This window comes from Notolepis coatsorum (genome assembly GCF_963971535.1).
Source record: "Notolepis coatsorum genome assembly, chromosome: 10".
NCBI classification, from domain to species: domain Eukaryota; kingdom Metazoa; phylum Chordata; class Actinopteri; order Aulopiformes; family Paralepididae; genus Notolepis; species Notolepis coatsorum.
In genome coordinates this window covers 15067173-15138652 of record NC_140174.1, presented here as the reverse complement: position 1 = coordinate 15138652, position 71480 = coordinate 15067173, and the positions used below count along the sequence as shown (strand labels likewise).

Genomic DNA, 71480 nt, shown 5'->3' with positions numbered 1-71480 from the left:
TGTATGGATGACATTTTTTTATTTCTTTTTCACAAATTGAACGATAGATACTCGATGTCAAATGGGCAATAGTATTATATCCATAGCTATGATATATAATATAGTTTGAGCCCTGCAAACACCGCCATGTATCCCTATTCTTTAAAGCGGTGGCCTTCGTACCACACGGTACACAGCGACTTCTGGCGCTGATTGAGTTAATGATGTGCAAATTAAAGATGTAAGTGGTATTTTCTTTGTTAAAAGAAACCATTACACTAGTGAGGGTGAGACCATTACACTAGTGAGGGTGAGACCATTACACTAGTGAGGGTGAGACCATTACACTAGTGAGGGTGAGACCATCGTTCTTTCAGCCCCTGACACGCTTGCCATTCATTTTGACTGTCACCATTCTAATCTGGGACATCGTCATCCTCCATCTGACCCCGGAGGAAAAGATGTGCGCCCCCAGAAGAGGAGAGTGCATCAGGTCATGACTCATGACTGTCGTCTCCTCCCTGCCTGCTTTCTTTAAGGGTACTGTCGCCTGTTCTCTGCCTGCTTTCTTTAAGGGTACTGTCGTCTTTAATCCTGCTAGGCAATCTCAAGGTAGACATGAACAACAACCTAATTCTCAACCTAATTCTCAATCTGGAGAAAACAAAAGAGGTTGTTGTCGACTTCCGGAGAGCGCACACCCAGCACCCTCCACTGACCATCAACGGTGCAGTGGTGGAGAGAGTGAGCAGCACCAAATTCCTGGGTGTGCACATCACAGAGGACCTCTCCTGGAACACCAACACTGCATCATTGGCGAAGAAAGCTCAACAGCGCCTCTACTTCCTCCGCAAACTGAGAAGAGCTGGAGCCTCAGTGCCCATCCTGTGCTCCTACTACCGGGGCACCATCGAGAGCCTCCTGACCAGCTGCATAACCGCGTGGTACGGCGGCTGCACAGCATCCTGCCGCAAGACCCTGCAGCGCATGGTCAGAACAGCTGAGAGGATCGTTGGTGCCCCCCTCCCCTCCCTCCAGGACATCTACAATACACGCCTGGCCCGCAAAGCACTACGCATTGCGAGCGACATCACCCACCCCTCACAACGCTTTTTGAGGAGAATGAGGAGCCTCTGAGCCAGGACCAGCAGACTGAAAGACAGCTTCATACACCAGGCTGTCAGGAAGCTGATCTCTCTCCCAGCTCTCCCCCCTCTTACTCTGCCCCCCACAGAACCTGGACTAAGAACCCCCCCCCCTCACTGACACACACACAGCTCTCCCCCCTCTCTTACCTGCTCCCACATAATCTTGACTCCTCTCTTACTCTGCCCCCCCACAGACTCTGGACTAACCCCCCCCCCCCTGACACACACACACACACACACACACACACACACACACACACACACACACACACACACACACACACACACACACACACACACACACACACACACACACACACACACACACACACACACACACACACACACACACACACACACACACACACACACACACACACACACACACACACACACACACAGCCACTTTACTGCCATTATTTAGTTTTATTTATTTAGTTTACATCATATTAGTTTACTGCCATATCCATCATCTCACTGCCACTTTACTGCCATTATTGTATTTTACTGCCATTATTTATTATTCTTGCTTACTATGTACCACTGCTGCTAAAGGTTTTGCACTAAGTTCTCGTTTACCTCTATATTATTTACATTCACTCATACATTCACTTTTATTTAGCATACTGTCTACACATATATAGTCCTGTATACTGTCCATATGTTACTTTATGTTTATAGTGTACTTAATATGTTACTTTATGTTTATATTAGATCTTGTTTTTTATATACACTGTGGGAAGGGGGAAACGCAATTTCATTTCTCTGTATGTCATTTCTCTGAGGTGACAATAAAGCTGACTTTGACTTTGAATGACTTCAATCTTGTTTGGAAACCTCAAAGTAGGCATGAATTACTTTAATCGTGTTTGGAAAGCTTAAAGTAGGCATGAATGACTTTAATCTTGTTTGGAAATCTCAAGGTCAATCTCACGTCACTGACGCGCCGGCCGTCGTGGAGGGGGGGGGGGGGGGCATCTGCGCGGTGGGGGGGGGGGGGGGGGGGCACTCTCTCATTGACGGAACACAGTGTGAGCATTTATGAGGGTGAACACCAGAAAAGCAGCTGTCCCAGATGGGATAACACACAACACACATAGACTCAGTCGTAAAAAAGGCGAAGCAGCGCCTCTACCACCTGAGACAGTTAAGGAAGTTCAGAGTATCGGGAAAGATACTCCAGTCCTTCTACTCCGGAGCTGTAGAGAGCATCTTGACTGGAAACATCACTGCCTGGTATGGAAACAGCAACGCACAGGACAAGAAGGCCCTACAGAGAGTGGTGCACTCAGCTGAGCGTACTATGGGTATTGCACTACCACCCCTGCAGGACTTATATAACAAGAGGTGCAAATCCAGAGCCTGCAGAATAATGAAAGACCCTCACCACCCCAACAACAGCCTGTTCAAGCTGTTGCGGTCAGGCAAACGCCTGCGCACACCAGCAACCAGGACAGAGAGACTTCGGCTCAGCTTCTTCCCCCAGGCCATCAGAGTCTTGAACACTGAGCTCTCCACACACAAGCACATATGAGCAAATGGGGGACCTTGATGTAAACAAGACGAAAGTCTTTCTCTGGTCTGCATCCCCTTAACAATTGTGTGTATTGAGCTGTACTGTATTGTACCCATTCTGCAATCTGTTAATAAAGTTTTCAATCAATCAATCAATCAAGCACACACACAACACACATACTGTATACGCTCACACACTAACAGTCACTTTAGTACGAACACACACACACACACACACACACACACACACACACACACACACACACACACACACACACACACACACACACACACACACACACACACACACACACACACACACACACACACACACACACACACACACACACACACACAGACATGCTGCACACGCTCACACTAAACGGTCACTTTACACAATGAAAAGGTCACTAAAAAATAAATAAAAAAAGAACGGGAGTGGTTCTTGTATAGTAATAGATGGATATAGCAAGATAGCATAAGGATATATAGTATAACTATATTGTATAGTATAGTATTGTATAGTAGTGTACATAAGACCCAGTGCCTCATCCGTAGCTTAACACTGTATTGCACTATCGCAGGACCTTAGCATGTGACTCCTCGCCATTCCAGAATTTCCCCAAGGTGATAAATAAAGGAATATCTTATCTTATCATCTGTCTGGCCAGGGTTTGAAGTCTTCAGATTAACAAGCCTAAACAAGCTGTTCAGATTGATGTCACTTGCCATAAACTAGCTTTAATTAATCAATGATTTATTTTGGAGCCAGGAACACTGTCTATCTGATACACTGCCTATCTGATGCACTGCCTATCTAATGCACTGCCTATCTGATGCACTGTCTATCTAATGCACTGCCTATCTAATGCACTGCCTATCTGATGCACTGCCTATCTGATGCACTGTCTATCTAATGCACTGCCTATCTAATGCACTGCCTATCTGATGCACTGTCTATCTGATGTACTGCCTATCTGATGCACTGCCTATCCAATGCACTGCCTATCTAATGCACTGCCTATCTGATGCACTGCCTATATGATGTACTGCCTATCTAATGCACTGCCTATCTGATGCACTGTCTATCTGATGTACTGCCTATCTGATGCACTGCCTATCCAATGCACTGCCTATCTAATGCACTGCCTATCTGATGCACTGCCTATCTGATGCACTGCCTATCTGATGCACTGCCTATCTAATACACTGCCTATCTAATGCACTGCCTATCTGATGCACTGCCTATATGATGCACTGCCTATCTGATACACTGCCTATCTGATGCACTGCCTATCTAATGCACTGCCTAATAATGCACTGCCTATCTGATGCACTGCCTATCTAATGCACTGCCTATCTGATGCACTGCCTATCTGATGCACTAGACACGATTTAGATTTAGACTAGTTCGATTTAGATTATAGTTACATTTAGATTTTAGACCCTGGCAGCACATCACCCCCATCCTCATCCACCTCCACTGGCTCCCCATCAAATCCCGCATCACCTACAAAACCCTCCTGCTCACCTACAAATCCCTTCACGCCCTGGCACCTCAGTACCTCACTGACCTCCTCCACCCCTACACTCAGTCACGGTCCCTGCGATCCACGGACACTGGTCAGCTCTCCATCCCCCGAACCAGACTACGGACGTTCGGGGACAGAGCTTTCAGTGTGGCAGCTCCCACCCTCTGGAACTCCCTCCCCGCAGAACTCCGCACCGCCCCAACTCTGGACTCATTTAAAAAACTGCTCAAAACCCACCTCTTCAACCTGGCCTTCAACCACTAACTTTCTCACTTTATATGTATATGTATATGTTGTGTCTGTCCACTATGTTTGTTAATTTGTTACCTCCCCCCCCCCCCCCCCCCCCCCTTATGTAAAGCGACCTTGGGTCCTCTGAAAGGCGCTATATAAAACGAAGTATTATTATTATTATTATTATTATTAGATTTAGACTAGTTACATTTAGATTTTAGACTAGATTTAGACTAGTTACATTTAGACTAGTTTCTTTGCGGGAAGAAAGAGGTGCTGGGAAATAAATTATTACAATTCAATTTAGAGTAGATTGATTTAGATTAGATTTAGACTAGTTAGATTTAGACTACATTTAGACTAGTTCGATTTAGATGTATACTAGTTCAATTTAGACTACATTTAAACTAGGTTCTTTACAAAAACAAAACAAACATGTTCTACAGATTCAAGGTAGTTTCATTAATGTGAGGTTCGCCTGTTCCCTGGACCTTTAATTCCCTGTCTCCTCACCTCACCAGCCCCAACCCTCGCGTTGTTTACTCTCCTCTGCTCTTCAACAGCCCACACCCTTGGACTACCTTTCACAGCTGTGATAAGTTATGATTAGCGCCCCAGAGGGCTTTAAATACCTGGACTTCCCCTCCAGTCCTCGTCGGGTCGTTCTGTATCTGTATGCTACCATCTACCGCCGCGCTCCTGGTGAGACATCGTCATCGCTTCCTATCCTACGGGAGGATGCGTCTCTTCGAGCCGGCACGCTCTTCTAGCCGGCGCGCTCCTACTCCAGACGCGCTCCACTCCAGACCCCGAGCCGGCGCGCTCTTCTAGCCGGCGCGCTCCTACTCCAGACGCGCATCGCTTCCTAATCCTCTACGGGAGGATGCGTCTCTCCGAGCCGGCGCGCTCTTCTAGCCGGCGCGCTCCTACTCCAGACGCGCTCCACTCCAGACCCCGAGCCGGCGCGCTCTTCTAGCCGGCGCGCTCCTACTCCAGACGCGCTCCACTCCAGACCCCGAGCCGGCGCGCTCTTCTAGCCGGCGCGCTCCTACTCCAGACGCGCTCCACTCCAGACCCCGAGCCGGCGCGCTCTTCTAGCCGGCGCGCTCCTACTCCAGACGCGCATCGCTTCCTAATCCTCTACGGGAGGATGCGTCTCTTCACTTCCGAGGAGGATCTCCTTGCCAGGCCTCCGTCGTCTGAACCCTGCCTTCCCTGTAAGCAGCTCTGGCCCTCGCCCTGTCCAAGGCCTTAACCCTGTTTTCTCTGTCCCTGTCTCCAGCCCGCCTCCCCGGGCCTCTGTCCCTGTTCCCCTCTCCAGTGCCCCTGTTCCTGCCCTGTCCTTTTGCCCTGGCCCTGTCCCTTAGCCTTCCCCTTAGCCTGCTCGCCTCTTAAAGGCACAGTGCCACATTTTTCCCTATTTCTTTGGTCCAGTGTTTTTGTGTTCTCCCTTAAAGGGACAGTGCCGCTTTTTGTTTGTGTTGAATAAATGCCCTGTTTTGGCTTACTCTCAAGTTTCAAGTTTCAAGTTTTCTTTAATAGTTGTCATACAGAAGTACAGAATACTTTCATACAAAATGCTTCTTACTGTTACGCTCCAGAGACTGTGCTAGACAAGATAGTATCAAATAACATAGTATAGCATGTAATTTAGAAGAAGAAAATGAGGTCACAGTGTTCGGTATAGACATATGTACAATGTTCTGAGTTACCATATAATATACAATACTATGCAGTGTACTAATGTACAGTACTATCTAGTGCAAAGCAGAAATGGGATGAGGTACAATTTAGGTACAATTTACAGTAAGGTGTACGAGTTGTAGTGCAATCCTTCATCAATAAATATAAAGTGTGGGGAGTGGGTGCTACAGTGTGTTTGTTTAAAGTGGGTGTGTGCTATAAAGTGTGTGGAGTGGGTGCTACAGTGTGTTTGTTTAAAGTGAGTGTGTGCGTGTGGATGTGTGTGCTATGTGCGTTTGGTGGTTGTTGTTGTGTAGTGTTCATTCATTGTTCGTTTAGCAGCCTGATGGCCTGGGGATAGAAGCTTCTTCTGAGTCTTTCTGTGCTCGCCTTGAGACTCCGGTATCGCTCTCATACCTGTCTGTGAAGTGCTTTGAGAAGCTAGTAAAGGGCTACATCTGCTCCTCCCTCCCCATCAACATGGACCCCCTGCAATTTGCATACCGCCCCAACAGGTCCACGGAGGACGCCATATCCCATGTGCTGCACACAGCAGCATCACACCTGGACAAGAGGCAGGGGAACTATGTGAGAATGCTATTCATCGACTACAGCTCGGCATTCAATACCATAGTCCCCTCCATACTCATAGCCAAGCTCAGGGACCTGGGCTTGGGCTATGACCTCTGCCAGTGGGTCTTGGACTTCCTGACTGGCAGACCCCAGGTGGTGAGAGCAGGCAACTGCACCTCCTCATCCATCACCCTCAACATAGGGGCCCCCCAGGGCTGTGTTCTGAGTCCCCTCCTCTACTCCCTGTACACACACGACTGTGTGGCTCAGCGGAGTAGCAATACAATCATCAAATTTGCTGACGACACAGTGGTGGTGGGCCTGATCTCTGCCAACGACGAGAGGGCCTACCTGGAAGAGGTCAAGGTCCTGGCGGGATGGTGCCAGGAAAACAGCCTCTCCCTGAACGTCAGCAAAACAAAGGAGATGATTGTGGACTTCAGGAGGTCGGGGGTCAAGGACTACAGCCCCCTCAGCATCGACGGGGCACCGGTTGAGAGAGTCAACAGCTTTAAGTACCTCGGAGCCTACATATCCGAGGACTTGACATGGACCACACACATTGACAGTGTTGTGAAGAAGGCACGACAACGCCTCTACTTCCTCAGGCGCCTAAGGAAGTTCCAAGTCAGCCAGAAGATCCTTAAGAACTTCTACTCATGTACAATAGAGAGCATCTTGACCGGCAACATCACCTCCTGGTTTGGGAATAGCACTGCACAAGACCGAAGCAGACTACAAAGAGTGACACGTTCAGCCGAACGCACAATTGGAGGGGGGCTCCCCACCCTCCAGAACATTTACTACAAGCGTTGCAAGGGCAAGGCTAAGAGAATCATTAAAGACTCCAGTCACCCGAACAACTGCCTCTTTGAACTGCTGCGGTCAGGCAAGCGATACCGGAGTCTCAAGGCGAGCACAGAAAGACTCAGAAGAAGCTTCTATCCCCAGGCCATCAGGCTGCTAAACGAACAATGAATGAACACTACACAACAACAACCACCAAACGCACATAGCACACACATCCACACGCACACACTCACTTTAAACAAACACACTGTAGCACCCACTCCACACACTTTATAGCACACACCCACTTTAAACAAACACACTGTAGCACCCACTCCCCACACTTTATATTTATGGATGAAGGATTGCACTACAACTCGTACACCTTACTGTAAATTGTACCTAAAATTGTACCTCATCCCATTTCTGCTTTGCACTAGATAGTACTGTACATTAGTACACTGCATAGTATTGTGTATTGTATATTATATGGTAACTCAGAACATTGTACATATGTCTATACCGAACACTGTGACCTCATTTTTCTTCTTCTAAATTCATGCTATATTATGTTATTATGTTATTTGATATTATCTTGTCTAGCACAGTCTCTGGAGCGTAACAGTAAGAAGCATTTTGTATGAAAGTATTCTGTACTTCTGTATGACAACTATTAAAGAACTTGAACTTGAACTTGAACTTGAATTTGTCTTGTGTTGTGCGATTGGGGTCGGTTACAAACCATAACAGTACGACCCGACCCGTCGACGACCCCAGCCAGCACAGACAGTGTATGTTGATTTTGCCCTTTTTAGTTCCCTCTAACCCACTGTTAGTCTCCCCTGTTAGCTTCCCTGTTAGCTTCCCTGTTAGCCTCGTTAGCTCCCCTGCAGCTTGCCAGGCCTCTACTACCAGCATGGCCCCAGTCTGCTAGCTTAGTCCCGGCTTCTAGCACAGCCTCTATGTTAATGCAGCCCTTGCAGCTAGCATAGGCCCTGTAGCTAGCCATGCCCAGGCAGCTAACCCGGTCCCTCTGCATGGCCTCCACTTTTTGTGTAGCTTTCCCACTGCTAGGACTGCCCCTTCAGCTAGCAAGGTCAGTTTTCCCCACTGCTAGGACTGCCCCTTCAGCTAGCAAGGTCAGTTTCCCCACAGCTAGGACTGTCCTTCCAGCTAGCTTGTTCTCTCATGCTGGTCCAGCCCTGTCTGCTAGCCTAGCTCCGGCAGCTAGCGCAGCCTCTATGTTAATGTAGCAGTACAGCTAGCATAGGCCCTGTAGCTAGCAGTGCCCTGGCAGCTACCCTGTCCCTCTGCTGGCCCCACTTTTGGTGTAGCTTCCCCTGCTAGCATGGCCCAATTTTTTTGTTTGTTGCCTTGTCATGTCCCCTGCCCCCCCTCTGTCTGTATTTTTGGGTCGCCCGGTGGCTCCCGTGGAGGGGGGGGTACTGTGTGGTTCGCCTGTTCCCTGGACCTTTAATTCCCTGTCTCCTCACCTCACCAGCCCCCACCCTCGCGTTGTTTACTCTCCTCTGCTCTTCAACAGCCCACACCCTTGGACTACCTTTCACAGCTGTGATAAGTTATGATTAGCGCCCCAGAGGGCTTTAAATACCTGGACTTCCCCTCCAGTCCTCGTCGGGTCGTTCTGTATCTGTATGCTACCATCTACCGCCGCGCTCCTGGTGAGACATCGTCATCGCTTCCTATCCTACGGGAGGATGCGTCTCTTCGAGCCGGCGCGCTCTTGTAGCCGGCGCGCTCTTCTAGCCGGCGCGCTCCTACTCCAGACGCGCTCCACTCCAGACCCCGAGCCGGCGCGCTCTTCTAGCCGGCGCGCTCCTACTCCAGACGCGCATCGCTTCCTAATCCTCTACGGGAGGATGCGTCTCTCCGAGCCGGCGCGCTCTTCTAGCCGGCGCGCTCCTACTCCAGACGCGCTCCACTCCAGACCCCGAGCCGGCGCGCTCTTCTAGCCGGCGCGCTCCTACTCCAGACGCGCTCCACTCCAGACCCCGAGCCGGCGCGCTCTTCTAGCCGGCGCGCTCCTACTCCAGACGCGCTCCACTCCAGACCCCGAGCCGGCGCGCTCTTCTAGCCGGCGCGCTCCTACTCCAGACGCGCATCGCTTCCTAATCCTCTACGGGAGGATGCGTCTCTTCACTTCCGAGGAGGATCTCCTTGCCCTCGCCCTGTCCAAGGCCTTAACCCTGTTTTCTCTGTCCCTGTCTCCAGCCCGCCTCCCCGGGCCTCTGTCCCTGTTCCTCTCCAGTGCCCCTGTTCCTGCCCTGTCCTTTTGCCCTGGCCCTGTCCCTTAGCCTTCCCCTTAGCCTGCTCGCCTCTTAAAGGCACAGTGCCACATTTTCCCTATTTCTTTGTTCCAGTGTTTTTGTGTTCTCCCTTAAAGGGACAGTGCCGCTTTTTGTTTGTGTTGAATAAATGCCCTGTTTTGGCTTACTCTCATACCTGTCTTGTGTTGTGCGATTGGGGTCGGTTACAAACCATAACAATTAAACTGTTGACAAGCAATCCATATCATTCAGTACAAGCAAGACTGACAATATATTTCAAGTATGATATGACATTGATGTAATTATTGAATATTGTAGCATATTTTGTAATAAAGTGCTATTTAATTTTAGATACAATTTTATAATAATAGCCTCAAAACTCTCTCTCTACACGATTTATGGTTTATAGGTTATAATAGTCTACCCTATAACTCTGTATAATCTAAATCTAACTAGTCTAAATCTAATCTAAATAAATCGAGTCTAAATCTAATACAATTGTACATGCTATTATACAGAGTTATAGGGTAGACTATTATATGGGACGGGTGTATATGGAAACCTATAAACCATAATTCGATATATATTTTTTTATTTTTACCGTATATATCCACATCTGTCTGAATATACCTACATATAATCCTTTTTACATATCTGTATATATATCTGTACATATCCCTCACCTAACTCTTACTAGTTATGCTGCTGGCCAGTACAACTTACTACCATAGTCTTTATACCTGTATCACTGTACATATTAATACTACAACACTGTATATACATCTGATTAGAACTATTACTCAGTAGTACTCATTTATATATTTTATACCCAGTAATCAAGTTCAAGTTTCTTTATTAGTTGTCATACAGAAGTACAGAATACTTTTATACAAAATGCTTCTTTCCGTTACGCTCCAGAGACTGTGCTAGACAAAAATAGATAAGTATAAAATAAGTATAGCAAGTATAAAATAGAAGTCAAGTACGTAGACACAAGTTTTCAGTATGCACATATATACAATGTTCAATGCAGAGTAGAAGTAACTGAGTTACCATACAATATACTATACAATATAATAATATACAATATACTATACAGTGCAAAGCAGAAATGGGATGAGGTACAATTTAGGTACAATTTACAGTAAGGTGTAATGAGGTATGGGTTGTAGTGCAAATTCTTTACCAATAAATATAAAGTGTGTTTAGGTGTTCTAAAGTGAGTAAAGTGGGTGCTGCAGTGAGTTGTTTGTTTAAAGTGAGTGTGTGCGTGTGGATGTGTGTGCTGTGAGTGCATTTGATGGTTGTTACATAGTGTTATTGTTCGTTGAGCATCCTGATGGCCTGGGGATAGAAGTCTCTCTGTGCTTGCCATGAGACTCCGGTATCGCTTGCCTGACCACAGCAGTTCAAAGAGGCAGTTGTTTGGGTGGCTGGAGTCTTTGATAATTATCTTAGCCTTACCCATGCACCACTTGTTGTAAATGTCCTGGAGAGTGGGAAGCCCCCCTCCAATTGTGCGTTCGGCTGAACGGGCCACTCTCTGTAGTCTGCTACGGTCTTGTGCGGTGCTATTCCCAAACCAGGAGGTGATATTGCCAGTGAGGATGCTCTCTATTGTGCATGAGTAGAAGTTCTTAAGGATCTTCTGACTGACTTGGAACTTCCTTAGGCGCCTGAGGAAGTAGAGGCGTTGCCGTGCCTTCTTCACAACATTGTCAATGTGTGTGGTCCATGTCAAGTCCTCGGATATGTGGACTCCGAGATACTTAAAACTGTTCACTCTCTCAACCGGTGCCCCGTCGATGCTGAGGGGGCTGTAGTCCCTGACCCCCGACCTCCTAAAGTCCACAATCATCTCCTTTGTTTTGCTGACGTTCAGGGAGAGGCTGTTCTCTTGACACCATCCCGCTAGAACCTTGACCTCCTCCAGGTAGGCCCTCTCGTCGTTTGCAGAGATCAGGCCCACCACTACTGTGTCGTCAGCAAATTTGATGATTGTGTTGTTGTTCCGCTGTGCCACACAGTCATGTGTGTACAGGGAGTAGAGGAGGGGACTCAGAACACAGCCCTGGGGGGCCCCTATGTTGAGAGTGATGGATGAGGAGGTGCAGTTGCCTGCTCTCACCACCTGGGGTCTGCCCGTCAGGAAGTCCAAGACCCACTGGCAGAGGTCATAGTTCAAGCCCAGGTCCCTGAGCTTGGCTATGAGTTTGGAGGGGACTATGGTATTGAATGCTGAGCTGTAGTCGATGAACAGCATTCTCACATAGTTCCCCTGCCTCTTGTCCAGGTGTGATGCTGCTGTACATTGTATATTACTAGCACTTTACTGTTACATTTGCATCCAATATTTTTATCTATTTATTACCAAAAGATTTGTACTACATCTCTACCTAATTGTGTTTGCATTTTGTACTTTAGTTTTGTATATTTTGTATAGTGTTTGGTCTTTTTTTTTTTTTTTTTACTGTATAAAGCACAATCTCAGGAGGAGGCTCATATACAGAACCAAGCATTTCACTGTGTAATGTAACTTATATGTGACGACAAATAAAACAAAACTTGAACTTGAAACTTGCACTCTGGTTGGAAGAATGGATGCCAAGCTTATTTTCGTTGTACTGTACTTGTGCTGTATGATGACAATACATGTGAATCTAATCTAAAAAACACAATAAATAAATAAATATTTCGGTTAGGGTTAGGGGGGTCGAAAGTTGGCTACTGTACAGTTGCCTGGAACCTGGAACCATATAAAAGCAGGCATGCGCAGTTTGCCACAGCAGCAGCAGCAGCATCACACTTCCTGATCCAGAATTTGGAAAAGTCAGTGTCTCTCTGTAACGTCGCACGGTCACCGCGGGGCTCAGGAGCAAGCAGAGCGGGGGAATCAGACTCTCACTCTGGGACCACGGGAGGGAGAGAGGGAGAGTTCCCGGCCGCCTGTGCGTATGATGTGTGTGTGCCGTGCCGTCCTGCCTGGCTGCTGGGTGTCATCCATTCCGCTGTCGTCGCCGCGCCGCCGTGCCTTCTTCTGAGGTTGTGAGACATCCTCCTCCTACCACCATGGCCTCGTCGTTATTATTATTATCATCACCACCCCCGCTCCCGCTCCTGCTCCTCCCGCTCCTCCTGCTGCTGGCGGCCGCCCCGGTGGTGGTGGACTCCTCTCAGGGCGACAAGGAGCCCGTCTACCGGGACTGCGTGAAGCAGTGCGTGCGGGCCAACTGCACCGGAGCCCGGCTGCGAGGCTTCCAGTCCAGCCAGCCGCCGTACATGGCGCTGACAGGTGCACGTTTATTGTGTTGTTATGTTGTTGTTTTGACAGCGTTAGCGCACTGTAAACACTAGCTAGTGGGTTCCTTCTCCAACTGTACTAACAGTTGCGCGGCTATAGCTAAGCTACGGCCGGGGATGATGCTAGCAGAGTCATATATCAAAGATGGTTGATTAATAAGAAACTATAATTCAAAGCGGCGCCAGTGAGGTGGAAACGGAAGCGTTCCGCGCTAGTGTGTCTACTGTCCGTTCACGGTGAGACCGTCTCCTCCGCGGGGCACCGTGTAACAGCCAGCCAATGACGTGCCTTGTCTAGCAGCTCACGTGACGACTTCCATTGATTGATTATTACAGATTGCAGAATGGGTACAGTACAGTACAGCTCAATACATACAATTGTTAAGGGGATGCAGACCAGAGAAAGACTTTCGTCTTGTTTACATCAGGGTCCCCCATTTTCAATTCATCATAACATATGACATATACACGATATACAGATAGACAGTACTGCCACATCTATACATTTATGACATACCAGATTTGCAAATACAGTACTGTTTGTGATACAAAAAGAGTCTAGAAAATAGAGTATATACATTTGACGTAGAAACTGTACATTGGAGGAGGTTGGGTGGGTGGGGGGGGACTGTACATTGGAGGTGGGTGGGTGGGGTGGGGGGGTTGGGTAGGAGGGGTGGGTGGGGGACACTGTACAACTGTACAATCAAAACTGTACATTGGAATATTGACAACCATACTTGGTCATTTACTGTACATTGGAGGTGGTTGGGGGGGGGGGTTGGGTAGGTGGGGTGGGGGAAACTGTACAACTGTACAAGCAAAACTGTACATTGGGATATCGACAACCTTACTTTCTTTGTCCCAAGAAGAGGGTCTCGTGTATTATTGGGTTAGGACATTTACAGGGGCCAGTTTCGAATTGCAGTCTCCCGTAGGTGCTCCTTGAGAGTGGTTTTAAAAGTGGGTAGTGAATCACATTCCTTTACAGCTTTGGGTAGGGCATTCCACATTGATGTGGCATAATTGCAAAACGTGTTTAGTCCCTTGTTTGAGCCGAATCTGGGTTTAACATGATTTGTTGAGCTCCCTCTGGTGTTGTGGTCGTGGTATTCACTGACCTTTGGGAAGTATTTTGACATGTACATGGGTACCTTAGTCGTATAGTGTATCTTGTAGACCAGGCCCATTGCAAGTTGCTGTACTCGTCTACTCTAAGCCATCCTAGGTTGTCAAAGTGGGCAGGGGTGAGGTGGGTTCTAGGAGTAAGGTCAAGTAGTAGTCTGACCAGTTTGTTTTGTGATGTTTGTCATCTTTCTTTTAGCGCCTTTTGAGGTGCTTTGGTACCATGAGGTGCAAGCATAGTCGTAGTACCCTTGAATGAGTGTGCTCCTGCCAGAGTCTTCAGGGTATTCTTGTTTACCAGAGAGGAGATCCGGTACAGGAATCTAGTTTGTTGGTTGACTTTTTTTTATTACATTTATTACATGAAGTGGCTTGGAGTTGCGTCGTCTCTCTTTCCGAACAATCTCTGTTTATAATCAAATCAAATCAAATTTATTTATAAGGCCCGACAACACACGTTAATGTCCCCATGGGCCGTACAGGTCTTCTTTAAACAAGTCAAGAAGAAAACATAACAATAAGTCAAGAACAGAACAAGAACACCATAAGGTCCAAATAATTTAAGATAAATGCAAATAAATGAAAGAATAATACACTTTTAATGTGACGTTAACTTTGAACTACATGGCATTGTCCTGTATTGGTGTTTTTTGTTATCAAGAGTAATAACTCCTCTACACCCAAGCCAGTTTTTCTGGTGTACAACATTGAATAGTCCTATTGTAATTCCACTCCAGTGTCCATCACCATATGCACCATTGTTAAGAAGCCATTGTGCATGTGTATGTGTGTCAGTGCTATGTACTTTTTTAAATGCATTGTTGTGGGTCTAAGCTGTTCTCTTTATCTTGATATTATTCAGGGTGGACGTGTCGTGATGACTGTCGCTACCAGTGTATGTGGACCACTGTGGGCCTTTACCAGGCAGAGGGCTACAGCATCCCTCAGTTCCATGGCAAGGTCCGTGGCTCTCACTCGTGAAGTGGTCAGTCTTTCTGTGATGAGGCTGACCAGTCCAACTACCCCACCCAGTTTCAAATATTCATACTGACCAGTCCAACTACCCCACCCAGTTTCAGATATTCATACTGACCATCCAACTCAATAGCATAAATCTGCAGAGCCGCAAGCCCAACGTCTGGGCGGGGCTTCGGGGCTTGTACTCTGTGTGAGGCGGGGCTTCGGGGCTTGTACTCTGTGTGACTGTGTGTGGGCGGGGCGTCGGGCTTGTACTCTGTGTTGTTTCCTGTAAAACCCGGAAGTAGTCAGTTTGTGCTGTTTATTTTTACAAGCAGTGAGGACTCGACAGCATTTGCATTTCTGTGTTCCGTGTTGCGGTTTAGGGTTAAGGTTAGGGTTAGGGTTATGGTTAGGGTTAAAAATAAACGGCACAAACTGACTACTTCCGGGTTTTACAGGAAACAACAGAGTACAAGCCCCGAAGCCCCGCCTCACACAGTACAAGCCCTGAAGCCCCAACCCAGACGTTGGGCTTGCGGCTCTGCAGATATACCCTACTCACTCCAACTACCGCACCCAGTTTCAGATATTCATACTGACCAGTCCAACTACCACACCCAGTTTCAGATATTCATACTGACCAGTCCAACTACCACACCCAGTTTCAGATATTCACACTGACCAGTACAACTACCACACCCAGTTTCAGATATTCATACTAAAGATCATGTATCCATTTTGATAAAAACCTTCCATGATGTTTTTCATCAGTATCTCAAAATAAAGTCGATTCCATCCTGAGAAGTTAATTCTGTTGATAAAGGAACACACCGTCTTCTCCAGAGTTGGACAAGAAGATGGATACCAACCTCCTCTCTGTGCGTTCAGTGGAAAGCTATCTGGCTGCAAGCTAGCCTAGCTTAGCACAAATTAATGGAAGTGGATATGGACCTCTAGCCTAGCTGCGGGAGAGGTGTTTTTGGCTAACGGCTAGGCTAGAATGCACAGAGAGGAAATTGTTTTCTATCTTCTTGTGACTCTGGAGAGGACAGTAAGCACATTTCCCATAATGTTGACGTGTAAAGGATTAAGCCGATATCTGATTTCAAAACGGTAACGTTAACATATGGTTTAATATATAGTGTACTGTAGGGCTGGGCAATATGGCCAAAAATGATATCACGATAATGATATCGATAATAGTATTGTGCATAGCTCGGTTGGTCAATTTGGCTAACGTTAAGTAGCTTCACAATCGAGACATCCAATAATGTCTATTATAATATTACTAAGGCTGTCAATATATTAAATCTGATTAATCGCATGATTGTCCAGTTAATCGTGATTAATTGCAAATTAATCGCATATTTATTATCTATTCTAAATCTACCTTAACACATTGACGGCCACAGGTATTAGACGGCCCCACTCTATAAGGCCAGCATATCATAATAAAGTTTCATTGTGCGTGAGGCTGTTTGTAGAGCAAAATCTATACTTTATAGTATTGCTATCTGTCCATTCTCATTGTCAATTGATACTATAAACCGTCCCTTCAAAATGGCTTAAAGAAATAATTCTTTCATCAATACGTTCCCATTTTATAGCGTCTTGAATATAAGCGTTATATGGGATTGGTCTGGTATATTTCCTGGAAGGCGAGATACAGGGCGCTAAGCTAATAACGTTAAATCAAATGGCGTTTCGGCCCTACAGAAGCTAGAGCTAAAAATCTAAATGCATATGATCGATATAATGTTCCACCATGAATGCATGAAAGGGGGGGGCGGGGGACGTCGTTTCTGATTGATTACCAATAACGGTGTTAGCTTCAGTAGCCACATTCGCTGATCGCCTGGTTGGCTATGATAACGAGGCCTGATCAGCATGTAATTTACGTGAAAAAGATCTTACCTGTGGCCGGTTGGATCCCCAAAAGGATTTCCCAGTTATCGATCGCCATCTGGTAGATCCAAATGTCCATTGGCTGATGATATATTCCTTTACTGCATACTGAATTCCGCGTCCCAAAACGTATTCCATGCTATATGATACACGCATAGATACACCCTAACAGGAAAGTCCATTCGAGATAAAAAAAAATAAAACACCTTTCTGCCACAGGGAACACTGCATTATCGAGACAGCGCCCCTACGAGGATCTGGCTGGTAATGCACTTTTCCGAATTCCAAGAGTAGGGTAAATCTGCAGTGCCGCTCTGTGACATTGAGTAGGTTATTAAAATGGAATAAAAGCCAAAACAACCTTGCCACGGACATGTCCGTGGTTGGCCCTCTACCGTTGGATCCGAAACACGGACACGGTCCGTGGCAAGCTTGTTTTGGCTTTTATTCCATGCAGTCCGTGCTTGGCCCCGAATGTGTTAAACGCATCTTTTTCAAGTTCAACTTATCAACATGAGAGTAGACGCATGCTTGCTTTATGCAAAAAAAAGTATGTTTATTTATTGCCACAATGAGAAATACTGTCCAGAATCTTCAAGTAACTAAAATGTGCAAACTGCATTGTAAAACAAAATGCTGAAATCATGAAAAGCCCAACAAAAAAAGAACAGATGGGCATACCAATTTACGAACTAACATTACATACTAATTGTTGTGAAGGGCCAGATTAAAGCTGAGAATCTACATTTATTGTTTTATATACTTTGTATATTATTTATATATACACGGTATATCCCTTTAAGCCTGCGTTTGAATCATAGTAATATTCGCTTTCCCTATTGGACAAGGCTATCGGCGCCAGACCGCAAGCCCCCAATGTCAGGTTCAAAGGCGAATCCGGGCATGTTGATTCGAGACGAGAACTGAGGTTCGGCACTAGATAGCCACTTAAGTATATATACCGGCGCAGGTGCGAACAGTAGTTGTTCATCCCGTTCGTCTAAGTAGCTGGTTCATCCAGTTCGTTCATCCACTAATGAAGTGAGAAGCCATGCGTTTAACAGAGCGTTGAGAACCACGTGCGGAGTGAATAGTAAAAGTGTCAGATTTAATGCAGTAACGTCAAGTTCGACCTAGCTTAATGTGAAGTAAAGAGTCGTTAATTTATTGTGTATCGTGCCAAACACCAGTTTGTTCGTGTGTAGCATTACCCAACAGTTCGTCCGTTTTAGCTAGTGGACCTTAGCCAGTGTGCGTGGACTAAATACATTGGTACCAGCACACGAGGAGGCCTAGTCGGAGAACCTGCTGGACATGTGCACAGGAGAACCGACGGCGGCGATTGCAGAACCAGTATTGGTTGGATTATATTGATTGTGGAACGTACTACCTGGAGAAGAGCATCGTTTATTTCCATTGTCGTTTGGATTTAAACACCGTGAGGATCTACATTCGGGCTGGCCTCATGGACCGAGGCTAGCTGGCTATCATCGTTTGCTATCGAGCATTTGGATTACAGTTATTGCTTTTGTTGCTGAGCGTTGGATTACAAGGACTGGCTTCTGTACGTGAATCCCCTTCTTCTTCAATTGATCAGACTGAGTATCCGAACATTCCTCTCTCCTCCAGAACTTACAACTCTGGGAGGAACCCAGTGTCTCCAGCGGTACCAGCGTTGCCCTCTCTAATTGCCATTCCACGCCAGGCGGCGTTAGCCTAGTGCCCCATCGTAGGAACTATTCTATTCTCTTTGACTTATGCTACTGACTGACTTTATGCCTATTCTTCGCCATACAAGCGCGACCCTAATTCTCATATCTGTAACCATTAATGCATAATATTAAATACCCTCAAATGATATTTCTTTGTCAGTGCCGTGTTATTATGAGTGTCTGCCATATATTAGATGTACTGTCTGGCCAGTAATTAAAGTACATACATAGCAGTGGTTTAATCAATCACAATCTTTAATACAGTCAGGGTTTTGTAACCCCTCAGTTACAATTGGTCCTTCGAGCCGGAGGGTATCAGTAATCTTTAATATCATATTATATTGATATGGCCAGCGGCGGACACTCTCCAGACGGCTCTCCCAAAGTAGAGCGCTCTAGGCGCAAACGTCAGCCACCTCCATACCTGGAGGACTACGCTTTCATTTTACCTCCTAGCTTATCTAAAAAGACGTTAAGCACGGATAAAACTGATAGTTTAAGCATGCCCAATCCTATCGACTTGTCGGCCCCACCAGTAGAGACCCCAGTGGGTTCAAACGAAACTGACTTAGCTCACGGGGGGGAACAGGCGGGACATGACGTGACTATAGCCCAAGACAGCGCCACCGGGATAGACCCCGGAGCGCCCCAGGATAAAGAAAGCGCCCCCGGGATAGACCCCGGGACGCCAGAGACCCAAGAGCGCGCACCCGAGACAGACCTCTGCGCGCAACCAAGGGAAGAGCACCGCGCTCAAGAGATGGACCTCGGGGCGCGGGAGAAAGCAAGAAGCAGCGCTCAAGAGATGGACCTCGAAGCGCGCCAAGAGAACAGGTCTCCACCAAGCCCTGTCAGCGCCCGATCACCTCCATCAGCGTCATCCCCCAGCGAGGCTGAACAGAGACTAGCGCAAGCCTTAATCGCCATGCTGACAGCTTCAACCGAAAGAGACCGTATCCAGGGTGAGCGCGACCGTCTCCAAGCACAGACACTTAGTGAGCGCGAACACTCTGCAGCGGAACGAGAGCGCCTCCAAGCGCAACAACAGAGTGAGCACGAACGCATCAGACTGGAGGAAAGGCGCCTCCAGACTGAAGAGAACATTCAGCGAGAACACGCCAATGCACAGCGCGACGCCGCCAATGCACAGCGCGATGCACAGCGCGACGCCGCCAATGCACATCGCGAAGCGGAGCGCGACCGTCTGCAGGCGCAGATGATAGAACAATTGATCCAGAGGGCGACCCCCCCCTCCTCCACACGGAGCTCCCGGCGATCATCACGACACGGGTCTAGGGCACCTTCCCCTACCCGACAAATCTACACGGGACCCGGCCAACAGGAAGAACCTGCCTACGTTGCCGACCCCCCTCCCCGACCGGTCTATACGGGACCCAGCCAACGGGAAGAACCAGCCTACGTCGCCGAGAGACTAACTAGAAGGCTCCAAGACTTAGCGGAGGAAGAGGAGGGACATCAAGCCCACCAGCACGAACCTACTGTGGACCAGGAGGCCCAGTACAGCCCCGACCTCAGCCCCGAGTCACTGCGTTACAAACCCCCGACCCAACACATGGGTGAGTTTGATGCACAGTCAGCACCGAGGAGCAGCACCTGGGGGCCCGGCCTCTGGTACCCACCCAGCACTAACCCACGACCACCCGTACGGGGAGACTCGCCCAGGAGGCCTCTCCCCCTACGCTCATCGGTGTCCCAGCCATCCATGGCATCCTACCTTGGCACACCGACGTTCCCAGACTTTACGCGCAAGGACAGAGCACAGTACACAGAACTACGCATGTGTTTAGAGACTATAATGTCCGGTGTCCACGACGAGTCTTATAAATATGCCATCCTCCTCAAGCATCTCAAAGTGCCCAGAGCGCATAACATAGCGCTGGCATATTCAAACTCAAGAACCCCCTACTCAGATGCTCTGGTGGCCCTCGACGCGCGCTATGGATGGAGATATGAACTGTATGCAAATTCTAACGTGGAGCGGATACTGGAGAAGCTCCCTCCAGCCCGTCAAGAGCGTTTTCGGCGGCAGAAAGACCGCCGTGACCCCAACGGCCCAGAACCATCCCTCCTAGACCTAGCTGATTTCCTCGCCAGGGAGGTCAGCAGTCTACGACTGGACACATTCGTGTGGAGTGGCTCTAGCCCTAGAGATGGAACGCGGAGGTTCAATGATAACCGCCGGTCAGTGACAGTTATGCACCAGGCCGAGTCAGTGCCGCAGCACAAGAACCACAACACCCCCCACGCGAAGGGAAAGTGGAAGATTGCCTGCCAGTACTGCGAAAATGAACATTGGCTGTCTCAATGTGACACCTTCAAGAAGTTGACTGCTGACGAAGTGAGTCAGTGGATCAAAGCGAACCGCCGCTGCTTCCGCTGCGTGCGCAGCCATATGGCAGCTGAGTGCCGCCTGAAGAAAAGATGCAGCAAGTGAAACGGCGCCCACCTGGAGGTCCTGCACGACAGCAACAAGAGGAGACCCGTACCACAAAGCAGCTCGAAAGTAAATGTCATGTATATAGACCCTGCGAAGAGCGGGAGCTCCCGAGTGCTCTTGAAGGTGGTCCGAGTGCTCCTAAGCTACGAGGACAAGGTCCTGGACACTTACGCTGTCCTCGATGATGGGTCGGAAAAGACTCTCCTCCTCGCTTCCGCCGCAGCCCAGTTGGGCCTGCGGGGTACCGAAGAAACAATGACAATCCGTACTATTCGGCGAGACCTAAACACCATAAAGGGTGAAAACGTCTCATTCACAATAGCAGCGGTCGAGCAGCCCGAGAAGCGGTACAGCATCACTTAACGCCTTCACAAGCCATGACATAGGTCTGTCACGTTATACCTACCCCATCACACAGCTGACGGAGAAATACGTGCACCTATGTCAATTACCTATACCGCTCATCGACGGCGCCACCCCGACCCTGCTCATAGGATCCGACCATGCAAACCTCATCGTCCCAACGGACCAGGTCCACATCGGGCCCAGAGGCTGTCCAGCAGCGGTCAAGACCCGCCTGGGTTGGACACTACAAGGCCCCCTCTCCGGGTCTTCCAACCGACCGACAGCCACCCGCTGCCTCTACACGAGGATAAGCGAAGACGACACCACCCTCTTGCAGCACGTCGAGAGACTATGGACATTAGACTCTATGCCCTTTAAGAACGAAAAGAAACTAGTTCGTTCAAAGGAAGACACGTATGCCATAGCTCTCCTCGAGCAGAAGACAAAGAGGGTCGAGGTCGACGGAGTGATGAGATACGCAACTCCACTCTTGAGGCGAGAGGGGATGCCCACCCTCCACGCCTCAAAAGAAGCGACAGAACGCTATCTACTGAACACCGAGCGGCGTCTAGCGAAAGACCCCACTCAAGCCACTATATACCGCGCTGAGATCGACAAACTGATCACAGCGGGACATATCAAGAAAATTGACAATCAAGAGGCAGACCAGACGACTGAATCCTGGTACGTACCCCACCACAAGGTCCACCACAACGGCAAGAACCGCATTGTATTCAACTGCAGCTACCAGATCGGACTACAGAACCTGAATAAATTGCTCTTGCCCGGCCCGACACTCGGCCCCTCCCTCCTCGGCGTACTACTACGTTTCTACCAAGACAAGGTGGCCATCAGCGGCGACATCAAAGGGATGTTCCTGCAGGTGCGACTGATGGAGGAGGACAAGCCCCTGCTGCGGTTCCTATGGAGAGAGAGGATCAACGATGAGCAACCCTCCATCTATCAATGGGAGGTCCTCCCCTTCGGCACCACATGCAGCCCATGCTGTGCCACGTTCGCACTGCAAAAACACGTGAACGAAGACCCTGAAGCTGACGAGGAGGTCAGACAAAGCGTAGAGAGGAGTTTCTACGTGGACAACTGTCTACAAAGCGTCTCGACGCCAGAAGAAGCCGAAGCCATCCTACTTAAGCTCCGAGCCTCCCTGATCAAAGGCGGCTTCGACCTTAGGCAGTGGGCCAGCAGTGACCCTCAAGTATTTCGCAGCCTCTCCCCAGAGACAAAGGCAGCAAGCAGCGAGACCTGGATGGCGACCACCCCAGGTGAAGCACAGGAAATGACATTGGGCCTCGTCTGGCGCTTCAAAACAGACTCGCTCCATTATAAGCACACACCCCTGACCCAGGAGCAGGGAAGGTCGACCCCTCTACCGACCACTCGACGGAGCGTATACAGAACACTCGCAAGCCAATACGACCCGCTGGGGTGTATCCTACCTTACACCACTCGGGCGAAGATGCTCGTGCGAGAACTGTGGGACAAGGAACAGGGCTGGGACGACCCCATACCCGACCACCTAGCTTCCACCTGGAGAGAGTGGGAGAGAGAACTCGGCTCACTCCAAAATGTGAACATTCGCCGGAGCTACTTCCCACCCACAGTGCGGCTGGAGACGTGTCAGATGGACCTGCACGTCTTCAGTGACGCCTCGGAAGTAGCCTACGGTTCGGTGGCTTACTTGCGAGCCCGAGAGGAGGGAGGAGAAGTACACACAGCCTTCGTCCTGGCTCGCTCAAGAATAGCCCCCCGCAAGCAACAATCTATCCCGCGTCTAGAGCTCTGCGCAGCTCTGGTAGGCGCGCAACTTGCCACGCTGATACAACGTGAACTCACCATAACGGTGCAAAAGACAATCTTGTGGTCAGACTCCATGACTGTACTTGCATGGATCCAGTCCGATTCTTGTAGATACAAAGTCTTCGTGGGAGTCAGAGTCACCGAGATTCAAGACCTGGTAGGATCAGCGTGCTGGTGGTACGTTGACACCAAACAGAACCCAGCCGATGTCATCACACGGGGGATGTCTCTAGATGACCTCACACGTCTCAACATTTACAGTGACGGTCCTGAGTTCCTCAAGCTCCCGGAGGAGGAGTGGCCTACCCCCACACCACGGGAGGCTAGTCAAGAGGAGGCAGAGATCAAGAAATCTATGTTCTGTGGGCTGACGCACGTCCCAGCCCCCACGGACCCTAACATAGACGACTGCTTAACCTTTGAGAGTGCGCAGATAAAGACATTCTTGTGGCACCACCCTGAGGTTCCCCCCACTACAGACATTGACGCATCGAACTACGCAGAGGCAGAACTTCTGCTACAGCGAGCCCAACGAGACTCATTTCCAGATGAGCTAGACTGCCTGCAGGGAACAAAGCCAATCCCTTCAGACAGCCGACTGCTCGCCTTGGCCCCCGAGCTCGACACCCATGACCTCATCAGGGTGGGTGGTCGTCTGAGACGGGCCCCGGACCTAACGGATGACGTCAAGTATCCTATCGTCCTCAACAGTCGACACAAGGTCACCGAGCTTATCATAAAGAAGTACGACGAGGATGTGCACCACGCTGGGGCAGAGAGAATCTTCGCTGAGATCCGACGCCGTTACTGGATACTGCAAGGGAGAGAAGCAGTACGTCGCTTCCAACGGACTTGTCTAGACCGTCGCAAGTGGCGAGCACAGCCCAGTATACCTATGATGGCCGACCTGCCTCCCTGCCGCCTCCGACTCGGCGAGAAGGCCTTCCACTCCACAGGCGTGGACTGCTTCGGCCCGCTCTACGTCAAGAAAGGAAGAGGGACAGAGAAGAGGTGGGGCATTGTATACAAGTGCATGACCACCCGAGCAGTGCATATAGAACTCCTTCAGACCATGAGTACGGATTCATTCCTCATGTCCCTCCGGAGATTTATATCAAGAAAAGGGAAACCGTCTGCATTGTTGTCTGATCAAGGGACAAACTTCAAAGGCGGAGAAAGAGAACTGAGAGAGAGTTTCCAGGCTATGGGCCCAGAACTTAAGACCCGCCTCGCTCCCTCTCCGATCGAATTCCAGTTCAACCCCCCGAACGCCCCTCATTTCGGGGGAACCTGGGAAAGAGAAGTCCGTTCTATAAAGACAGCTCTGTACGCCGTGCTTGGGGCCCAGACCGTGGCGGAAGAAGTCCTCACGGAGATCGAGGGCGTATTGAACTCGAAGCCCCTCGGGTACGTCTCAAGTGATGTAGCCGACGTCGACCCAGTCACCCCAAACACTCTCTTGACGGGGCGGCTGGAGCCCTTCCACAGGCGGTGTACAGACCTGAAGAAGCGAACGGCCGAAGAATGTGGAGATACAGTCAAGTATTGGCTGACCAGTTTTGGAACAGTTTCCTCCTCCACTACCTACCGTCCCTCCAAGCCCGTCAGAAGTGGGTAAAGGACAGGGACAACTTAAAAGTGGACACAGTCGTTATGATCATAGACCAGTCACTACCCCGAGCTATGTGGCCGGCTGGCCGCGTAAGCAAAGTGATCACTGGTGCCGACGGGAAGGTCAGAGCGGCAGAAGTTATTGTCCAAGGGCGGACCTACACCCGACCCGTGGCGAGGCTGATAGAGTTGCCGGAGATCCCTGACTCCCCTGATGACGACCATGACCCACTGACTTTGTAGATTGCCCTACTCCTCACAACAGATATTGAGCAGTTGACTGGACTAATCTGTTTTCCTTAACTAATTAGGTGCGGACTAATTAGGAGGCGGCTGTTGTGAAGGGCCAGATTAAAGCTGAGAATCTACATTTATTGTTTTATATACTTTGTATATTATTTATATATACACGGTATATCCCTTTAAGCCTGCGTTTGAATCATAGTAATATTCGCTTTCCCTATTGGACAAGGCTATCGGCGCCAGACCGCAAGCCCCCAATGTCAGGTTCAAAGGCGAATCCGGGCATGTCACAACATGCCCGGAGACAGCGTATTGATTCGAGACGAGAACTGAGGTTCGGCACTAGATAGCCACTTAAGTATATATACCGGCGCAGGTGCGAACTGTAGTTGTTCGTCTAAGTAGCTGGTTCATCCAGTTCGTTCATCCACTAATGAAGTGAGAAGCCATGCATTTAACAGAGCGTTGAGAACCACGTGCGGAGTGAATAGTAAAAGTGTCAGATTTAATGCAGTAACGTCAAGTTCGACCTAGCTTAATGTGAAGTAAAGAGTCGTTAATTTATTGTGTATCGTGCCAAACACCAGTTCGTTCGTGTGTAGCATTACCCAACAGTTCGTCCGTTTTAGCTAGTGGACCTTAGCCAGTGTGCGTGGACTAAATACATTGGTACCAGCACACGAGGAGGCCTAGTCGGAGAACCTGCTGGACATGTGCACAGGAGAACCGACGGCGGCGATTGCAGAACCAGTATTGGTTGGATTATATTGATTGTGGAACGTAGGGCTGGGCGATATGACCAAAAACGTTATCGCGATAAAATTATAAAATTATTTTCATATAATTCGATATCGATAATTATCGTCGATATAATGTCCGTCAAGTTTAATTAACTTCTTATGCTGCTGCGAATGTCTCAAGTCGAGTTGATGTCGTCATCAGTCTGCGCACGTTAGCCGACAAGCGGAGTATCTCATGACAATAAATATGACACTAAAATACTCTCTTCCGCCACAATATATTGAAACGACGTCCACTGTATATCCCACACTACCATAAACGTGGCCTCAGAATTCAAAACACACACATACTCGGCACGTAAATATATAAAACAACGCTGTGCAAGCTAATTAGCCTAGCAAGCCTTGTTGTTGAGTGAGTCCTACCTCCTTCCGGGTCTCGGCCATCTCCTTCACTGATTGGTTGTTAGCTGTTGTGCGTAAGCACGTCATCACGTAACGCTGGTTGTTGTGAGTGAGTGTGCTGAGCCGAGGCTGAACGGAGCCAAGCTTGGAAAATCGATATATCGAAACTTTGCGACCACGTTTCATGTTTATTTCGAGGAAATAATTTATCGCGATAGTTATCGTTATCGTTTTATCGCCCAGCCCTAGTGGAACGTACTACCTGGAGAAGAGCATCGTTTATTTCCATTGTCGTTTGGATTTAAACACCGTGAGGATCTACATTCGGGCTGGCCTCATGGACCGAGGCTAGCTGGCTATCATCGTTTGCTATCGAGCATTTGGATTACAGTTATTGCTTTTGTTGCTGAGCGTTGGATTACAAGGACTGGCTTCTGTACGTGAATCCCCTTCTTCTTCAATTGATCAGACTGAGTATCCGAACATTCCTCTCTCCTCCAGAACTTACAACTCTGGGAGGAACCCAGTGTCTCCAGCGGTACCAGCGTTGCCTTCTCTAATTGCCATTCCACGCCAGGCGGCGTTAGCCTAGTGCCCCATCGTAGGAACTATTCTATTCCCTTTGACTTATGCTACTGACTGACTTTATGCCTATTCTTCGCCATACAAGCGCGACCCTAATTCTCATATCTGTAACCATTAATGCATAATAATAAATACCCTCAAATGATATTTCTTTGTCAGTGCCGTGTTATTATGAGTGTCTGCCATATATTAGATGTCTGGCCAGTAATTAAAGTACATACATAGCAGTGGTTTAATCTATCACAATCTTTAATACAGTCAGGGTTTTGTAACCCCTCAGTTACACTAATGATTACTAACACAGTAGTGTTTTGAACTTTACACTTGAACTATTCATCCCCATTTCTTTTGTTTAAGCAGCCATTTAACACAAAAGGATGACCTTCATGCATTGCAAATTTGCATAGAAATTGCGATAACTTTGACAGCCTTAATTATTATATGTTAAGTGGTACGTCTATTATATTATTATGTTGAGTGGTATGTCTCTATTATATTATTTCGGGGTGTAACGATGCATCGATCCTAATGTGACGATTCAACTGCATCGATAAAATATTTTAAAGGGGAACTATTTTACTATTTCTTTCACTATTTGGGCACTTTTACACAATTCCTGTGAGTCTATGGAACACCTCTGTAATATATATATATTTTTTTATTCATTGTTTTGTATTTCTAATCAAGTCCTCAAAAACAGCATTTTTCTACCTCAAGATCTCGAGCTGTTTTGAGCCTGGGCTCCTAAACCACTGCGCGTTCTGGTTCGCCTGAACATTAACATGCAGCGGTGTCTTTATGACATCACATATAGGGCACATTTTCAAATGACTCAGTTCAGTGAGGGTGAATATTGTGAGAGGAGAATTGGAAGAATGCGCCAATATGAGAATTTTGAGACATAGATCATATTAATATAAGTTCACATAGCTAGGAAACAATGCTAAACACTCAAAAAGGCCATTTATAAGATAGTTCCCCTTTAATGTTTTTATATTTTTTAGTTGTTGTTGTTTTTATTGACCTATAGTCCATTCATTCATGCTGAGTGAATCAGTTCCCCCAGCCACATTTGTGTATTCAAATTTTTTTGGGGAATTAACTGATAGAAAATGTATCGAATCGAATCGTGGTCAAATGAAGAGATTTCATGATGCGTTGAATCGTTCCCTGAAGAATCATAATAAAAATCTAATCGTTGTGAGGTCGAATCGTTACACCCCTAATATTATTACATGTTCAGTGGTACGTCTCTATTATATTATTACATGTTGAGTGGTATGTCTCTATTATATTATTACATGTTCAGTGGTGTCTATTATGTTATTACATGGTACGTCTCTTCTCTTCCCCCAGTGGCCGTTTGCGCGCTTCCTGTGTTTCGAGGAGCCCGCGGCGGCTCTGGCCTCCCTGCTGAATGGCCTGGCCTGCCTCCTGATGCTGCTGCGCTACCGGAGCGTCGTGCCGCGCCAGAGCCCCATGTACCAGACCACCACCGCCTTCTCTCTGGTGGGTAGCTCCTAAGGCTGTCCCCAAAGCCTGTTTTTGGGATTCGAACTTCGTCAGGGTTTTTCGAACGGACGTTCGAACCTTCGTTTTTAATAAAAAAAATATATATTCTAAATAAATTAAAAAAAAATTTATATCCTCAAACTAAATCCTTAATTTGAATAAAGTGATTAAATTAGTATTTTTTTTATTAAATCAACTTTCTTTAATGAATATAACTCATCAGTTTTTAATACTATAATATTAGTGTAGCCTAATCTTTATCTGCAACTGTGAAGAAAAAAACCCATTGGTTTAAACAGAATGAATAGACACATAATAAATAAAATAAAACTATTAATAAACTATAAAAAAAAAAAATTGGATGTTGATTTAAAATTCGAATGCTAACGTAACGAACGAAGGTTCGAATGTTTGGGCTTAGCCCTAGTAGCCCCATGTATCAGACCACCACCACCGCCTTCTCTCTGGTGGGTAGCCCCATGTATCAGACCACCACCACCGCCTTCTCTCTGGTGGGTAGCCCCATGTATCAGACCACCACCACCAATTCTTGCCTCCCCTGTCTTGAACGTTGCTCGCATATGCCCCCCACTGGCCGGTTGTAGGGAGGATAGAAGCCTTGCATCACGTGTCCCCTCCGGTACACGAGGAGGCAGCCTGTCGCATCTTTTCACCTGCCAGCGTGGACTCTCATTGGCGAGGTGTAACGTGTGGGAGGCTCACACTACCCCCGCTACTTCCTGTCTCTGCTGTGCAGGCGTCCCCAACCAACCTGTAGGAGTCGCTGTCCACAACGTCCAGATTACCACCCATCGACTTCCACCCGCTAATTCTGCCAATTGAATTAGTATGACGGCTGGCCCAAGCCGGAGGCAACGCCGATAGCCGGAGTCGAAACCCGGTGTCTCTTGCGTTGGTCCGCTGCGCCACCCAGCCGCACCCCCCCCCCCCCCATATTATTCTATAGTGTTTTCCAGACATTTTAAACAAACAAAACAACTCAAATAAATCTCAAGACATTGAACCGAAAAGAGGGAAACGTGATGTAGACTTACTTTTGAGGCATTTCTGTGTGGTGACGTCATGCTTAACACGGGCTGTGTGTGTGTGTGTGTGTTGTTCCACAGGTGTCTCTCAACGCCTGGTTCTGGTCCACAGTGTTCCACACCCGGGACACCGATCTCACAGAGGTACTGGTCCAATGCTGCGTGTCGGAGCCTGCCATGTTAACAGGGCGTCTTTTAGCCAAACCAGCGTTCTAATGTCATCATTACCGTCCAGCTGTGGTGTGTTGTCTCTGAATTACAACGGCTAGATTCTGATCCTCTTCCCAATTCACCTTTAGCTAAAAGCCCTTCCGTGGTGAACGCAGTGCCAATGCTAGCTTTACACTTGTGTCTCCAATTTCAGCCTTTAGTTTATCTACTTTTTTACTCTTTTAACCCTTTCACTGCCGCACCACCAAACGGTTAACCCTTTCACTGCGACAACACACAGGCGACCGTCGGTTGTGTGATAGTAAAGGGTTAACCTTCTGTCGTGTGGCAGTGAAAGGGTTAATATCACCGATGGAGCATACAAGTCAAGAGATTTATTTGTCACGGCATACAAGTATACAATGAAATGCGGGTGGTCTTGCCCGCAACAATGTGCAAATAACATATAATAGAATCAACAGTGTGCAATACAGACCCTGATATATACAGACCCTGATCTGCACCTTTTTGTTTATACTGTTTATTTTTCTCATTTTTATATTCGGATCAAATTTTATTGCCTATATTTATGTCTTTCTACTATTACCCTGCCCATACCTGTGTAACGGAGGTACCGCAGTCTATCCACAGTCACGAGGGACAGTAAGTGAAGTGGCTGTGGACGTTAAGCGGTACTGCAAGTAAACTCACTCCACAGAGGCATCCAGACCCAGTAGCAAGAAGTGAATTCACCTCTTGGTACAGTGGTCTGTGATGTCGCCCCCGGTGCGCAAGACCGGGGTTCAACTCCCACTCAGGGCAATCCCTTAACAGGGGTCGAATCGAAACAGACACAACGCAGTAAGATCACACCGGCTACACCTGTACCTCCCCTCCCCCCTCTTATATTATCTTACCTAACTTGTTGCACGAAGCCCTCCATGGCTTATTGAAGGCCTTTCTGACGGGTTATTGACAATAAGGTCTCTCTCTCCAAAAGTTGTCCAAAGCCTCTTTGTATATATATTATTGACCCTGTTGTTTTGGAAACCCACTAATCGGCTCTGATGGTTTGTCAGTAGCTATGGAGGGGCAGGACATAATGACATAGGGACATATTAGGGATGTTCGATATTGGCTTTTTTACCGATATCCGATATACCGATATTGTCCAACTCAAATTTCCAATACCGATATCAACCGATACCGATATATTAGTGCGGTTCCCCATCACCATAGCTTTCATTTTGGGGTAGGGGCCACATCATCATGATGGATTTCAAGATGGCTGCCATGTAAAATCAAGGTTCTGCCCATTAATAGATATCTTGGTCCATAGCACGCTCAATATTTGAGCGAACACAAAGGTATTGGTATCCCTGTAAACTAGAGAAGCTAAGCTTTCCATTGGTACCATTTTCATTAAGCCCAACTATTGGGAAGGGGGTTTTAATAGGCAATGATTCAAAATGATGTAACATTTTCGCCTAGAAAAAACTGCCATGCTCATCTTCCAAAAGGTCCCTTGGCTGTTCACATGAATATATCAGAGTGAACATTGGTTTTATAGGTACCCACAAGCCTCTTCTTTCCAGACATACCCACTTTGTCCAACTTGCATGCTATTTGGGGCAATAATCAAGCAGGTTTGTGCATGTGGTACAAATGTGTCGAACATTGGGTTAGGGTTTGTTGTTAGAATGTTGAACATAGAAGATCAATTTTGGTGTCAAACTAGGGCTGGACGGTATGGTCTAAAATTTATATCACGGTATAATTTGAAGCATAGATTAGACGGTAACGGTATATATCACGGTATATTAACTTATCTTAAAATGTCTATAAATGCTTCTGAAGGGGTAAAACACTGTTATTCTGTTACAGCTGCTGAGCTCTATATAATACTATAGCTAATGTCCATCAATATCTTCCTTTTTAATGAAATAGGTTCAAGAATCGAATCAGGATTGTTAGCAGAGAGAGAGCGAGGGAGGGAGGAGGCTGCTAGAGTGGAGCTAACGTTAGCTTGCTGAGGCTAGTACATCGACAGGCTGCTAGTGGAGCAAGCTAACGTTAGCTTGCTGAGGCTAGTACATCGACAGGCTGCTAGTGGAGCAAGCTAACGTTAGCTTGCTGAGGCTAGTACATCGACAGGCTGCTAGTGGAGCCAGCTAACGTTAGCTTGCTGAGGCTAGTACATCGACAGGCTGCTATAGTGGAGCCAGCTAACGTTAGCTTGCTGAGGCTAGTACATCGACAGTTAACATTACATAAGGTTTTAGCGCGACGTGGGCATTCCAGAATGGCGAGGATGCAAAGCATGTTAGACCATTGGACTCGTCGCAGAGTTTACATTACACATAGAAACTGCGCGACTTGCGAGAGAAGTTGTCACACAGCCTTCAAACGCAGGGTGGAAGAGCTAGTTTGCGTCTGTGTATTATGAAATGACAATTGCGCGTTGACACGCCCACTGCGTGAAGCCTCTGTGCTCCTAAATAACTTTTTCCAGTTCGCACATCTATTATGACTAATTCTATCTATTTTTAGGGGCAAATACGAGTGGCTGTGGTTACATGACGTGATTGCTATTTTAGAGCTGCTCTACCGGTTACAAGGTAGTCAAAATCCATACCATAGCGCAAATTCATACCGTTTATACCGTATACCGTTTATACCGTCCACCCCTATGTCAAACTACACAGCTATCACCCCCTTACATCCCCTCTCCCTCTTCTCCCCTACTCTCGCTACCTTACTTATACCCACCCCACCAATGCTCCTCATCTTCCTAGCCCTCTCCACCTGCTCCTCACTACCACACCCTACGGCCAGATTACCATCCCACAAAACTCTCGCGTACTTTACCTCACCTAATTGCTCGACAATGAGTTTGGGCAACTCGAGCCTACCTACTTTCCCCTCTCCCCCTCAAGCCTAACCACTATATGAATCACTTCTGCAACATCATTTCCTCCACCCTCGCCTTCTGGCCCACTTGAGCTATCGTCCCTCATTTTCTTCCTCTTGCTCTCCTTCCCCTCACTTACCTCCCTCTTCTCCTCCTTCTCCATATCGTCACCACCCGACCCCTTACCCTTGCCCTGGCTATTCTCGCCCCCATCGCTGTCGTTCCTCCCCTTTCCCTCACTTACCCTCCTCTTCTTCCCCACCCTTTCCCACCCTTCTTTCTCACTCTCCTCCCCACTATACTCCATTCTGTCACAACCCGACTCCTTCCCTTTGCCCTGAGAGACTTGTTGAATATATATAGATACACAAATGTTCTGTGACATCACGAATGCTCTAGAATGTTCCATTATGACAGCATACTGTGACATCACAAATGTTCTAGAATGGTTGACTATAACATCATAGTTCTAGAAGGTTCTATTATGACAAATAATACGGTTCAATGACTTTATCTAAGGCCCCGTTTAGACGGAAACGCTAGCAGGTGAATCCGCAAAAAAAAATTTTCGGATGTGCCTTTCGTTTATACGGAAACAGCGTTTTTACGGGGTGAAACCGCAAAAAAGTGAGACTACCTTCCAGGGTGGAATTCCTAGAAACGCAAAAGCTTTGCGCTCTCGTCTAAACTGTCAAACCGTATAAATCTGTTTAAAACGATGACGAAAGGGTTGTCACGGCTCTGGTCGCGCGTACTGCTTACGTCACAGGTAGCAGGTATGCGCCAGTAGCCGAGACGTAAACAAAGCAAGTATGTCTGACTATATCAACGGAGATCACCTGAAGGCTACATTGGCAGTACTTTTAACCCTTTCACTGCCACACGACAGAAGGTTAACCCTTTACTATCACACAACCGGCTGTCGTGTGGCAGTGAAAGGGTTAAATACACAAGAATCTGTCCCGCGGCGTGAGTGGACCCACTGTCTGTGAGTGACTCTGCTTTGGTCCAATCACATTCCCCATCCACAGTCTGCGAATCAGAGGCAGAGTAGGGCGGGTCTTCACAGCACGTCATGTGACATATGCGCCAATCGTGTGACAGCGGGGCTCCGTCGTTACAGCGTCGTCTGCACGGAGAATTCCACCCCAAAACGCTTGTCTAAACGTAAAATTTTAAGTGAAACCGCAAGACGACTTTTGCGGTTTCTGTTCACAAAACGCTTGTCTAAACGTAGCCTAAATCCAATCAATATTCCTAATGCCGTTTCAATGTAAGGTTATAAAAATAAACATATAAACATTCATATAATACAATAACCTAAATATATAGCTTTGGCTCCTCTACAATACACTTACCTAGGATTTGACTTGATTCAACAACAAAGCAGTCGGGGCAATTGCAAGCCGAAAACGGTTGAAAGTGTAGTTATTTGAAGTTTGGATTTTTTTTTTGGACTGAGGTGGGTACATTTTTAGAGAATAAAGTACAGAAAAAGGGTACCGTTGGGTACCGGTATCGATTCACAGGTACCGGTTCGAATGTGAACGATAAATAAAGATCAAATCAAATCTAACTGAAGAAGTTATCCCTCTTCTAACAAGAGAGAAAAACGTATAGTTTAGCTTTAAACTATAACGTCATTGCTTATTAGGGATGGGTACCGAATTCGGTACTTTTAAAGGTACTTACCGAAACACATCGGTACTACCGAGTATCGATTCATGTGAGATACCGTAAAAGAAAGAAAAATTATTCATTTTTTTTGCACTTTTTAAAAAAAATTTAACCTTTTTTCTTTTCATGTCAACGTTCACACGCACAATATACGTATCAGGGCCGACGTTCCACTCTATTGGTTAAAGTTGCTTACTCGTGAGTAGTACGTTCGTTGATAAAGAAAAATAAGGTCCACAGCCGCTCCAGTGTAAAACAAAGATATCAAAAAGGTTTATTTCTCTTCCACAGCGAAGTCTTTCTTTACAGAAGTGATCCTAAAGCTATTTTCCTAAATATTCACGTCACTACAAGGTAAGAAAACTGTATTTTCCCCGTCTCCAAAATCACCGCCGACTCGACACATGAAAATTCCTCCTCACCTGAAAGCCGTAAATCAACTTGCCAGCTCTTTCCACAGCAAAACGGTCGGCAAGGCACCTTGGTTGAGAGATGCAGGCTTCAATCTATGTTGTTTAGTCTATCTGTTCAGTACTGCTCAGCACTGTTTCAAGATGCACAATGACTCTTCTTCTTCTTCTTATTTGAATTTCCGGCAGAGTAGACGCATCGTGGCGTATTACTGCCCTCCGCAATTCTTTTTATGGGCTCTTCTTCTTCTCCTTCTTCTCCTTCTTCACCTTCTTTTTCTTCTTCTACTGGACCCCGTCACCAACTACATTGTCCATTGGAGTGCAGCTACTGCTGCTACTTCCTGCCTGAGCCCCCCTCCGCGGGACCCTCCTTGCCCCCTGCTATCTTATCCTGGGCTGCTTTGTCCCTCGCAGCCTTGTCCCTCGCAGCCCCCTCAGCCAATTCATTACACACCTCCTTCCAGTCCAGACCTTCCAATCCCAGATGTTGAACCGCTATCCTAACAATCATCTTCACCATCTCTGTTCTACCCTTAGCCTCTGCCATACCAGTAACTACCCCTGCCACGAAGGCCACAATACCTAATTTCTCCTCCCTTCCCCTCTCTCTTTCCACCTGCTCTACCCTCACTGCCAAATGCCCTCCTTCAACCCCCTGCACCCTTTCTTGGCTACCCTGTCCTGCCCTGCTAACCGCCCCAGCATACGTCAACTTACCCTCCCTTCTCTCTCTCCGATCCGCGACCTCCTTCATCATCACCTCGCACCCCCGAAACGCTACACTATGCTCCCCACCACAACTACAGCACTTCGGCTTCACTCCCTCTCCACACTTCCCATATTCATGTTCCCCGCCACACCTAGCGCACCTCATCCCCTTCCTACACGTAGTAGCTATATGGCCAAACCCCTGGCACCTATAGCACCTAAGAGGATTATGAACAAATTCCCTAACCCTATACATCCTACTCCCTACAAACACCTCCCTAGGAACAACCCCACCCTCAAACGTAATCACTACCGTCCCCGTCACTGCCCTCTCTGCTCCCCTCTTCATCCTTTCTGCACTCTTAACTATGCCATTACGCCCGTCCTCCATTAGCTCTTTCACCAGCTGCTCTACTGTAACCTCGACCGGTACCCCAGCTAAAACCCCCTTACATCCCCCCCCCCTCTTCTCCCCTACTCTCGCCACCTTACTTATACCCACCCCCCCAATGCCCCGCATCGTCCTAGCCACCTCCACCTGCCCCTCACTACCACACCCTACGGCCAGATTCCCATCCCACAAAACGTTCACGTACTTTACCTCTCCTAGTTGCGCGGCAATGAGTTTGGGCCACTCGAGCCTACCTACCTTCCCCTCACCCCTCTCCCTCTCAAGCCTGACCACTATATGGATCACTTCCTCTTTTGCCACATCTTTTCCAGCACCCTCGTCTCCCGGCCCACTTGAGCTATCGTCCCCCACTTTCTTCCTCTTCCCCCCTTCTCCCCCCCTCTCCTCCCCACTACTCTCACCCTTGCCCTGACTATCCCCATCGCTGTCGTTCCTCTCCGTCCGCTTCTTCCTCTTCTTCCTCACCGTTTTCCACCCCTCCTCCTCCCTCTCTTCTTTCTCACTCTCCTCCCCCCTGTACTCCGACCCCTCGCCCTTTGACTGATCGCGAATATCGGTCGTTCTGGGAATTCGTAGCTCCATTTGCCGTTCTTCCTCTTCCTTCTTCTTCTTCTTTACAGCTAGTTCTTCTCTCCTCTCATCCCCTTTGACACAGCAACACGGTGGGCAAGGCTCGTCCACCGTTCCACAGCAAACGTACTTTCCCCACCCCTCCTCCTCCCTCTCTTCTTTCTCACTCTCCTCCCCACTGTACTCCGACCCCTCGCCCTTCGACTGATCGCAAATATCGGTCGTTCTGGGAATTCGTAGCTCCATTTGCCGTTCTTCCTCTTAGAGAATTGTTCTTGTTGAATATATATAGATACACAAATGTACTACAATGTTTGATTATGACAGCATACTGTGACATCACGAATGCTCTAGAATGTTCCACTATGACAGCATACTGTGACATCACAAATGTTCTAGAATGGTTGACTATGACATCATACTGTGACATCACGAATGTTCTAGAAGGGTCTATTATGACAAATAATACGGTTCAATGACTATCTAAATCCAATCAATATTCCTAATGCCGTTTCAATGTAAGGTTATAAAAATAAACATATAAACATTCATATAATACAATAACCTAAATATATAGCTTTGGCTCCTCTACAATACACTTACCTAGGATTTGACTTGATTCAACAACAAAGCAGTCGGGGCAATGGCAAGCCGAAAACGGTCGAAAGTGTAGTTATTTGAAGTTTGGATATTTTTTTTCCGACTGAGGTAGGTAGATTACATTTTTAGAGACTAAAGTACAGAAAAAAGGTACCGTTGGGTACCGGTATCGATTCACAGGTACCGGTACCATGTCGGTTCAAATGTGAACGGTACCCATCCCTATTGCTTATGTCCAGAGATTCCAGCTTTGATAACTAAAGTAATGACACTTGACTTACCTGTTATATTATGTTTTGCCTTTTTAAACATGTCCCTTATCACGCTGTCCACGACAGCTGTCACGAGACGCGCACTGAGAGCTGGCCAGTATACCGCAGGACCTTTTATGAAACATTCTGATATTTTTCGTGGGCACGAGACCACTGCACAAGACCCGCGAAAATATCCCCATAACAGTTAAATACGCCTATACGGGCTAAAGAGTTATGATAATAATAATAAATGTAACGAGTGATCCTAATAAAATATCTATTTGATTCATGCATGTCTGACTGTTAAACAAGTAAAAAATTATGTAAATATGTTGTTAGAATGGTACAAATATTCATCTGGTGACATTCTTCATAGCATTAACACATTTATTGACCCAGAAAATGTATAGTTTGACACCAAAATTGATCTTCTATGTTCAACATTCTAACAACTAACCCTAACCCAACATTCACATTTTTGGCAGTTGTTAGAATGTTCGACACATTTGTACCACATGCACAAACCTGCTTGATTATTGCCCCAAATAGCATGCAAGTTGGACAAAGTGGGTATGTCTGGAAAGAAGAGGCTTGTGGGTACCTATAAAACCAATGTGCACTCTGATATATTCATGTGAATATCCAAGGGACCTATTGGAAGATGAGCATGGCAGTTTTTTCTAGGCGAAAATTTAACATAATTTTGAATCATTGCCTATTAAAACCCCCTTCCCAACAGTTTGGCTTAATGAAAATGATACTAATAGAAAGCTTAGCTTCTCTAGTTTACAGGGATACCAATACCTTTGTGTTCGCTCAAATATTGAGCCCGCTATGGACCAAGATATTTATTAATGGGCAGAACCTTGATTTTACATGGCGGCCATCTTGAAATCCATCATGATGACGTGGCCCCTACCCCAAAATGAAAGCTATGATGATGAGGAACATGTGGGGAAAATTTGGTGCTTTTGTCCGGCGTGTCCACATCCATCTCAAATCTGGTGCTAAGCCACCGCACTATATGCAGGGTTTCCCCCCCAAAAAAACGGAATAATTTCAGGTAATTAAGATTACATATCTCTTGTCGTGGAATTAACACAACATTATGCATACTTTTCACAATAAATAAAATAATAATTTGTTCTTACTTGCTTGCCTGGGTAAATAAAGGTTAAATAAATGTTACAAAAAAAAAAAGTCTTTTATTATAATATTTTTTTAACCCATACCGATAATTTTCGATATTATATTTGAATGCCAATATCGGCCGATAATATCAGACATCCCTAGTACATATGGACATAATGACATGGGGACATAATGACATAGGGACATAAAGAATGAAGCCAGTGTAACTTTATTATTTTCTCACTGTCAACATAGCAGTACAACATGTACAGTCAATGACTATCTAAATCCAATCAATATTCCCTTTTTTTTTTTATCCACTTTTTCTCCCATTTTCTATATTTTCTCCCATCCCAATTTCGTATCATCCAATTCAACCCTCCCCTGTCACGAACGCTGTTTCTTGCCTCCCACAAGCCGGCTGCAATGTGGACTAAGTCATACATAGCACAAGTCCCCTCCGGTACTTGAGGTAACAGCAGTCGCATCTTTTCACCTGCGCAGCTCGATCTCTCAGTGGCGAGGAGTAACGCGTGGGAGGCTCACGCTGCCCCCGACACTTCCTGATTCTACTGCGCAGGCGCACCAACCGACCTGTAGGAGTCGCTGTCCACAACGCCCGATCCCCACCCATCAGTTTCCCACCCCCTAATACGGCCAATGTGTATTAGTATGAACGACCAGCTAAACTGAAAGCAATGTGGAGTGCTGGGCTCTAACCGGCTCGAACAGGCGAGCCCAGCGTCTCCGCATTCGTGGCGAGTGCTTTGCCCACTACGCCACGTAGCCACCCCAATCCAATCAATATTCCTAATGCCGTTTCAATGTAAATAAACATATAAACATATAAACATTCATATAATACAATAACCTAAATATATAGCTTTGGCTCCTCTACAATACGCTTACCTAGGATTTGACTTGATTCAACAACAAAGCAGTCGGGGCACTGGCAAGCCGAAAACGGCTGAAAGTGAAGTTTTGATTTTTTTGTTCACGACTGAGGTAGGTAATTACATTTTTAGAGACTAAAGTACCGAAAAAGGGTAGCGGTATCGATTCACAGGTACCGTATCGGTTCAATTGTGAAAGGTACCCAATACCCATCCCTAATGACGATACATTTGAATCTTAATCTAAAAGGACGACCTGGTCGTTTAGTCTTATGTGTGTGCAGGTAGCGCCATGGGTCAGAGTGGTTTCATGTACAGTAGCACAGTGGGTCAGAGTGGTTTCATGTACAGTAGCACCGTGGGTCAGAGTGGTTTCATGTACAGTAGCACAGTGGGTCAGAGTGGTTTCATGTACAGTAGCACAGTGGGTCAGAGTGGTTTCATGTACAGTAGCACAGTGGGTCAGTGTGGTTTCATGTACAGTAGCACAGTGGGTCAGAGTGGTTTCATGTACAGTAGCACAGTGGGTCAGAGTGGTTTCATGTACAGTAGCACAGTGGGTCAGAGTGGTTTCATGTACAGTAGCACAGTGGGTCAGAGTGGTTTCATGTACAGTAGCACAGTGGGTCAGAGTGGTTTCATGTACAGTAGCACAGTGGGTCAGAGCGTTTCATGTACAGTAATACAGTGGGTCAGAGTGGTTTCATGCTTGTCTTGACAACAATGGTGTTCCATGACTTGTGGGTCATGAGATCTAGCCTGCTGTTGGCTGGTTGGACCAGACAGGAAATGTGTTGTAGGTTTTGGTATTTTTCGTAGCCATGTTGACAAGAAGGTTAGTTTAGGTTTACTTTATTTGTTCAAGGGGGACAGCGTACATTAATAAAACATTTTACACATGTAAATGCACCCAATTTTAACCAAAAGGCTAATTTCCATTGGCAGTCCCCCTGCCAGAAGGTACAGGCTAAAATCCTGTGTAAAAAAAAAAAGGGTTAGCAATACAAACAGAATAAAATCAAGATAAATAACATTAGAATAAAAACACAAACAAAAGCACAGAACATACGATAGGGATACAGGGCACAATACAGTCATGGACACAAGGACAGAGCACATCATGACATATTAGAAGACCCAGGCATAGACAAACGCACCATATCCATACACACACACACACATCAGTGTTGACAATGCTGGTTTTCAATGAGCCATTCCGAAGGAACAAATATAATCACACCGGCCTTGATCATTGTTGCTCATAACCTTGTAATATAATAATAATATCTCTGTGTTCCTTTCCTACAGAAAATGGATTATTTCTGTGCGTCAGCAGTCATCCTCTATTCAATCTACCTGTGCTGCGTGAGGTGAGCTTTAAAATCACTAATATGAAATTATGATTTTCAATTTAACGTACTTTGATGCCGTAATGGGTTGTGGTGAGTTATTATGGGTTGTGATGAATTCTGTCGGAAAAGAGTTGTTGAGTCAATAGTTGTATCTGTTCTTGATTATGGAGATGTCATTTATCGTCACGCTTCAGCTTCCACCCTGAAACCCTTGGACTCTGTGTACCACTCTGCACTTAGATTTATTACTGGAGATAGGTACTGTATGATACACACCATTGGATCCTTTACAACAGTAAGGTTGGTTGGCCATCCCTGGCAGCTTGGCGAGACTATCATTGGCTCTTGTACATTTTCAAGGCGTTGACCGGTAAACAGCCACCGTATATGCATTTACATTTACATTTAGTCATTTAGCTGACACTTTTATCCAAAGCGACTTAAGTATATAGCTGCCCTGTTGGACAGGAATGCTCCAGCCCATCAAACACGATCTAGTAACTGGATCACACTTAAAGTTCCACGGACTAGTACAGGACTCGGCAGGACAGCATTCTCTTATGCAGCCCCAAAAGTCCTGGGCCCTCATGCATCAACGTGTTCTACGCACAGATCTGTGCGTAACCCGTGCGTACGATCATTTCTAAGCAAAGAGTGGGATTCATCAATTTCGATTTGAACTTGACTTTGTGCGTACATCTACGAACATTTCAGACCTGGCGTACCTAGCTCCCAGTGGTAGAATATCGTTACTACGCATAAGCACTCCTCAGTCCTGCATTAGTTCCAAGGCGGAAATAAAGTCACTGGCGCGTGTTCTGTATGACCCCCGTGATTCATCATAGTTCATTGTGAAACAGCGATATTAGTGTAATTATGGTCAAAACCCTATAAATAGCATTTGGAATAATAGATCTTTCTCTCAGAATGCAGCATGTCATATATGTTACGATGAATTGAAAATGGGGGACCCTGATGTAAACAAGACGAAAGTCTTTCTCTGGTCTGCATCCCCTTAACAATTGTATGTATTGAGCTGTACTGTACTGTACCCATTCTGCAATCTGTTAATAAAGTTCTCATTCATTCATTCATTCATGGTTTATATAGCGTTATCGGAATATACGGGGTGTATGCTACTGACTGACTGCGCTCCGCGTAGCTTGATTGATTGATTGATTGAAAAGTTTATTAACAGATTGCAGAATGGGTACAGTACAGTACAGCTCAGTACATACAATTGTTAATTGGGGATGCAGACCAACTTTCGTCCTGTTTACATCAGGGTCCCCCATTTTCAATTCATCATAAATCATAAAGCTCAACTCGTTATTATTTTGCGCACAGACCGCCGAAACACGGGAACGTTTTGATTATATTTAAAAGGCTTTACGTTAAACGAAACAAGTGGAATTTCGAAGCTGTAAGCAGAATAAGTCATATGAATATAGTGTTCTTCCCCCTTTTTACTGTACAAGAAAGAATAGAAAACGCATTGCAATGACACCATGCAGATAGTGGACAGACTATATGATGGAATTCAAGTTCATGTATTGAAAGGCAGGATACATCATACATGCAGTGAGATTCATTGTTCTTGTATATGCTCTCGTATTATATTGTTTATATAGGCTACCCAATACTGACATCAAAATAGATTGTAGTAGTATGCCTCTAGAAATCATGCAGCAGGTAGAAAATTGACGGGAGATCCATCGCGATTTGGAATAGAATTGAGGAGAACTTTAATCCGTGGGTATTAATCAAACAACACGGGAAAAGGCAGTCATATTCCAGCGCGGTCTTTATTAGCCGACAACAAAATAGATGCCTCTAAAAATCATATAGCCAATCGAACACAACTAATAAAGGCATTCATATTGTACAGCACGGTTATAATGACACACAACACAACCAACGCCAAACAGTGGTCAACGAACGGTCTTTATTAGTATTTTGAGCTGTCCAGGCAGAATTGCAGCAATGGTCTTAGGGAGCCGTTGATATCTGACATCACCGTTTACAAATCCGCCTTTTATTTATCCACCTCCGTTACGAGGACCTCCACCTCGGTGTCTGTGTAGTTTCTCTTTTTCGTTCGCTTTGCCATCCTCCAACATTCCACGCACAGGGATTCCCTCATGGTATTTGAAGGGGAGGGCCTGACCATATTTGGTTGGTCGGGGCGGTTTTGGTATGCAAATACGTGAAAGCGTGCACGAGCTGCGGCGCAGGGCCAAGGTGGGATTCATCATGACAGGTGTGCGTAGAGCCTGCTTACGCACGTGTGATGAATGCCGACTTCCCTGTGCGTGCGCTAGTTCTAAATTCCGTGCTTACGTGTGGAAGTAGGTCAAGGTCAAAGTCCACGTTGATGAATGAGGGCCCAGTGGAATGACATTCAGTCAAAGTTAAAGTTGGAAGTTCTTCCTTCCCTTACGGAATTTAAATGTCTGATTTTCATTTCTCTATGATTCATGTTTTAACTGATTGCACTGCACATTGTTTTGTTGTCTTGTTGTGCACTCAGCAGTTCTGTAAATGAGGTGGCCTCACCTCAGAGCTCACCCGAGTATAAATAAAGGTTTCAATCAATCAAAGTTTGAATATGTCCCCCAGTGATGTCATCTGGGACATTGAATCCTTGTGTCCTGCTAATTGGGTATGAGGTATTGAGAGGTCTGTGTTCATTGAGCCAATCAACAATATCAACATTTTGTATTAATATCTTGATGTGAAGTAATGATGCTTGAATGGAGGAAACACTGACGGGACAACATCATCTCAGGTGGAACTTCATTGATGAGCAGGTGGTGGCCTCCACACTAAGCAGGTCTCTCTGGTCAGCAGGTCTCTGGTCAGCAGGTCTCTCTGGTCAGCAGGTCTCTCTGGTCAGCAGGTCTCTGGTCAGCAGGTCTCTCTGGTCAGCAGGTCTCTCTGGTCGTGGTATCTCCACACTAAGCAGGTCTCTCTGGTCGTGGTATCTTCACACTAAGCAGGTCTCTCTGGTCGTGGTATCTCCACACTAAGCAGGTCTCTCTGGTCGTGGTATCTCCACACTAAGCAGGTCTCTCTGGTCGTGGTATCTTCACACTAAGCAGGTCTCTCTGGTCGTGGTATCTCCACACTAAGCAGGTCTCTCTGGTCGTGGTATCTCCACACTAAGCAGGTCTCTGGTCGTGGTATCTCCACACTAAGCAGGTCTCTCTGGTCAGCAGGTCTCTCTGGTCGTGGTATCTCCACACTAAGCAGGTCTCTCTGGTCGTGGTATCTCCACACTAAGCAGGTCTCTCTGGTCGTGGTATCTCCACACTAAGCAGGTCTCTCTGGTCGTGGTATCTCTGTAGGTCTCTCTGGTATCTCTCCTCCACACTAAGCGCAGACCTATTTGTTTTCATAGTGAAACAACCTGTCCTGGTTCATTCTACTGCTGAGCTCTCAGTCATCACTGCTCTATTGACATGTAGATGAGGGCTACGTCACGACATGCAGCCTGAACAGAGCATTTCAGTGGATTTTTTTTTTTTTCTTTTTTTTTAAGGGGATAGTTCAGATTTTCTTGTATTTCCTGTTTACCAACGATGATGTTGTTCAGCAGGGTCCTTTCTCCCTTGTTTCACGTAGAGCTGAGCCATGTGGCCAAAATATCACAATATATTTTTATTTTAGTTTCTTTTTTTCTATCTACTTTTTCTCCCATTTTTTTCTATTTTTCTCCCATCCCAATTTCGTATTGTCCAATTCTACCCTCCCCTGTCTCGAACGCTGTTAGGCCATGCCTCCCACAAGCCGGCTGCAATGTGGACGAAGCCTTACATCACGTGTCCCCTCCGGTACTCGAGGAGGCAGCCGTCGCAGCTTTTCACCTGCACAGCGCGATCTCTCAGCGTCAGGGGTCTGCGGGGGAGGGACATGCCGCCCCCGCTGCTTCCTGATTCTACTGCGCAGGCGCGCCAACCGACCTGTAGGAGTCGCTGTCCACAACGTCCGATCCCCACCCACCAGCTTCCCACCCCTAACACTGCCAATTGCGTTAGTATGAACGACCAGCCAAGCTGGTAGCAATGCCGAGAGCTGGGCTCGAACCCAGCATCTCCTGCATTAGTGGCGAGCGCCTTGCCCACTGCGCCACTTAGCCATTTTAGTTTTGATGGTGTAACAGTATTTAGTTTTACACTATTTTTTTTTTTTTTTTTAATCTTTCTTCCCCTCCTTTTTCCCGATTTTTCTCCCATCCCACCCTTCCTGGTTGTTGCGTACTTTCCCCTACTGTTGGTCCGGGAGACCGGAGACTGTCGCATGCTTTCCTCCGACGCATGTGCAGCCTGGGGCAGGCCAACCTGGCCGCGCAGGTTCTCACCGGGGAGAGTGTAGCGTGTGGGAGGCCACACTATCTCTCCTCAGTTCCAACCCTTGCTGAGCAGGCGCCCCGACCGAACTGTAGGGGTCGCTGTCCACAACTCCCAGGACCCACCCTTCAGCTTTCCCACCCCCTGATACAGCCAATTGTATCAGTGTGAGAGGCCAGCCAAGCTGATAGCAACGCCGGGAGCTCTCTCCCGGTGTTGGTGACGAACGTAATCTCCGTGCGCCACCTGCCCCCCCCCCCCCCCGTTATTTCAATGTGATATGACGTCCTTTTTGATGTCTTTATTAGTAATTTAGCTGAACGCTTTTATCAAAAGCGACTTACAAGTTCTGTACGACAAGTCAGCAGGAAGGGTACAACTCTTTTAGCTGAGTAACAATGTTCATCAAACAGTGTTGAAACTTGAGTGCTGCAGTGTTGAGTGCATAGTAGTAGAGACATATTAGTATAGTACTGTAGGTAGTAAGATAGACTAGGAAGATTATTTACTGGCAAAGTGCATGATAGTAAAATGTTCATTTTTCGTTTTTTCCCCTTCATCTCAGATATTGGTTGAAGAAGTGTGTTTTTAGTCGACGGCAGAACATTTTATTCCAGCTCCTCCTGGCTGCGTGTCGAAGTATCTGACTTTCCTCCTCCTCTCCACTGACTCTCCTCTCCTCTCTCCTCCTCCTCTCCACTGACCCTCCTCTCCACTGACTCTCCTCTCCTCTCTCCTCCTCCTCTCCACTGACTCTCCTCTCCACTGACTCTCCTCCTCTCCACTGACTCACCTCCTCTCCACTGACTCTCCTCTCTCCACTGACTCTCCTCTCCACTGACTCACCTCCTCTCCACTGACTCTCCTCTCCACTGACTCTCCTCCTCTCCACTGACTCTCCTCCTCTCCACTGACTCACCTCCTCTCCACTGACTCTCCTCTCCACTGACTCTCCTCCTCTCCACTGACTCTCCTCCTCTCCACTGACTCTCCTCCTCTCCACTGACTCTCCTCTCCACTGACTCTCCTCCTCTCCACTGACTCTCCTCTCCACTGACTCTCCTCTCCACTGACTCTCCTCCTCTCCACTGACTCTCCTCCTCTCCACTGACTCTCCTCCTCTCCACTGACTCTCTTCCTCCTCCTCCTCTCCACTGACTCTCCTCCTCTCCACTGACTCCTCTCTCTTCCTCCTCTCCACTGACTCTCTTCCTCCTCCTCCTCCTCACTGACTCTCCTCTCTCTTCCTCTCCACTGACTCTCCTCCTCTCCACTGACTCTCCTCCTCTCCACTGACTCTCCTCCTCTCCACTGACTCTCCTCCTCCTCTCCACTGACTCTCCTCCTCCTCCTCTCCACTGACTCCTCTCTCCTCCTCTCCACTGACTCTCCTCCTCCTCCTCTCCACTGACTCTCCTCCTCCTCTCCACTGACTCTCCTCTCTCTCCTCCTCTCCACTGACTCTCCTCCTCCTCTCCACTGACTCTCCTCTCCCTCTCCTCCTCTCCTCCTCCCCACTGACTCCTCTCTCCACTGACTCTCCTCTCCCTCTCCTCCTCTCCTCCTCCCCACTGACTCCTCTCTCCACTGACTCTCCTCTCCCTCTCCTCCTCCCCACTGACTCCTCTCTCCACTGACTCTCCTCTCCCTCTCCTCCTCCCCACTGACTCCTCTCTCCACTGACTCTCCTCTCCCTCTCCTCCTCTCCTCCTCCCCACTGACTCTCCTCCTCCTCTCCACTGACTCTCCTCTCCACTGACTCTCCTCTCCCTCTCTCCCTCTCCTCCTCCCCACTGACTCCTCCTCTCCACTGACTCTCCTCTCCCTCTCTCCCTCTCCTCCTCCCCACTGACTCCTCTCTCCACTGACTCTCCTCTCCCTCTCTCCCTCTCCTCCTCCCCACTGACTCCTCTCTCCACTGACTCCCCTCTCCCTCTCCCTCTCCTCCTCCCCACTGACTCTCCTCTCCCTCTCCTCCTCTCCTCCTCCCCACTGACTCCTCCTCTCCACTGACTCTCCTCTCCCTCTCTCCCTCTCCTCCTCCCCACTGACTCCTCTCTCCACTGACTCCCCTCTCCCTCTCCTCCTCCTCCTCCACCCCTCCTCCAGGACGCTGGGCCTGCGTCGCCCTGTGGTGTCCAGCCTGATGGGGGCGCTGCTGATCCTGACCTTCACGGCCCACGTGTCCTACCTCACCTTCGTCAGCTTCGACTACGGCTACAACATGGCCGCCAACGTCACCATCGGTACGTCCAGCGCTTCTGGAGCCACCGCGTTAACCCTTTCACTGCCGCACTACCAAACGGTTAACCCTTTTACTGCGACCATACATAAGGTTAACCCTTTACTATCACACTACAGGTTAACCTTCTGTAGTGTGGTAGTGAAAGGGTTAACGACATGGCTTGTTTTCTGACTCTGTAGTGGTTTGATCTTTTTCTCTGTGTGTGTGTGTGTATATGTATGTATATACAATCAAAACTCTTCATACTTATGGCGGCTGGGTGGCGCAGCGGACATTGTGCTCGTCACCAATGCAAGAGACACCAGGTTCGAATCCGGCTTGGGCCGGCCGTCATACTGGCTCAATTGGCAGAATTAGCGGGTGGAAGTCGATGGGTGGTAATCTGGACGTTGTGGACAGCGACTCCTACAGGTCGGTTGGGGGACGCCTGCACAGCAGAGACAGGAAATGGCGGGGGTAGTGTGAGCCTCCCACACGTTACACCTCGCCAATGAGAGTCCGCACTGGCAGGTGAAAAGATGCGACAGGCTGCCTCCTTGTGTACCGGAGGGGACACGTGATGCAAGGCTTCTATCCTCCCTACAACCGACCAGCGGGGGGCATTTGCGAGCAACGTTCAAGACGGGGGAGGGGAGAATTGGAAACGGCGAAATTGGGATGGGGGAAAAATAGAAGAAAAAAAAAACTCATCTTTGCACATCACTGCTCAATAGCACAGCCCTGCTAAATATTCCATCCCACTGTATTGTTATTTTTATTCTAATTAGTGTATAGGCTATACTTGACCACATCGTGCACAATTGTACAGCCCTGACCTATTTTATTTTATAATTATATTCTATTGTGCTTCTATTTTCTATTTTAGTTTATATTTCATGTTATTTTATTCAACCTAATTGTCTGTCCGTTAACATAATCCCGCCCAAGCACGGAGATCTCCGTGTTTCGAGTCCATGCGTTGTGGACAGAGGCACGGATAAATCCGTGGGAAGTTGTTATTGCTTTTATTCCATTTTAATAACCTATTCAAGGTCGCCGAGCGGCACTGCAGATTTACCCTACTCTATGAATTCGACAAGGTGCAATACCGGCCAGATCCTCTTAGGGGCGCTATCGCGATAATGCAGTGTGCCCTGTGGCTGAACGGATCAGTCTTTTTTTTTTTTTTCAATGGAGATTTCAGCAGGATTCTAGATGTGCAGCATTTAGCTTGGATTACGTTTTGGATCGCAGATTTCACCATGCAATAAGGGGATTTATCATCAGCCAATGGACATATCGATCTACCAGATGGCGATCGATAACAGGGAAATGCTCGGGGACATCCCACCGGACCACGGTAGGATCTTTTTCACGTAAAGTGCATCCCGATCGGGCCTTGTTTTGATAGCCAACCAGGCGTTCGGCTATGAGGCTAATGAGGCTAACGCGGTTATTGGTAATTGTTGTGAAGGGCCAGATTAAACCGAATATATATATTTATTTATATATATATATTTAATTGTATTTGTATATTCTCTAATATTCCCTGATATCCCTTGTATATTCCTTGTACAATATGCATTGAATATCCATTCTAGCCTACTGAACATCCCATAATAGTCTCCATTCTACTATTGGTCGAGACCTTGGTGCCAGGCTGCCATACCCCTCAGACCCAGTTCAAACTTACCGCTCGACATGTACGAACAAGTCCTAGTTCCGCGTAGGAATTTGGCTACCGCACCACTAATGGGACTATTTGTTCATAGTGCGTATATATACTGCGCTACTAAAGTAGGACTTTCTTTTCAGTCCAGTTTCTTACCCTCCAATAGAGTCACAGACGTAAAGCCTCCCCGCGACGCCACGTGTGGGAGTAAGGCCAAGTTCGCCTACCATCGGTATTGAGACATCGTGTATATTAATATTTGAATAGTCATATTTGGCACTATATCGTCGAGTTGGACGTAGTCTATTAAGCTAATAATAGTCTGTTAATATATAGTGCTTCGTGCGGTGAGAATACTACCGTAGTCAGTACCCCATCGTTTCGGGCAGAGAACTGGCTGCTTACCCAGGGTGGTTGACCCTATGTGAAGCTGCACCCGAGGAGCCCCAGAGCCGACGAGCGAGTGGACCTGTATACCGGATTATTCTACCGACGACAGCCCGCCTTCCCAGGCACGGATTATGCTTTGGATACTTTGATTATTCCATGGATAAAGACCCCCGACACTGCCGTGTGTTGGAACCCCCCCCCCTGGAGAGGACGCAAGGTGAGGAGACTCTCTGCAAGACGAGGTCGCTTCACGTCTCTCCCCCGTGGACCGGAGAGAGCCGGCCCACAAAGAGTCCACCTGCTTTCATCTGTGGTCCAAGGATCGCCGGCGCATTGAACGGCACTACAGTGGGTTCACCTGGGATACCCTTGGCCGGACGAGGCAGCCGGATTCTACCCCCCCCCCCTCCTACTCCTGTCGGCTTACAAGCGACCGGATTAACCCCCTCTAGTGTATCTAGTATAATCATTAAAGTATCATTGCTGTTATTCCTTAACTATTCCAGGTCGTATATTTACCACCTGCGCCTTCAGAGATTGGACATTCTCTATTGATATACCGACGAATACTCCTTGCCATAAAAGTGCATACTATTTCAATTCATAAATGTAATTAAGTGATTAAGTGCTTATTCTACACACCATCGCTGTGTAGAAATAAAGACCTGTTTCTAATTCGTACATTTGTGTTGGATCCGTTTCATCTACGTGAGAGTGTTCATGATAATATATTTATGCCGTGTACTGGGTGGCCGAATATTAAGTACAAAGGTAGTGGTAGTAAGTATCATATCTAGTAATACAGTCAGGGAATTGTACCCCTCAGTTACAGTAATCGATAATCAGAAACGACGTCCCCCGCCCCCCCTTTCATGCATACATGCGTGAGGATCGTACCGATCATATGCAGTTTGAGTTTTAACTGGAGCGTATCTATAACCGAAATGTCATTGGATTTAACGTTATTAGCTATTAGCCCTGTATCTCGGCTTCCAGAAAATATACTAGACCAAATCCCCTATAACTCTTATATTCACAGCGCTATAAAATGAGAACCTATTGATGATTTTTTTTTCTTTAAGCCATTTTGAAGGGACGGTTTATGGACTCAATTGACAATGAGAATGGACAGATAGCAATACTATAAAGTATAGATTTAGCTGTACAAACAGCCCCACGTTTGTTTACCAGGCCCTCTTATGCCAGGCCCTCTTGACATTAATTAGACTCATCCCAATGGCCCCGAATGTGTTAATGTTGCACCAAAAGCGACCAAATGAAATTCCTTCTATTCCTCCTACCTTTCTGATTCTTTATGCTTCGACTTACTTGTATCAGAGCACTCTTGTACAGTGCTCTACAGTGCGAGCATTTCACTCGCATTTGCCCCTAAAAATAGATTTGTGCAAACCGGAAAAATCATTTAGGAGCACACAGTGTGCGAGAAAACTCTGCAAGCAACAGGTCCAATGGTCTAACATGCTTTGCATCCCTGCCATTCCTAAATACGCACGTCACGGTATGATTTTGGTGGTATGTGCTATTGCACAGATGTTTGTCCCTTAGTATGCACACGCACGCACGCACAGTATAATATGTATGTAATAAATAGTTTGTTAAAACTCTGTGTTACTTGAACATTTTTCACTGTGCTCCTAAATTTCTTTGTGTACTCCTACATTTTTTCATTTAGGAGCACATGTGCTCCTTGGGGAAAATGTTAGTGTAGAGCCCTTGTATCAGGGTGTGTCTGACTCTGCAGGACATATTGTAGGTATTTACATACTGACCTACATTTCTATCACTTTTATTGCCATGTAGTTATGCAACCATACAGTTTCACCTCAGGGGACAATAATCTGGTCTCGTACCCCCCCCCCCCCCCCCCCCCCTCTCAGGCCTGGTGAACCTGCTCTGGTGGCTGCAGAACAGTAACTCTCTGGTCTCTCTCCCCCAGGTCTGGTGAACCTGCTCTGGTGGCTGTGCTGGTGGCTGCAGGACAGTAACTCTCTGGTCTCTCTCCCCCAGGTCTGGTGAACCTGCTCTGGTGGCTGTGCTGGTGGCTGCAGGACAGTAACTCTCTGGTCTCTCTCCCCCAGGCTTGGTGAACCTGCTCTGGTGGCTGTGCTGGTGGCTGCAGGACAGTAACTCTCTGGTCTCTCTCCCCCAGGTCTGGTGAACCTGCTCTGGTGGCTGCAGAACAGTAACTCTCTGGTCTCTCTCCCCCAGGTCTGGTGAACCTGCTCTGGTGGCTGCAGAACAGTAACTCTCTGGTCTCTCTCCCCCAGGTCTGGTGAACCTGCTCTAGTGGCTGCAGGACAGTAACTCTCTGGTCTCTCTCCCCCAGGTCTGGTGAACCTGCTCTGGTGGCTGCAGGACAGTAACTCTCTGGTCTCTCTCCCCCAGGTCTGGTGAACCTGCTCTGGTGGCTGCAGAACAGTAACTCTCTGGTCTCTCTCCCCCAGGTCTGGTGAACCTGCTCTGGTGGCTGCAGGACAGTAACTCTCTGGTCTCTCTCTCCCCCAGGTCTGGTGAACCTGCTCTGGTGGCTGTGCTGGTGCTGGCAGAACCGCGGCACGCTGCCGTACTGGTGGAAGTGTGGCCTGGTGGTGGTGCTGCTGCACGGCCTGGCGCTGCTGGAGCTCCTGGACTTCCCCCCGCTGCTCTGGGTCCTGGACGCCCACGCCGTCTGGCACCTCAGCACCATCCCCGTGCACTTCCTGTTCTACAGGTCGGTACCCCCCCCCCCTCGTCCCTCTCTTCTGTTTTCTAGTCCCACTGCTGCGTTAAATGTGTCAGGGTTCACACAAGGTCCTTGAAGTGCTTAACACTTTGAGTGCCAGCAGGGGGCGCCAGAAATAGCGCTTGAGTGCCAGCGCTGTAGTCAATGGGAGGGCGAGCACATTTGCGAACGCATAAACTATATCTTAAATTATGCCTATGTGTCTAATACGCCCTGTCGCTTATCAATGACTTGTTTGCAGTCAACATTGTCGAAACGGATTGTTTTTTAATTGTTACATTTCCGTTTTATACCATGAAAAACTTTTTTGAAACGTCCAGAAAAAAAAAGTCTGCAGGAATCGCGCTTTACTGGAATACACAAAACACTGTAATTTTTCTGCCTATTTATGAATCGTTTTCAAAATAAACGCTAGATTATCGATAGTATATTTGTACTTATACACGCTAGAGAAGCGGGCTGAAAAATCGATTATCTTATTTCCTGATCAGCACAGCCACACACACACATATGGGACACGCTGAGATATAGGTGAAAAGAGCTCTGATTATCCCAAGACTGGTCAAATAGATTCCTTACCTCAAATCGGATGTTTTCCAAAAAGATTATTCCAAGTCCTGATCGCCATTCCAAATATCGATCGTGTTTATTGATCCAACGCTGGGTACTGGAAACATCAATTCCACGCTGTTCTGAGGGTCGGCGAAGACTGCAATCGGCTCTGATTACATGCCTGACAAGTAAAATGTGGATTCCGGACTTTCTTTTCCCCATGCGTTTTCATTCAATCCAATCCAAAGGGTGCATTACCATCCGGCAGACGATAGGGGGCGGTATTTTCCCTGTTCAAACTGTGTCCCAGTGGTAACGTGAGGCTAGATTGATGAAAAATGAATGGTAATAAATAATAATAATAAAAAGAGTCAAGTCAAGTCAAGAGTTTTATTTGTCACGGCATACAAGTATACAATGAAATGCGGGTGGTCTTGCCCGCAACGATGTGCAATACAGTAGTACAACATATAATAGAATCCAATAAACAACAGGACGGGAAGACTAGCGGCCATTCATTTGACAGCTAATGGGGATCCTAATAAAACAAAACAAACAAACATGTTAAAAATGTGCATTGTGCCTTTTCTGCAGTTCAGCTGATGACAAGAACCCTCCCATAATAACGATTAAATAACGAGATTTCTCGTTCCTGGCACTCAACGCATGGCATGAATTAACGAGATTTCTCGTGGCTGGCACTCAAAGTGTTAAAGTGCTTGATTCTTTTACAAAAAAAGTCAAGGCCTGGAATTCCTTGAAAACAACATTTTTTAACAAGGTGCTTAAATAGTCCTTGAAATTCAAATCAACCATTCGCATTGAAAGTTTTGTTCATCCATGATGAATCAAGAATCTTTTTAATTTTTATTTAAAGTGTAACTAATTCTCGGAAATTGGTTTTAAGTCATAAATATTGGATTTTTCCTATAAAAAGAAAACGGCATTTAAAAGTGAATTGTATCCTTTTAAATGCCCTTTTAAAATGAAAAAATAGTGCTTGGAAAAGTACTTAAAAGTCCTTGAATAAAATTTTGCAATGTCTGTGGGAACCCTGATGTGTGAAAGTCCCCCGTCTGTAAACAAGCAGGCGTTTTCCTGGGTTGTCCTTGACCTCCGACCTGAGACCGTCTGGACCGCAGCGTCGTGTTGTGTTTGTAGTCGGGGAAACGGGAAAGTCAGGAAACTCTCCTTTACATCTGGGTGTTTAAAAAAAGACCTTTTCCTGCATTGTTTCTACAGAACGAGGGGTTGTCTCAACACTGAGGACGGGAAGACTAGCGGCCATTCATTTGACAGCTAATGGGGATCCTAATAAAACAAAACAAACAAACATGTTAAAAATGTGCATTGTGCCTTTTCTGCAGTTCAGCTGATGACAAGAACCCTCCCATAATTGCAGCCACAATCACCGTAGTTTCTAATGTGCATCATCTCGATAAAATGTTTGTGTACAAAAGATGACTGCTCGTTCGTAAAACTTCTCTTTTCTACCTAAAGTTGAACCTAAAATATGATTCTGATGACACTTTTTTTTTAACGGTTACGCTTAATAATAATAATAATGGATTGGATTTATATAGCGCTCTTCATGACACCCCAGTGACCCCAGAGCGCTTACAGAGTCCATTATTCGTTCATACACAGTCATACCGGTGGTGGTAAGCTACAATTGCAGCCAGAGCTGCCCTGAGGCCGACTCACGGAAGCGTGGCGAATAATCATCGCCTACGGCCCCTCCGACCACCACCAACATTCATTCACATGCATACACATTCATACGAGGCAAGTAGGTTAAGTGTCTTGCCCAAGGACACAACGGCAGTGGGATGGACATGGGCTTGAGCGGGATTCGAACCACCAACCCTTCGATCATTGGACGACCCGCTCTACCCCTGAGCCACGCCGCCCCACACGCTATCGCTAGATCTTATTTGATCTGCAACATCTAGTTTGACAGCTCCTGAACCACTGTCTAACCCTAACCTTCTGATTACCAGACGACCGCTCTACCTCCCGAGACACTGTCTAACCCTAACCTTCTGATTACCAGACGACCGCTCTACCTCCCGAGCCACTGTCTAAACCCAACCTTCTGATTACCAGACGACCGCTCTACCTCCCGAGCCACTGTCTAACCCTAACCTTCTGATTACCAGACGACCTGCTCTACCTCCTGAGACACTGTCTAACCCCAACCTTCTGATTACCAGACGACCACTCTACCTCCTGAGACACTGTCTAACCCCAACCTTCTGATTACCAGACGACCGCTCTACCTCCCGAGCCACTGTCTAACCCTAACCTTCTGATTACCAGACGACCGCTCTACCTCCCGAGCCACTGTCGCCCAGATAAATTTGCGATTAGTCAAAAAGAAACTGATAATGTTAAGCATCTGGGACGATAATTGATAATTTCCCATCTGGCAACACTGGTGCACAGAGTAGAAGGTCAGTTTGGACCCACAGCTAGTGTGAGGAACATCATCGTTGGCAAGTAGAAAATACGGCTAGACTTCCAAAAATCACAACTATCCCTTTAAGACGTCTTCTCTTTCTTTTTGGGGGTAATTGGAAATTACTTCATATTCACATATCATGAATCACAAAAGCTAAAGCTGAAAGGATACTGTGGGTTCGTGTCCCTGTGATCATAAATCGCTAAAGTTAAAAGGATTTGTATCGGGGATCAAACCGTAAACAAAGAGGCCTATTAAGATCTGAATATGAAAAACTATGTGATTTAATTCTGTCTTACCTTGACTGTCTATTTCGCTGCTGTCTATTTTATACTTATTTTACGTCTTTTTTTGTGTGTACATTTTGTTCTAATTTTGTGCCAATTTTGTGCTCATTTTATGCCTTGTCTTTTTATTGCTGTGAAGCACTTTGAGCTGCAATTCTTTCATGGAAGGTGCTATACAAATAAAGTGTATTACTTTTTAAGACTATTCAATCTTATTGAGCCATGTTTTTATTATTATGAAGTGATTGCAGCAACCGTCTGATCCTCCTTTCCTCCTCTCCTCCCCCCTCAGCTTCTTGATAGACGACAGTCTCCACCTCCTCACCACGGAGAAGCAAGTAGGAGTCAAACTGGAGTAGGAGGAGCTTATCGCCTCATCGTCACGCCTCCCCCCCGCACGCCTCTCCAATCAGGGCGGCCGGACATCATGACTGAGGGGGGGGCTCGGTCTCCTCGGCGACCAGCGCGACACATGTACAACTATGAATTCCATCGAAGTAGACATTGTTTACATTTTCTTTTCTCCCCATGTTTTTTTTTGTTTGTAAATTTTTCAACAGATTATAATTTTTTGGAGTTGGTTGGGGGGCATTATCTCTATGGTTTATTTTTTCCTTTTTCAAATGAGGTTTATGGTGGTTTATGATTGAGTTTGCATTCACTGAACTTTGCCTTGTATTGACTTCGTTTCCATTCGTCGAGCTATCCATCCTTTTTGCCATTTGTCGCCGTGGAAACGCCGGACAAAAGGACGTGGAGCGCCGTACAGAACCGCAGCAGAACTGCAGCAGAACTGCAGCAGAACCCGCGCCGTTTGCACAAACTCTCTCCCGACCGCGTCCACGAGCACACGTCCTCTAGAACTCTCTGATGCTGCTTTTGAAATGGCTCTCGGTTTCCTCTTGAGCCTCCAGGTCTCTCCACTCACCGGCCTGGTGCACCTGGTGGAAGGTCTCTCCACTCTGCCTGGTGCACCTGGTGGAAGGTCTCTCCACTCTGCCTGGTGCACCTGGTGGAAGGTCTCTCCACTCTGCCTGGTGCACCTGGTGGAAGGTCTCTCCACTCTGCCTGGTGCACCTGGTGGAAGGTCTCTCCACTCTGCCTGGTGCACCTGGTGGAAGGTCTCTCCACTCTGCCTGGTGCACCTGGTGGAAGGTCTCTCCATTCTGCCTGGTGCACCTGGTGGAAGGTCTCTCCACTCGGCCTGGTGCACCTGGTGGAAGGTCTCTCCAGTCGGCCTGGTGCACCTGGTGGAAGGTCTCTCCACTCAGCCTGGTGCACCTGGTGGAAGGTCTCTCCATTAACCAGCCTGGTGCACCTGGTGGAAGGTCTCTCACCAGCTTGGTACACCTGGTGGAAGGTCCTCAACTCACCAGCCTGGTACACCTGGTGGAAGGTCTCAGGGGGGGCGGTGCTAAGTCACAAGACACAGACTTTTACACCAAACCCCATGCAGTACACAGTGGCAGCTGGTAGAGGGAGCCACAGGCCATTCTCCTTGCCACGGGAATCCTCTCTCTCTCTCTCTCTCTCTGGCTTGTGCTCCAGCATGTGTCAGAGGTTCGTGGTGCAGACCTGGCAGATCGAGAGCTCCCCTGTGTGGGGTGGGGGGGTGTTGCCAGCAGACTGTTCCAGAGAGCGGGGGAAGGCGCTTGTGTTCGGAGGCCGTTCTCGCTGACTGTGGTTCCTTTTTGTTGTCTCACATTCTCACCTTTTTATAATTTTTTTTTGCATCTTTTGCTATTTCCATTGCCGCCTTTTTTGTTATTATTTCTTTTCTCTTCTTTTTTGTACTCTACTTGCTGTCACATCAGATTTATATTTTCATCGTTTTATCAGTTGCCTTGTTTTGTTTTCTTCACCCCGTTGCCTTCCATCTTGTTGCCGTTGATCACTGTGTGCTTTTTGTGGTTATTTAATTTAATTTTGACGTCCGACCAGGTTTGGGACCACCTGTCTGTATAATGGAAGCCGTGTTCTCATTCACCCAGATTGCCTTTTTGATTGTAAGGGGAATGGGAGATGCGATATTAAAGGTATTAAAGTGTAAGCTAGGAGGGGTAGGAGATATAAACCAGGTATGCCAGGGTTCAGTGTGAATGAATGGCTGAGATGCTGTGTGTGTGTGTGTGATTGTGACTGTATCCACTCAACCATGAAGTCACTATGCAGATCCACAAACTGTACATGACCACCTGCCCATCACGAGAACGTCCCATCTCTCCCTCCTGCCTTACATAATGACCGGCCTTGTCCACTTTTCCTTTTGTTTACACGGATCATTTTATTAGTTTCTTACTCGTCCAAATGTCAGATTTGCTTCCCTGATCGACCCCAGAGTCGGCCAAAAATGAAACGCTAAAAGCTTGACCTCATAATACCGCGTGATAATGTCTTCAAACACGCCGTTCCTTTCCGGTGAGTCGCCACATTTGCGCACTTTACGGGCATGCGTGTCTGTGTGTGTGTGTGTGTGTGCGCGCACGCGTGTCCATTCGAAGCGCTGTCCATGCCTTTGTTGTCCCGTGTGAGAATGTGAGCAATGGCGAGTATGTGTGTGTGTGATGCCTCAACTCAAGGTTGTGTTGTTTTTGCGATGACCATCCATCCCCAACTGACTGGACTTGTATGAGTGTGTGAGGGAGAGAGAGAGAGAGAGAGAGAGAGTTTGTACTCTATCCCATTGCGGGTCTCCTGCTGTGTCAGAGCCGTGTGTGTGTGTGTGTGTGTGGGGGGGAGGGGGGAAGTTGCTGTGTTAAAATCTGGTCGACCGCGGGTAAATTTAGCTTTTTGCTGAGAGCCTGAGGGGGTAGGGATGGTCATGATGAGCAAAGACAGCTATAGAGAGGTAGTGATATGTCTGGGGGGGGGGGGGTAAAGGATTTAAAAAATGGTGGCTTGTCATACTACAAAACAATGGACACGGCTCTGAAATATTAGGTCTTGGCTGAGGTTTTATTTTCAAGATTAGTTATTTTATTATGTATTAATACTGTTAATAATTAATAGGCATATATCTCTGGCATTACAATAATACTCATGTGTGTTTTCTTTTGTTTATATAAGCACTGGAGGTTCTGCATGACTGCAGAAGGACAACAATGTGGGAAGCAAAGTTTTGACAGATGTATTGATTAACTAAGACTTGATTAATCCACAGATTCCCTATGGCTATTAGTTTACTATATGAATTTCTTCTTCAGTCGAGGACAATCTCTTGGTTTGCCTTCTTTCCTGCATGCGTTAATGTTTACAGCCTGTTGACATTCATGTTGGGTTCTGTCTTAAACCTCAGACATTCATGTTGGGTTCTGTCATATTAAACCTCACTGAGACATTCATGTTGGGTTCTGTCGTATTAAACCTCACTGAGACATTCATGTTCGGTTCTGTCGTATTAAACCTCACTGAGACATTCATGTTGGGTTCTGTCATTAAACCTCACTGAGACATTCATGTTGGGTTCTGTCGTATTAAACCTCACTGAGACATTCATGTTCGGTTCTGTCGTATTAAACCTCACTGAGACATTCATGTTGGGTTCTGTCGTATTAAACCTCACTGAGACATTCATGTTGGGTTCTGTCGTCTTAAACCTGAAATGTGTCCAGCAGGTTATATTTCTGCCTAGTGACAAAATCTCACTTCATTCCGATCCCCAGAATTTCTGCTGTGCAAAAAAGGGAAATAATGAATTCATCCAATGACTTGAAGTCCCTCCCAATGTTGTATCTGAGTGAAATATAACGAGTGTATATGATTTTCTTAAGTAATTGACAATAATCCCCTTTTTTGTTTGGACAAAAGACAAAACTCTGATACTGTAAAATAATATATATATATATGAAATGTTCCGTTCTGACATCTTGGCCTACTCTCTACCACCCCCTGTCTGCTGCTCTGAGCACCTCTCTCTACCGCCCCCTGTCAGCTACTCTGAGCACATCACCTCTCTACCGCCCCCTGTCTTCATCACCTCTCTACCGCCCCCTGTCTGCTACTCTGAGCACATCACCTCTCTCTACTGCCCCCTGTCTGCTACTCTGAGCACATCACCTCTCTACCACCCCCTGTCTGCTGCTCTGAGCACCTCTCTCTACCGCCCCCTGTCTGCTGCTCTGAGCACCTCACCTCCCTACTGCCCCCTGTCTGCTGCTCTGAGCACCTCACCTCTACCGCCCCCTGTCTGCTGCTCTGAGCAGCATCATAGAGTTGTATTTGACAAAGCTTTAAAGGATAACTCCACTATTTTGGGAAATTAGCTTATTTAACATCTTCCCTGGAGTTAGACAAGAAGATGCATACCTTTTTTGTCTCTGTGCGTGCATTTTAGCTTTGGGAATAGATGCTCCGTTAGCATAGCTTAGCTTCATCACTGGAAGTGAGGCAGGACAGTAGCCTTACAGTGCCTTACAGTGTATTGCAAGGTCTGACATTGACCAAACTTGATATGCATGACCTTGGTGGGCTCTAGGTCAACTCCTGAAAAGGGGGTCAATGTCAGACTTTGCAATCAAAAGTTAGGGGGCTAATAACCCTTGCCATAATTTCAGTGCGCCCCTAACTTTTGATTGCAAGGTCTGACATTGACCCCCTTTTCAGGAGTTGACCTAGAGCCCACCAAGGTCATGCATATCAAGTTTGGTCAATCGGATCGATGCGATGTAATAAGATCGATTCATATCGATACTCTTATTTTGAAAATCCTGTGGCGAGTCTCATATCCGCCCAAGAACAACAGCAGTAGCTCCGTGTGTGTAGATGTTACAGCATAGCATTCTCCCTTTCTGTGTGTGTGCGCGCGTCTTTGGAAAGACCAGATGAGGTCAGAGGAGTTTGATGTTTAAATGTTATTTAAACATAAACAATATAATACATAATAAATTTAGGCCTATACATGATCATGCAACATCAACAAATTGTTGTAGGAACGGTTTGGGAGAGGGAGGTTGTGAGTTTTGAGTTCCAAAAAATGTAGCTTAAAGTTTAAAGCTCAATATATAAAAACGTGGCACTTTACAGTGAACAGGAGGTCTATTTGTATTAAAAACAATAGATTGATTTTCCTTTAAATGTCTGGAAGAGCTCAAAAATACAAATGTCAAATAATATTTTCATTACCTTTTTTTTGTTGATCTAAATGTTACTGATCGTGTTAAATGGGCATATGATATCATCTCATATCGATCGCAGGCACCTGAATCTAATCGTATCGTATTGTATCGTGAGAGACTTTGTGATATCGGCAAATATCGTATCGTTGTCCAAAGAATCTATATCGTATCGTATCATGATGAAACTGGTGATTCCCACCCCTAGTGTTCACACAAGGAAAGGAAGTCTTTCAGCTACCAGGTCATATCAAACTCTGCCAGATTAGATTAGAATTACAAATGTATTGTCATCATACAGCACAAGTACAGTACAACCAAGAGTGCAGATGTAACCGTAAAGTGCAACAACAATGTACAGGTGATTAAACTGGATATAGAATATATATAAATGAGTACTACTGAGTAATAGTGCTAATCAGATGTATGTACAGAGTTGTATTAATATGTACGTATTACTTTATGGATTAAGCACCAAATGGCTGTAGTTAAAATATAGTGCATCATAAACCAGGGCCCCAGGCTTGTCCCTACAGTAGGCCTGTCTGCTTGTCTGTAGAGCCGCAGCCTGGCATACCGTGCAGCAAAGGGAACCGCTCCCGCCTACCTCCGGTCAATGGTCTCTTAACTACACACCCTCAAGACCCCTACGCTCTGCATCTTCTAACTACACACCCTCAAGACCCCTACGCTCTGCATCTTCTAACTACACACCCTCAAGACCCCTACGCTCTGCATCTTCTAACTACACACCCTCAAGACCCCTACACTCTGCATCTTCTAACTACACACCCTCAAGACCCCTACACTCTGCATCTTCTAACTACACACCCTCAAGACCCCTACGCTCTGCATCTTCTCGCCGCCTCAGACCCACTCCTATCCAAGCTCCGGGAGGATCATCAAGCCAGGAGAAGTCGCCTATTCTCGGTCCTTGCCCCACAATGGTGGAACGAAAGTGCCCACCCCAGTTAGGACAGCCGAAACCCGTCCAATCTTTCGCCATCGACTAAAGACGCACTTCTTCAACCATTATCTGAAATGAAAAAGAAAAGAAATTCTAACCTTACTGTCATGCACTTGTCCTAATATACTAACCTACACTGTAGCACTCAACACTTTGATGAACATTGTTACTCAGCTGATAGAGTTGTGCCCTTCCTGATGACTCGTACAGAACTTGTAAGTCGCTTTGGATAGAAGCGCCGTCAGCTAAATTACTAAATAAATGTAGCCTCTCAGGCCATTATCATAACTCAACACCTCTGTGTTCCACACCAAGACCCTGTGTTCCACACGATTTCCTGCAAGACAAAACCTAACCATGGCATTTTTTCACCTTTTTGTTTCCAACAGGGATGATCTGTCAAATAAATACATGATGTTTTCAAAGGCAGGGTAATAGTAGAAAGACATCATAGGCAATACAATTTAGATCTGAATATAAAAATATGAGAAAAATAAACGGTGTAAACAAAGGTGCAGATGAGGGTCTGTATGCTCTTATCGGTTGTATTATACGTTACAATAAATATAGGCAATAAGAGAAATGTGAATCTGAATCTGAACGTTTATTAAGTTGAACCGAGAACTAAGACGTCTTAGTGGGACCATGCTTAGTGGTCCATGGCTGTCTTAGTGGGACCATGTGCCCCTGGCTAGGGATGTCCCGATCCAATCACGTGATCGGAGATCGGGGCCGATCACGTGATTTTCAGGAGATTGATTTTTTCTTTTAATGTATCTACTTTTTTTTCTTCCTTTTTCTGTGATTTTTCTCCCCATCCCAATTTACCTCTCGTGCCAATTCTCCCTCCCCTGTCCTGATCGTTGCTTGCATATGCCCCCCACTGGCCGGTTGTAGGGAGGATAGAAGCCTTGCATCACATGTCCCCTCCGATACATGTGGAGGCAGCCTGTCACATCTTTTCACCTGCCAGCGCGGACATTTGGCGAGGAGTAACGTGTAGGAGGCTCACACTGCCCCCGCCATTTTCCTGACTTTGCTGTGCAGGCGCCCCAACCGACCTGTAGGAGTCGCTGTTCACAACGACCAGACTACCAATTGCCAATTGAGTTAGTATGACGGCCGGCCCAAGCCGGAGGCAACGCCGACAGCCGGATTTAAACCCGGTCTCTCTTGCGTTGGTGACGAGTGCAATGTCCGCTGCGCCACCCAGCCGCCTATTAATATATATATTTTTTTTTAACTAGACTAGTTCATAGCCAATTTTATATTTTATTTTATTATTTATGACTGAATGTAACTGAACTTGTGAAGCTAGTCAAGCTATACCTCTGTAACTGTTACTGCACTACCTTTGTTATTGAACTATTCTGTACATCATTTGTTTTAGTTTACATGGTTATTTTGTGGTGCACCACTGATGAGCTTTATTTTTATTTTGAATTTTGATCCAATGCTGCAATAAGTGAAAAGAATAAGCTATATTATATCCATGTTGGATATAATGGATATACTGTTAAAAAAGCCATATCCATGTTATAATGGATAGTTGGATACTGTTAAATAAAAAAACAACCTTAACTCATTGGACGCCGACAATGATTATATACGTGTTTGTTCGACAACCGTTGAACGCCAACCACGTATATATACGTTATTTGATTGTCGGGCAAGACGAACGGTTCTGCCGGTTACATTGAAGCGCGTCAAATATCTCTGATCCATATGTTGTGGTGAACTATGCCGTCGAGCAAATGGACATTGGATATACCAGATGGCGATCAAACAATTGGAATATTCTTTTTGGATTACTCCCGGCCACAGGTAAGGGTGATTTAACATACATTTTAGCTTGATCCTGCAATGCTTTCATAGCGATCGGGCTGATAACCGTTTTCAGTGTTCAATGCGAATGCCGTTACTGACAATCAAATAATCAGAAACGACCCCCCCCCCCCCCCTTTCATGCGTTCATGATGGAACATAATAGCTATGATCTAGACTTGATTTCGGGATAATAGCGCATACAGGCAAGACATGGCAACGTGTACAATGGAATCGACGTATACTGCCATAACTAAGCATTTCATGAATTACCCTAGACCGCTCTAAAACCATACTTATATTCACCACGGTATACCACGGGAACGTATGGATAGAAAAATTATCTCTTTTTTGCATCTTGACCGGAAGAAACTCTAAACTGTCTACATCAGAGGAACGGCCCATGTTGAGCAGTTCGGGCAGAAAGTGAGAGAAGCAAGACTGAGATGGTTTGGACATGTGCGGATGAGGGAGGTGGGGTACATCGGGAGGAGGATGCTGGAGATGGAGCTGCCAGGAAAGAGGAGGAGGGGAAGGCCCAAGAGGAGGTTTATGGACACAGTGAAGGAGGACATGCAGGCAGCGGGAGTGATGGAGGACGACGCAGATGACAGAAACAGATGGAAACGGATGATCCGCTGTGGCGACCCCTGACGGGAAAAGCCGAAAGAAAAAGAAGAAGAAGACCGGAAGAAACTCAATGTCAAATGACTATAGTATTGTATCCATGGCTATAATATAGAATATAGATTAATTTAGCTCTACAAACAAGGTGACTAACTCCCATTGTTTACAGCGTGGCAGTAGCTACCACAGGATAAGGCTAATAGCTGGCAGCCAATGAGTTAACACATTGGCCGCCATGCATTGTACCCATCATTGGGCCCAGTCTGCCACCGCTGTAAGCCTATGGAGATGTTTACCTTCTTTGCAGGGCTATAACTTTTTAAATATTATAGCTATATCGACATTACTATGGCCCATTCAACATCGGGTATCTATCGTTCCGAATGTGGGAATGTTATATTTTTTCATTCATACATTGTTGTGTTAATACCGTCGTGAATATAAGTATGTTTTTAAGGTTTTCTGCAGTAATTCCTAAAACGCGAGTTATAGGCCCCGACGCATCGGATTATCGATTGGCGTTTCTTTCCTATACACGCTATATTAAAAAAATCAAATGTATATGATCGGTATACATTATGCTTCATCATGCGTGAAGGAAAGGGGGGGGGGTCGTTTATAATTCCTTGATCGTCAGTAACGGCTTTATTTAGTATGGGTTGATACCAGCGTTTCCGTTAGCCGGTAATTACCGGTATTTGGCCGGCAAAATCTGTTGAAGTCCGACATATTTAATCTCTCCGGTCATAGTGTCCGGTGAAAATAGTTCCCTCTGGGCACAGTTTGATTATTTGAATTGTATTTGGATGGGCTGGAGTTGGGTGGCCTATGCGATGAATGAAACAATCATTGCGTTTGTTGTCGTTGCTTCGCTCAGCGAGAGCTTGCTGCTGGATTTGCGGAAGGCATGCAGCTGCAGACCCACAGAACCCACCAGCTTTGCTGGCACAGTGCGGTCCCCAGACCTGGAAAGCTGCTCTGCGGGTCTGCAGCTGGATGCTTCTTGCAAACTAACTGCTGCCGGCTCGCGCTGATAACAGCTTTCATTGTTGGACCGGCTGCTTGGTGGAGCAACGATGAAACGAATGTAATGAATCGTTCGTCGCATGGGCTATTTAATTTTGGCCTGTTTTGGTACGGTTCGGGTGATCAAGTTGTGCTTGGAGGGAGTTGTTTTCACCGGACATTATGACCAGCACCAAGTCGTTGGGAGGTGGAGAAATACATCACGCAAACCCGGCCACGATAACGTTGCCGTCTCTCTCTGCAAAATTTCTCAGTTCTTCGCTTGATATAATTAATACAAATGTCCAATATAACGGAATTCGTTAGCTCATAAAAATGTGATTATAACAGACTGCTGTTTAGTGTCGGACCGACTGCCCACATACGCGGTCTATTTTATTTCAAGTCAGCAGCAGCACGGAGTATCGAGGGACTTATTTTATTTGGAATATATTAATGACTGTATACGCAAAAGTAGCCTAGTTTTAAATAATAATATTATAAATCTACATGCCTTGAGGATGACATTCTTTATATAGTCTGCCTATAAATTGTTTTAAAGCTCAATAAACTATGACCGGAATTAATCTCATTTGTCCGGTAGATTGAAATCTTGCAGGTCACGGAGACCGGCAACAATTTTTTCTAACGGAAACCCTGGTTGATACGTTGATGCACGTTGAATTTCCCTGATGCACGAGCGCCACTTCCGGTTTGGCGTGGAGTGTAACTCGCCCGAGATCCACCAGGCGGCTGTATTGAGGCGTTGCAATATCAGAACAGGGTCCAGCTGCGTCCCGGAGGGAGGCTGGATAAATTATGAATGCCATGGCGAAAAAATGAAATATTGATCCCAAAAACGAGTTCCCTCGTTGTTGGCGCACAACGCATGGCGGGCAATAACGAGTATACTCGTTGTTGGCGTCCAAAGTGTTAAGGGTCAACTTGATTGCATTTTTTTCTTTTCTTTTTTCTTAATGTATTGCCGAAAGATTGAATTGGGAAAAAATCGGTATCGGCAGATACTCAAAATCACATGATCGGGATCAGATCGGGAGCAAAATAATGCGATCGGGACATCCCTAGCCCTGGCTGTCTTAGTGGGCAGCGTTGTGCTGCTCCCTGATGGCTCTCTAGTAGGTTGGACCCTGACCCTCTGCAGGGGCAGGGAAAGGGGGGGGGGGGGGGGGGGGGTTGAGGGGTTGGGATGAATGGGTTGATTCTTCCTACGGCTCCTGGTTTGGGACTTTGTGCAGAGAAGCCCGAGAACAGTGGGAGAGAGGAAGGATGTGGCGAGCGGCCGAATGTGACGCAAAAAACCATTATGGTCGTAATAACGGCGCTCTTTGCTGCGGTTCGGCTGGTAGCCTGATATGATCAAATGGTCATAACCACGGTATGAACAGGAAAACCATAATGGTAACTGGTGCATTTATATACCAGCCTTTATCCAAAGCGCTTTACAATTTTATGTTACTCACATTCAGCCATTCACTCACACACCGCCCGCCAGAGGCGACCATGCAAGGTGCCGACCTGCTCATCGGGAGCAGTTAGGGGTTAAGTGTCTTGCTCAAGGACACTTCGACACGCTGCCTGGGAGGAGCGGGAACCTTCCGATTACCAGACGATAGGGGTGTAACGGTACACAAAAACCACGTACCTCGGTCTTGAAGTCACGGTTCGGTACAGGTTTTCGGTACAGTGGGGGAAAGTTTGGCTTTCCATGTTCCACTCAGGGCTGATGTAGTGTGCAGTAACTAATTGTACTTGTAGGATGGAAATTAATAATTGACTTGAATAGAGAAAATACAAGTAAATTAAAATTAGATTAGATTAGGGAACAGCCACCCCGTTAGCCTAGCTTAGCGTCATTCACTGGAAGTAGGTGTGACAGTGTAGCCTAGTTCCCAACAGTCACGAAATACACTCCAAATACAACTCCAAAACTTTCCTGTAAACATGTTGTGACCTGTGTATTTACCACGTGGAGAAGAAATAAATAAAATAATTAGACATTTTCGTTTTCTAAGCAGATATATACTCTGAACTATTTTTTGCCGAACCACTGCTTCCTGGGCGCAGTGATTGCATCACCTCAAAAGCCCTATTGCTTTTTGAAAAACGGGGCTACTTACATTTACATTTACATTTAGTCATTTAGCTGACGCTTTTATCCAAAGCGACTTACAAGTTCTGTACGACAAGCCATCAGGAAGAGCACAACTCTATCAGCTGAGTAACAATGTTCATCAAAGTGTTGAGTGCTACAGTGTAGGTTAGTTTATTAGGACAAGTGCATGACAGTATGGTTAGTTAGGGTTAGATTTTTTTTTTTTTTTTTTTTTTTAATTCAGATAATGGTTGAAGAAGTGAGTCTTTAGTCGACGGCGAAAGATTGGACGTGTTTCGGCTGTCCTAACTGGGGTGGGTAGTTCATTCCACCATTGTGGGGCAAGGACTGAGAATAGGCGACTTCTCTTTGATGACCCTCCCGGAGCTTGGATAGGAGTAGGTCTGAGGCGGCCAGAAGATGCAGAGCGTAGGGGTCTTGAGGGTGTGTAGTTAGAGACCATTGACCGGAGGTAGGCGGGAGCAGTTCCCTTTGCCGCACGGTATGCTAGGTCAAGGGCCTTGAAGCGGATTCGTGCAGCAATGGGGAGCCAGTGCAGGTCCCTAAGAAGTGGGGTGACATGGGCCGACTTCGGTAGGTTTGAGATCAGGCGGGCCGCTGCGTTCTGAATGAGTTGAAGAGGCTTAGTGGCAGTGGCCGGGAGGCCAGCGAGCAGTGCGTTGCAGTAGTCGAGGCGGGAGATGACTGTTGATTGGACGAGGAGTTGGGTGGCTTCTTTTGTCAGGAAGGGGCGTATCCTTCTGACGTTGCTCAGGAGGAATCGGCAGGTTCTGGTTGTCGCTGCGATGTGAGCAGAGAAGTTCAACTGGTCGTCGAGGACAACACCAAGGTTCTTGGCGGTCGGGGACGCGGTCACAGCTGCATTCTCGACTGTGATGGAAAGGTCGGTCAGGGGGGAGGATTTGGCCGGCAGGTGGAGCAATTCTGTTTTGCTTAGGTTCAGTTTGAGGTGGTTGGTCGTCATCCAGGCGGAGATGTCGGACAGACAGGCCGAGATCCGCTCAGAGATGTGGATATCTGAGGGAGGGAAGGAGAGGAAGAGTTGAGTATCGTCGGCATAACAGTGGTAGGAGAAGCCATGAGACGTGATAATGTTACCCAGTGATTTAGTGTAGAGGGAGAAGAGAAGGGGTCCTAAAACCGAGCCCTGGGGGACACCCGTCCGCAGGGGGCGGGTGGCCGACAGGGTCCCTCTCCATGACACTTGGTAGGAGCGGTCATTGAGGTATGATGACAACCATGTCAGCGCAGAGCCAGCCACTCCCATTCCTGCGAGGGCCGCGAGGAGGATCTGGTGGTTGACTGTGTCGAAGGCTGCAGATAGATCTAGGAGAATCAGGACAGAGGAGAGGCCTTTCGCTTTTGCTAAGTGAAGTGCCTCTGTGACCGCAATGAGGGCTGTCTCTGTGGAGTGACCAGTCCTGAAGCCTGACTGATTAGGGTCTAGGAGGTCATTCTGTAAGAGATAAGCAGTAAGTTGGTTGGATACAGCACGTTCAAGTGTTTTAGAAAGGAAGGAGAGAAGAGAGACAGGACGGTAGTTGCCTATGACGGTAGGGTTCAGGGATGGTTTTTTTATGAGGGGCGTGACTCTGGCTTGTTTTAGGGAGGTGGGGACCACCCCCGAGTTGAGTGAGGAGTTGATGGTTGCAGTTAGGAATGGGAGGATGTCTGGTGCTATGGACTGGAGGAGTGGGGAAGGTAGCCGGTCCAGCTGGCATGTAGTCGGACGGTTCGACGTTACCAGTGTCAGGGTCTCGGCTTCTGTAATGGGAGAGAAAGATGACAGAGTGAAGGATGAGGTTCTCGATTCAGCATTTGGAATGGGTGGGGGTTGGGAGAAGGAGCTGCGGATGTTCTCCACTTTTTCCTCAAAGAAGATCGCAAAGTCTTCGGCAGAGAAAGATGAGGGAGGGGGGGGTGGGGGGGGGAGTGAGGAGGGAGGACATGGTAGCATGCAGTTTGCGAAGATTCTTGGCAGAGGCCTCGATCCTATGGTGAAAGAAAGAAGCTTTGGCATTAGTAATGGTTTTGGAGAATGTTAACAAGAGGTTGTGATATGTGTCGATGTCAGCAGTGAGGCGTGACTTTCTATACTTCCTTTCAGCTGCTCTCAGGACCTGTCTTTGTTCTCTCACTGGATCTGTCAGCCATGGACTGGGTGGGGAACGGCGGGCAGGTTTCTCAACGAGGAGACAGAGCTTGTCGAAGGAGGTTGCAAGGGCTGAGAGGAGGGTGGAGGTTGCCATCTCTGTGGAGAGAGCAGAGAAGGTGTCACTCAAAGGTAGAGTGGATAGTATGTCAGAGGAGAGGGTGGAGGGGGATAGGGAGGGCAGGTTGCGTCTGAGTGAGACGGTTTGAGTTGGGGTGAAGACCTTTCGGTTAAGCATGAGAGTTAGTGAGAAGGATATGAAGGAATGGTCAGATACATGTAGGGGAGTTACCGTGGTGTTAATGATGCTGGAGTTACGGGAAAATATGAGATCCAAGGAGTTGCCTGCTTTGTGGGTGGGAGGCATGGCAGTGGGAGTCAGGTCAAATGATTGTAGGAGGGAGACTACTATGACTGACTGAGATGAGTCAGGCAGGTTGAAGTCGCCCAATAGAAGGAGAGGGGTACCATCTTCCGGTAAGGAGCTTAGAAGCATGTCCAGCTCATCTGTGAAGTGATCGAGCGGACCTGGAGGGCGGTAGAGTGTAACAATGGTGAGATTGAAAGGATTAGAGACAGATACTGCATGATATTCAAAAGAGGAGAGTGACAGTGCTGGGAGGGGTGTTACGTTTGTAGTCCATGAAGGAGATGTCATGAGGCCAGTGCCTCCACCCCGCCTGGAAGGTCGAGGTGTGTGAGTGAAGTTATAGTTTGTAGATAATGCTGCAGGTGTTGATGAGTTATTGGGGGTTATCCAGGTCTCAGTTAGAGCCAGGAGCTGCAGATTTTGACTATGGGCGTAGGCAGTAATGAAGTCAGCTTTCTTGACTGCTGATTGACAATTCCATAGGCCTCCCTGTACTGTGACAGGTGTATTAGTGGCTGTAGGAGGGTAGGATAGATTAGCCGGGTTGCTAGCAAACTGCCGTGGGTGGGTTGAGTCTGTTCTGGGGGAGCAGATTGTGGATATGAGACACATTGTGGTGTCAAGAGTGGCAGGGAGGAAGTAGAGAAATAGCAGAGTGGGAGGGAAAGGGAGATTTTTCAGAGTGGAGTGTAAGATAGGATTATGATGTACTTAGCACTGGGTGGATCCCTGGATCCCTCTGCAGAGAACTCCAGGAAAACTCCTCTTTGTCCCTCTTCGTTTCTCGACGCTTCGCTGACGCTAAGCCAGCAGGCCTTTAAATCACTATCACTAATTAGTGCTTTCTAACACCTGGCCCTTAATGGGTCACTTAAGGAAACAAAATGGCCGCTTTAAACACGCCCCTTAATCAAGTCAGCTGGTCAAGTCAGCAATCAAGTCTCAGTTTAAAGATATTACTAAATGACTTAAAATGTCTTACCCTGATGCAGTGTAAGTCTCTCAGTGAATGAGCTGTCCTTCCACAACAGAATGTAGTACAGAGTGATTCCAGGAGAGGCTGAGGTTCTGCTTTTAAGCAGTGACAGGGCTCTGAGATCACACTCAGTACACAAGTGCTGTCTTTAAGCAGGAAGCAGCTTTTAATGGGTCACTTAAGGAAACAAAATGGCCGCTTTAAACACGCCCCTTAATCAAGTCAGCTGGTCAAGTCAGCAATCAAGTCTCAGTTTAAAGATATTACTAAATTACTTAAAATGTCTTAATCAAGTCAGCTGGTCAAGTCAGCAATCAAGTCTCAGTTTAAAGATATTACTAAATGACTTAAAATGTCTTACCCTGATGCAGTGTAAGTCTCTCAGTGAATGAGCTGTCCTTCCACAACAGAATGTAGTACAGAGTGATTCCAGGAGAGGCTGAGGTTCTGCTTTTAAGCAGTGACAGGGCTCTGAGATCACACTCAGTACACAAGTGCTGTCTTTAAGCAGGAAGCAGCTTTTAATGGGTCACTTAAGGAAACAAAATGGCCGCTTTAAACACGCCCCTTAATCAAGTCAGCTGGTCAAGTCAGCAATCAAGTCTCAGTTTAAAGATATTACTAAATGACTTAAAATGTCTTACCCTGATGCAGTGTAAGTCTCTCAGTGAATGAGCTGTCCTTCCACAACAGAATGTAGTACAGAGTGATTCCAGGAGAGGCTGAGGTTCTGCTTTTAAGCAGTGACAGGGCTCTGAGATCACACTCAGTACACAAGTGCTGTCTTTAAGCAGGAAGCAGCTTTTAATGGGTCACTTAAGGAAACAAAATGGCCGCTTTAAACACGCCCCTTAATCAAGTCAGCTGGTCAAGTCAGCAATCAAGTCTCAGTTTAAAGATATTACTAAATTCCAGTGAATGACGCTAAGCTAGGCTAACGTTGAGGCTGTTCCCATGTCCAACAGAAAGAGAGCAACAGGAGTGAGATTACCTGTCCAACAGAAAGAGAGCAACAGGAGTGAGATTACCTGTCCAACAGAAAGAGAGCAACAGGAGTGA

The 71480-nt window shown here is 46.8% G+C and overlaps 1 protein-coding gene across 1 annotated transcript; it reads left to right on the top strand.

The window, feature by feature from the left end:
* Nucleotides 1-12565: 12565 nt before the first annotated feature.
* On the top strand, nucleotides 12566-56344 carry pgap3 (post-GPI attachment to proteins phospholipase 3). Its single transcript, XM_084323610.1, has 8 exons — nucleotides 12566-13033; nucleotides 15029-15126; nucleotides 28305-28457; nucleotides 29588-29650; nucleotides 40534-40595; nucleotides 47036-47172; nucleotides 51739-51943; nucleotides 55548-56344. Exons 1-8 carry the CDS (start codon nucleotides 12811-12813, stop codon nucleotides 55612-55614), a joined length of 1008 nt encoding a protein of 335 aa, XP_084179736.1. The 5' UTR covers nucleotides 12566-12810; the 3' UTR covers nucleotides 55615-56344.
* The last annotated feature ends 15136 nt before the right edge of the window (nucleotides 56345-71480 follow it).

Excerpts from the sequence above, each read along its gene's own strand:
- pgap3 (XM_084323610.1), top strand. The coding sequence starts at position 12,811 with ATGGCCTCGTCGTTATTATTATTATCATCACCACCCCCGCTCCCGCTC. Across the intron at positions 40,596-47,035 it reads ATCTACCTGTGCTGCGTGAG|GACGCTGGGCCTGCGTCGCC; the intron begins GTGAGCTTTAAA and ends CCCCTCCTCCAG. Across the intron at positions 51,944-55,547 it reads GTGCACTTCCTGTTCTACAG|CTTCTTGATAGACGACAGTC; the intron begins GTCGGTACCCCC and ends CTCCCCCCTCAG.